Source organism: Bubalus bubalis, chromosome 10, assembly GCF_019923935.1.
Source record: "Bubalus bubalis isolate 160015118507 breed Murrah chromosome 10, NDDB_SH_1, whole genome shotgun sequence".
Lineage (NCBI taxonomy): Eukaryota > Metazoa > Chordata > Mammalia > Artiodactyla > Bovidae > Bubalus > Bubalus bubalis.
Genome location: NC_059166.1, coordinates 93658381 through 93730469, shown reverse-complemented (window position 1 = coordinate 93730469; position 72089 = coordinate 93658381). Strand labels below are relative to the sequence as shown.

Here is a 72089-nt window from a genome sequence, read left to right as displayed (position 1 = left end):
TAACGTATATGCAGAGTACATCATGTGAAATGCTGGGCTGGATGAAGCACAAACTGGAATCAAGATTGCCAGGAGAAATATCAACCACGTCAAACATGCGGATAATACCACTCTAATGGCAGAAAGTGAAAAGGAACTAAAAAACCTCTTGATGAAGGTGAAATAGCTGGCTTAAAACTCAACATTCAACAACTAAGGTCATGGCATCTGGTCCCATTACTTCACGGCAAATAGATGGGGAAAGAGTCACAACAGTGACAGATATTATTTTCTTGGTCTCCAAAATCACTTCAGATGGTGACTGTAGCCACGAAATTAAAAGACACTTGCTCCTTGGAAATAAAGCTATGAAAAACCTAAACAGTGTATTAAAAAGCAGAGACATCACTTTGCAGACAAAGCTCCATATAGTCAAAGCTATGGTTCTTCCAGTAGTCATGTATGGATGTGAGAGTTGGCCCATGAAGAAAACTGAGCACCAAAGAACTGATGCTTTCGAACTATGGTGCTGAAGAAGACTCTTGAGAGTCCCTTGGATAGCAAGGAGATCAAAACAGTCAATCAGAAAGGAAATCAACCCTGAATATTCATTGGAAGCACTGATGCTGAAGCTCCAAAACTTTGGCCACCTGATGTGAAGAGCCAATTCATTAGAAAAGACCCTGACACTGGGAAAGATTGAGGGCAAGAAGAGAAGAGGGCGACAGAGGATGAGATGGTTGGATGGCATCCCTGACTCAGTGAACATGAGGTTAAACAAACTCTGGGATATGGTGAAGGACAAGAAAGCCTGGCATGCTGCAGTTCTGAGATCGCAAAGGGCCGGACGTGACTTAGTGACTGAACAACAACATGCAACCGAGTACATATTTTTTTGTAGAAAATGTCTGCTGGTCTCATGAAGCATCTGCTTGTAGCGAGAAACAATTCTCACCATGAAGGATCTTAGTGCTTTTCAAGATATGAGGAGATACAAGAATTGGGCTTATGGAATCAGCTCCTGAGAATATCTGTCTAACGATCTGTCCTGCCATTTTTCCTGGAGCTCAGAGTGCCTCACATCTGCTCCATCCCGAGCTCCTTCAGGGTGTGTGGAATGTCAGCAGCTGCAGCAGCCCGTGATTTAATCCTTATAGATGTAAATGGGAAGTGCCCATGGCAAGTGCCAATTGTGATTGACAGGCTTAAGTAATATTCTAATGTATCTTAAGAGAAGTATTACAGCCTTAAAACAAGAACAGGAAAGGTATAAATAGAGACTATAAAAAAGTTCTCCGAGGTTAAAAATCTGAATGAGAAAAATAAAACAATAAAAGATGTATGAAACAATATCCTAAAGGTGCTTCCCAGGTGATGCTATTGGTAAAGAACCCACCTGCCAATGTAGGAGACTTAAGAGAGGCAGGTTTGATCCCTGGGTCAGGAAGACCCCTGGAGAAGGGAATGGCAACCCACTCCAGTATTCTTGTCTGGAGAATCCCATGGACAAAGGAGCCTGGCAGGTACAGTCCATCGGGTCAGAAAGAGTTGGACGCAACTGAAGCGACTTAGCATGCACACAACAAAACAGCTATTGCGTGAGCATTCAGTTTAGACACCACCCCCAACCCAATGGGCACTGTTCACACGGTTATGGAGCCAGGTTCATGCTGCTGCTGCTACAAAGAGACTTGCTGTCACCCATATTCCTCAGATCACCCAGGGAACAGCTAAAAGCACCTTGCCTCCCACCCCAGCATTTCTAGTAGCTACGAGGAACTTCTCACCACAAATAAATACATGCCTGCAACAGTGGAGAAGTTACCCCATGGGACAGTCCCTGACAGGAGATAGGACTGGCTGGTACACTTCCCCTCTGGAGGGACCGTGGGGATATCCAAATGGGGCCCAGCGGCCAGCTTGGGGAGCAGCTGCGAACTTCTAAGTCATGCTTCCCTCTTCCTCGCCACATGCTGTCTTCTTTCCCTGTTTCTCTGGCAGGACAAGCTGCATAGTAGCAAGTTTTTACCAAGGTTCTGTGTCCTGGGAAATACAGTGCAGGATGGGAGACTTTGGAGGATGCAAGAGTCAGCCCTGAGGCAGCAGTTAAGAAATACTTGTTGAAGGTTGATGGAAAAAAAAATAGAGATTTATTTCTTATTATTTAAAGTTAAAGGAATCAGAAGAAAAGCTATAACCAACCTAGACAGTATATTAAAAAGCAGAGAGATTACTTTGCTGACAAAGGTCAATATAGTCAAAGCTATAGTTTTTCCAGTAGTCATGTATGGATGTGAGAGTTGGACTATAAAGAAAGCTGAGTGCCGAAGAATTGATGCTTTTAAACTCTGGTGTTGGAGAAGACTCTTGAGAGTCCCTTGGACTGCAAGGAGATCAAACCAGTCCATCCTAAAGGAAATCAGTCCTGAATATTCATTGGAAGGAGTAATGCTGAAGTTCAATACTTTGGCCACATGATGCGAAGAACTGACTGATTGGAAAAGACCCTGATTCTGGGAAAGATTGAAGGCAGGAGGAGAAGGGGATGAAAGAGGATGAGATGGTTGGATGGCATCACCAATTTGATGGACACGAGTTTGAGCAAGCTATGGGAGTTGGTGATGGACAGGGAAGCCTGGCATGCTTCAGTCCGTGGGGTTGCAAAGAGTCGGACATGACTGAATGATTGAACTGAAAATTACAAGGATAAAGGACGAGGGGAAAAATAATGGATATTAAAGTAAAGAGGAGAAGGCAATGTTCAGAATCTTAATTTCACCTTTTACACTGGAAAATTGTCTCAATGTGATAAATCATGAATCAGAAATAAAATAATATTATTGAGTGGTGAAGATAAGCTGCATAGTTAAAAAGGCTGCTACTGATCCATGGGGCCCTAGGTGAAAGTCACAGAAGGGAGCAGAGAGTTTTCTTTGTAAGCTTTCAGAACTGTTTGGTTTCTTGTGCGTATCTCACTTTTAGGAAAAAATAAACACAAAAGTCTTTCAAAAGCTATCAGCATACAGATGACAAATCAAATCATAAGAATTCCTTAAATCACTTTGAGACAGTGAAAAGTGAAGAGAGATACCAGGCTGGGATCCCAGGGCAGATCAAAGGTTAAAAGGAAAGTGCAAAAATGGAGGCAAGAGGGCTAAAGAGGAAGGCATTTGTCACCAGAAAGCCACGGGACCGGCTGGCTTGAGTGTGGCTGAATCAGAGGCTGCTGTGATGAAGCAAGCCCAGTGGGGCTGGGTGCTGGATTTGGTGGCACAGAGGTTGATGGGGGCTGGAGCCAGAGAGCAGGGTGTGGACTCGGAAGGTGAGGCACGGTGGTGGCAGGCTTGGGGGGTGCCAGAGTTTGGGGGTGAAGGAAGGGAAAGTAGGCATGTAGCAGGCGAACAATGACCCTAGATCAAAGGTCTGTTCTGTAGCTTAGATGGAGAAGGACGTGTTCACAGGCTGGTGGGAAGGTGGCCGCAGTGAAGGAGTGGTTGGAGAGGAAGGAGGTGGTAGGCAGACTCCAGGGAGCAAGGAGGAATTCTTCTCTGCGGCAGGATGAAGAAGAGGGCAGGTGATGTCCTTGTGGCTGGTTATATGGGGGCAGGAACTGGAGGAAGTGCCTTGTGACTGCTTCTAATTCCTGTGAAGGAAGGAAGAGGCCTACCCCCATCTGTGGAAAAAGGAGAAGCAAGCGTTCTCGGGTCAGGTTTGCGTCTGCTGTGTGATGTGCTCAGGGCTCAGCCATCCAGCGCAGAGGTCAGCCGGGTGGATGGCTGGCTTCCTTCAAGCTGGGGTTTTGCCAGGCAGTGCAGAAGGTGAAGAGGTATTTTCTGGGAGCACCAGGGGAGGAAGACAGAGGTGGGACAATTAGTAAAAGACTAACTCGTCAAAACCTGCTTCAGCAAATAGTGAAAAGAATTTCAATTATGTAATGAAATAAACCTTTTTTTTTTTTTTAATGCAAAGCAGGAGATAAGAAGGTTGTAATGTGCATTTCAAAGAACCACTCAGGATTTACTAACCTAACTTGGGGCTGCCCCACTTCTAAAGAAAGAAAAGTGAAGTCGCTCAGTCGTGTCCGACTCTGAGATCCCATGGACTGTAGCCTACCAGGCTTCTCTGTCCATGGGATTTTCCAGGCAAGAGCATGGGAGTGGGTTGCCATTTCCTTCTCCAGGGGATTTTCCCGACCCAGGGATCGAACCCCGGTCTCCCACATTGTAAGCAGACGCTTTTACCTTCTGAGCCATCAGGGAAGTTGCCCCCCTCTTCTAAAGCCAGGCCAATTGATGGTCTCAGAATGTAGGAATTCTCTCCGACTTAAACTCAGTCTTAGCAGACAGTACAGAAGCATTCTAGACAAGTAGATGCAGACAACAAAGAGGTGGGCCCACTGGGTGAGGAAACCTCCTGTTTATGTGCCAGTTAGGGCGGGGAAAGATTGCACGCTGCCAAGGAGCTGCTCCGGGCTTCCCAGGAGGCACTAGTGGTGAAGAACCCACCTGCCAAGGCAGGAGACATAAGGGACGTGGGTTCGATCCCTGGGTCGGGAAGATCCTCTGGAGGAGGAAATAGCAACCCACTCCAGTATTCTTGCCTGGAGAATCCCATGGACAGAGGAGCCTGGTGGGCTACAGTCCACGGGGTTGCACGGAGTTGGACACGACTGGGACAACTTAGTATGGACACATGCACGTGGAGCTGCTCCACCCACTATGATGGGAAGAATGCATGAAAATGTGGATTGTTCTGGAAAAGGGTTGAAATTCCTGGAGGGAGACCCCTGGGCATGGTGCTTCCCTGCCCTCAGCTCCCCTCAGTGGAGGATGTGGGCAGCAGCAGCTGTTGGAGCTGTTGCTGTGCACCAGGAGTGGACCTGATCCACGTCTACAGTTAGAGATGAATTCTAGCACTTCTCTGCAGCTACTGCTGGTGGATTTGGGAGTAGCGTTCAGCAATACTAAACTGATGTGTGCTTTCTGTACTAGAGGTGCAGCTGAGAGGACAGGAGAGTGGGGAGGTTCTGAGCGACCGGGCTGACAGAACTCTCAGAGGACAGGGTGTGATGGGGTTAACGTGATGCTTGGTGGGTGCTGGGGTGGTCGCTCGGTCGTGGACTAGATCATGGCCTCTTTCTCTCTTGAAGATATGTAGAGACACACGTTTCTATGTTTGCTTCTTAGTCCATTCATTCACTCCAACATTTGTTAAGGATTTTTATGTGACATTCACTGTGCTGGAAACCAGAGATGGGAACCCTAATGAAGACAAGATCCTTGCTCATGAAGGCTCAGGGTCGGATGCCTTTCTCCCGAACCCCTTCAGCGCTTTACCTGCGCTCCTTTGAAACTTTTACCTCTCCTCACTTTGAAATATAGTCATCAGTTTAAATGTTGTCTCCTTTCATGGGTGCTTGGCCAGAATTTGCAAAATGGCTGTGATGGGACCATTTGACCTGTCGTTCTCTTTTTCCCTTTTACCTCGCATAGAACTTAAAAACAAGTAACTTGGGAAATTACATATCCCATATGAAATTTAGAAGACCTCACAACACATTTTGGATTTCTGACTTGAAATATCAGAAGATCTGCGGCACCTGCGTCTGGAGCTGATGGCTGTACCTTTCATCAGAGCATATGTGTGTGTGGGGTGCTCAGTCATGTCCAACTCTTTGCAGCCCCATGGACTATAGCCCACCAGGCTCCTCTGTCTGCCTGCCAGGCTCCTCTGTCCATGGAATTTTCTAGGCAATAATACTGGAGTGGGTTGCCACAGGGGATCCTCCTGACCCAAGGCTCAAACTTGTGTCTCCTGTGGCTTTCATCACAGCACATCCTTTCCAGAAAACCTCATCCCCACCTAATGGCTCTGCCCAGCAGTCATGCCTTTTTGTCTTTGGAAATCTGGAGTCTCATTAGGAAAATGTGCTTGTAGCTTAAGTGCGAGTCAGTTAAGAACTTGGGCAGTTTCAAATGGTGACTGGGAAAAAATAAGAAGGGAAGAACACAAGAAGTACAGTGTAAAGGGAGAATTTTCAAGATCTAGTGCTGCTCCAGTTTGGCTTGGTAGGAATAGCAGTTGTGTCACTAAGCGGCTGGGCAGAGGTGATGTTTGTAGCAGGCCGGGCTGGGAGCCAGTCAGGTGCCGTGCACCAGAGAGCACGCTGATCCCCAGTTGCTTACAGAGCTGCCTGTAATTACTCAGAGTGGCCTTACTTCCCCATAAAATTGTCATCTGCTCAAAGAATGAGAGCAGAACTGCTGAGAAGGTACTTGCCGCCTGGGGAGACAGCCGCCAACGGTTCATGATTAATTGACGTGAACATACAAAACGCAGTCAGTCTGGTCTCAAGGTGGGATCAACTCATCGGTACAACTTATGCTTCAGAGTTCCCCACAGATCAGGTTGAAGCTGGACTTCCGGCTGGGACCACAGCCTTATCCAGTAGCTGCTTCCTCCACTGTCTCTGTATTCTTTTTCTCCAAAGATACTCTCTCCATAGATTATGACCCATAATCTCAGCAAATTATGCACTTCTTGGGAACCCAGCTTCAGATAGTGTTTAAGACAATATGATGCAGGTTAAAACTGGGAAGTGGCTCGTGGTGGGGGATAAGACCCAGGGCACAGCCCCACGAGTCTTTCGCAGCCATGGTTTTATCTCTGGCTGGACTCCACAGCACCTGACACACACAAAATGAGCAGCACAGTTTATTTTGTTTGTCGAATGAATTTGATCTGAGGTCTAATGAGTCGGAAGAGACAGCAGGATATCCAGGATAAGATATAGAACGAGGTGCCACAAAGTGGTTGTGGTTGCACATTTAGATTTTTCACAGGGAGAGAGAGAATTCAGGAGAGAGGTGGTAATTAGTGTCAAGTGCGAATGAAGTCTTCAGTCTTTTCAGTGTAAAGCAGCCAGCATTTGTCTTTACCTCAGTTAGGTACATAACTCCAATTAGTCTAGATCAATGCTTTTACATTCCTTTAGTAATGTTTAGGCAAAATTCCAGTTAGTGAGTTTTGCTCAATGCTAGCAAGTAGGTCTAGTAGAAAAGAGTAACATTTGATTGGGGAAAAAGTTATGGATTCTGTTTCTGTCTTCTGTTTTTATTGTCAAACAATTGAGTGAGCCACTTGATATTCTTTTAGAACAAGAGTGTGCAAAATTAATAAAATAACAAAATAAAGTAAAATATACTTATGAAGAGATTTATGCCTCTCTTCATTGCATTGATTTTTTTTAAAGCAGACATTTAAACAAACCAGACAAAAGCATTCCACTGTCCCCAAAGAGCATACTATCTTTTCAAATATGGTTCTCCAGTATCTTGAGGTAAGTGGTTTTGAATGCTTTAAATCTTGGTTGTCTAATTTCATTCCATAAACTGTAATTATAGCTCTTTATAACATGCTAAATAATTCCTCCCCTACTGGATGTTTTTACCTTTCAAATATTTATAGAGTGTCATCATTCCTTAGTCATCTCTTTACAAAGTGGTGCCTATTTTTTTCTTATAATATTTTTCATAAATCAATTTCCTCAATACTCAGCTGCTTTTCTTAGTTCTCCATTCAACTCGTCTCCATCTTTTTGATATAGTGGTAATCAAAGGTAAATGAGATATTTTGGGAGCAATTTATCCTAAGATTGTTTGAAAGGGTTTAAAATTTCCTCACCTGGATTAGTGTTCCTCATTTATATATAGCTCTGAATAGTGCTGACTTTATCAGTGTTTCTGCCATTTCGCTTTGAATGCTCATAACTAATTTCCCATGTAATGGCATTCTAAATCTCTGTGGCATTACTATTTCTTAGCTGATCATGGAATATGCAGGAATTAAATCAGTTTGGAATATATTTCTGGACTTTGCTTCTTGTTATGCAATGCTGAATCATATTTCTAAATTCTTTATATCCATAAGCTATTATGTTTCACTGTCCTTCCAAATCAGTAATAAATGGAAACCTAAATGTCATTTTCATTCTAGATTGTTCACAGAGCTATTACATTCTTTCTTGCAACTGCATTTTTAGTCTTTCAACATAATGATTTATTTCCAAAAACATTTCCATTGACCTGGTTGTGTCAATTCTTATGGGGTAGCCCTCCTCTTGCTGATTATGACTTGGTGTCCTGGTATACTGGTGGGATACCATACATGTACTCTAAGGGTAACAGAGACATAAAAATAGTATGAAATGCTCAATATTTTCTTCTTCAAGTAACATTATTACTATATTTATATATTTTATATATTATTTAATTTATATAGTTCACATTCTTTTTTAGTTTATGTAGTCTCATGTAGCTTCCCAGGTGGCTCAGTGGTAAAGAATCTGCCTGCCAATGCAGGAGATGCAAGAGACCTGGGTTTGATCCCTGGGTGGGAAAGATCCCCTGGAGGAGAAAATGGCAACCCAGTCCCATAGCCTTGATGGGATAATCCCATGACAGAAAAGCCAAATGGGCTACAGTCTATGGGGTCGCAAACAGTTGCACTTGACTAAGCACAGCTTCCTGATGCCATAACAGTGATACTCTAATTCTGCCTCTGATGGTCCTACCTGGTCGGACCCCCCTCCATCTTTCTGGGGAGTGAACTGTGTGTTCTAGCACATGCAATGAATTGTCTGTGGAGTCTTTGGAAGAAAGGATCCCCTTAGAATTAATTGCTCCCTCTTGCCACTCCTGTCGCCTTTGTTTGTATCTCTGTGATGGCTCTTACTTCCCTCTAAGCCTTACTGTTGTTTGTATATGTTGTTGTCTCCTGCACACCATGAGGTGAGCTGGTTTTATCGCTGCCCAGTGCCTCAGAAAAGAAGTACCTAATAAATGTTGAAAAGGGGCCACTCCAGCTTGTCTACTCAGGCTTCCGCGTGATGGTGCAGTTGGAGAGAGAGTTGGGAACTGGGGGCCCTGTCCTACGGCTGTGTTGGTGGAGTGAACAGCTGACATAGACTTAGCTCATCCAGCTGGGGTGGCTTTGGGTGGCTTGGTAGAGATGGTGGGGCTATGGGCCTCTGTGCACCCTGGGGTTTTGGAGCAATCGTGAAGGATTGAAGCAAGGACAGTCAGGCTCAGAACGGTGAAGGGACTGCAGAAGTCACTCTATGACTGATAGGGATCAGTGCCGGGGCACCTGTTTTCACTCGTGCTTCTGTTTCCATGATTCATTGTTCTGCTTCGCTCTGGAAGTTTCTCTGAATGCTTGCTTCTTGACTCATACTGACATCAGACAGCAGGTGACGTTTCTCTACCCTCACGCAATCGGTTTGTGTGAGGAACCGCCCTGGCTGTACTTTGTCAGCTCCGTCTTAGGCTCCCAGTCACACCCCCTCGTCTCTGCAGCACTGAGCTAGCTTTAGCCTAACTCACGAGGGATGTGCCCATGACAGGTGGGTCCCCACTAACCTCTACCTTTGCTCTCATGTGACATGAAAACTGGACGGGTGCCTTTTGCTGACGCAGATGGTCAATGATTATGAGACTCCCTCAGGAAGAGGAGCAGCCCCCAGTTCCCTTTGCTGCAGACATGTGTCTCTGTAGTGGATTTGGACTGTAACTTTGGCCCCTTCAAGTCCCCTGTACCCTTTCTGTAGGTGCAGAGTTGCAGCTGCCGATGCATTGTCATCCGCCTGATACTGCCTGTAGGTAAGTTCTCCATGATAACCTTCATGGCTATACTTTATGGAGTTGCCTGCTCCCTTTTCTCAGAGTTCTTTCTCCCAGTTCAGGGGATAGTATTCAACACTGCCCAACAGTTTCCCACCCTGACCCCATATCAGTCAGTGTCAGAACTCATTATACGTATTTCAGCTGGAAGAGATTTCACACGAGGAATTGGTGTCAACAGTGTTGAAAGGCCTGACAGAGTGGAAGATGGACTAATGAAGGGTCAGTGACCACAGCAAGTCACTCCCAGCCCTGGCTGGGGGACCCCAGGGAATAGGCAGGGTTGCCAGACATGGGCGGATGCTCACAGCAGTCACTGCTGAAGGCTGGGACCCACTCCACTGCAAAACCCCTTGTCTGCTGCTGCAGCCACGGAAGGCTATGGAAGGCACAGCTGGCTGGCTGTGGCCGGTTTGTGAGGCTGGACCTACGGACGATGTAAGAACAGCAGCCACCAGCCAGCGTCTGCAAGGCTGGGGAAGCCTAAGGTCAACCACGGCTGTCAGAAGCAGAATTGTAAAAAAAGCTTCCTTTTCCTTCAGCTTTCCAGTCTCCTCTATCACCTCTTTTTGGAAGAACCTGCCCAGAGAAGTCATCTGGCTGAGAAATCTGGGAAATTTAAGTGTTTTAACCCCAGAATATGAAAAGGTAGAAAGGAGTTTGAGAGCAAAATGGGCAAATGAAGATCACGTGCCCCGTCCCCCCACGTCTTTGGTATGATGCCAGTTCTCTGCTTTCTCCACCCATGAAATGATGGTGACAGGTTAAGTTCAAATATCAGTGCAACTTAAATTTTATAACCTAACGAAAGCAGTTTCAGCATAAACAAGATTTCTGGATGTTTCTTTAGTATTTTCTACAATATACTTCACAGAATACATCCTAAGAAAGGGTCTCTTGGGCAAATGAGTTTGGGAAACTCTGCACTTTATAACCTGTTCTTGGAATGTCACACTTCATATTAGCACATGAAAGCTTCTGAGAAATCCATTAGTCTCCAATAGAATTTGACATTTTTGACTTTGCAATTGATATGCATTAGGGAAAGAAAATGGTCACAGTCCCTGCCATCTGGAATTTACAAGGAAGAGGCAGGGAACACAGTCAGCAGAGAAACGTGCATGCGTGTGTGTGTGTGTGCGCGTGTGCGTGCGCATGTAATTTAGGTAAGTGTTATGAATGAAACAAATTGGATGTGGTGATAGAAAACATTATAGAGGGGAATGGGCCCAATTAGACTGTATGGTCAGGGCATACATCAGGGAAATGACATTTAAGCCGTGATCTTAAAGAGCAGATGGAACATACACAGGGTAACTCAGTAGCCCACATCAGCAAGCTGTTCTTGAACCCTAAGGCGATCTGTACGGAAATTGAGACTGCCCATCTGAAAACATTTGTAATGATTTGATAGACTGTCTTGATGTCTGTTCAACCTAAAAACAAAACGTCTTTATAACTTTTCTCTGGTATTCAATTTTTACTGTATTTTATAAAATAGAATTCCACAATAGACTGAGGAGGCGAGATCTGATCCTTGTTGTTCAGTCGCTAATTCACAGTGCGTGATTTAAGATGCTCTGCTTTAGTGGAAGTACCCTGTGATTCCTGATGCCCTGAAGAAGGAAAGAAGCAACTGAGTTTCAGGAACAGAGAGGAGGCTCATGACTGGGTATGTAGTTGTGTGCAGAGCCTTGAGGACGAAAATAAATAAAAAGTGGCTGGGTTTTATTCTAAGTGCAATGGGAAGTTACTGAAGAATTGGCAACAGATGCATGATACGATTTAGATTTTTAAATAATCATTCTAACTGCCATATACAGAGTGATCTGAAGTAAAGAGTACGAAACAGGATGATCAGCTTGCAAGCCTTCAGAAGTTTCCAGGAGAAGCTCTGGCAGCAATGGACAGGAGAGGGTGACTGGGGAGAACGGGACGAGGGGTGGCACAAGCATTCTTGTGGAGCAGAAGCTGGGGGAGAGGGGGATGGGCTGGGCACAGGAGGGCGAGGAGAAGTGAAGGCTGGAGGTGTCCACGGGGGGTCATCACGGCTGCCTTTTCATTCCATGGGTATTGGGACTAGATGACACCACAGAGAATGGGGAGAGTCGAGGCTGCAGGACTGAAGCCTAGAGAGGCTCTTGGGACTTTCTAAGGCCCCTGGCAATCTAGCTTAAGGAGAACTGCTGCCCCAAGGGCACAGTTGATCCCTAGACATTCAGATATATATCTTGGCACCTCTGACATGACTTCTATTCAGTAAATTTTCTGAGGAAATCTACCATTTAAGAGGTCATGGTGGGGGTGGGGAGTGGGGTGGTGGCGCACCATAAAAGAAAAAAGTCAAACAAGACCTTTTGGAATTTGCTTTATGGAAGGATATCCAAGACATGAACAAAAGCACAAGACAGATCTGATCAGTGCTTTGAGAGCTATAAAGCACCGTGGGAATCTGCAGAGCTGTAACTGGGAAGCTTTGTGAAGGAGGTGGCATTGAGGCACATGAATTTGAATCAACAAAGGTAGATAATATGTATATATACACATATCTGTGTGTGTAACATAGCTCAGTTGCTCAGTTGTGTCCAACTCTTTGCAACCCCATGGACTGCAGCACGCCAGGCCTCCCTGTTCATCACCAGCTCCCGGAGTTCACTCAAACTCATGTCCATTGCATCGGTGATGCCATCCAACCGTCTCATCCTCTGTCGTCCCCTTCTCCTCCTGCCTTCAGTCTTTCCCAGCATCAGGGTCTTTTCAAATGAGTCAGTTCTTCACATAAAGTGGCCAAGTATTGGAGTTTCAGCTTCAGCATCAGTTCTTCCAATGAATATTCAGGACCAATTTCCTTTAGGATAGACTGGTTGGATCTCCTTGTTGTCCAAGGGACTCTCAAGAGTCTTTTCCAACATCACAGTTCAAAAGCATCAGCTTTCTTTATAGTCCAACTCTCATATCCATACATGACTACTGGAAAAACCATAGCTTTGACTAGATGGACTTTTGTTGGTAAAGTAATGTCTCTGCTTTTTAATATGCTGTCTAGGTTGGCCATAGCTTTTCTTCTAAGGAGTAGACATCTTTTAATTTCATGGCTGCAGTCACCATCTGCAGTGATTAACCCCATACATGCATACTTATGATGAAGATACACATTTTACATGTATGTGTATATAAGCACATTTATGCTTATTCTATATTTTATTGGTCTGTCTGTAATATTTTGGTCTATCTAGCTATCTTTCAATCCAGTTTCAGCCCTAAACCAATACAACAGAGTTTATTCCTTCTCTGACATTTAGAAACCTGGTGCTCAGGGTTTACAGTACAATTTGTTTTTTTATTCAATCTCCTACTCTAGCTCACACAAAGTAGGTTCAGAAATGCTAACTCATAACTCCGTGAGGAGCACATTTACTAACTAGAATACTTTTTGTTTTTAGCCTTAATAGTATTCAATCAAAATGCTGCTTTCCAAAGCTATTGGGTTGGGTCTTTCCTTCCCCACGTGAATTACGTAGTGATGTTACATATTCATAGGTTAGATAAGTAACATTTGTTAGGGTTTGTATTCCATTTAGAGGTGCCCTGTACACCCTGCTATCTTTTCATTTAGAATAAACTTCACTCGTCATGGTGTCTAATTCTCTGGGTTTGACAGATGCTTCAATCCAGGCATCCACCACCACAAGCATGAGGCAGGGTAATTTATGCTGTCCCCATAAAGTTCCCTTGGCTGCCTCTGTGCAGACAAGCATGGCCCCACCTCCAGTCCAAAGCAGTCACACTTCTATTTTCTGTCTCTGGGCCATTTCCAGAAAGCTACAAAATTAGAGTCATAGACTCTATGACCTTCGGAGTCTGGTTACTTTCACTGGCAAATATATGGGAAAGTAATCAGTGTTATCACCATAGTGAATAGTTCAGTCCCTTCACCTGCTGAACAGGTGACACACCTTGGTCTTCCATTCACAGATGAGAAATCATTTGGGGTGATTCTGAACAGAGGTAGGAGAGGTGTTTGTGTGGACACGAGTTCTCAGCTCTCTCGGGTAAATACCTAGGGGATTTATTTGGGTTGGCCAAAACGTTCATTCTGGTTTTGGAAAAACCCAAATGAACTTTTTGCCCAGCCTAATAATATTTTCTTCCTCTTTGTGTTTCAGTTTATGTAATATCTGCTGATCACTCATCAAGTTCACTGATTTTTTTTGTTAAGTTTACTGACAAGCCCACTGAAGGCATCTACTGTGGCTTCATTTCTGTGGTTTGCGTTTCAGTGGGTTGATTCTTATACTTCTCATCTCTCTGCTGACCTGACCCCTCAGATCTTGCATGCTGTCCTCCTCTCCTCTTAGAGCTTTTTCACATTACTCAGAGTTATTTTAAATCTCCATCAGGTAGTTCTCACATCTCTCCATACCTGAATCTTGTTCTGTTGATTGCTTTAATTTTTGACCGGGTGTTGTCTGTTCTCACCTTTCCGCATGCCTCATAATTTTTGTTGAAAGCCAGACACCTTGTTTAGGACTCTTGAGATGAGAAAAATAGCTTGGAACTCTTGAGAGTCCCTTGGACAGCAAGGAGATCAAACCAGTCGATCCTAAAGGAAAACTACCCTGAATATTCATTGGAAGGACTGATGCTGAAGCAGAGGCTTCAATACTTAGGCCACCTGATGCGAAGAGCTGACTCACTGGAAAAGACCCTGATGCTGGTAAAAATTGAAGGTGGGAGGAGAAGGGGATGACAGAGGAGGAGATGGTTGGATGGCATCACTGACTCAATGGATGTGATTTTGAGCAATCTCCAGGAGATAGTGAAGGACAGGGAAGCCTGGCGTGTTGCAATCCATGGGGTTTCAAAGAGTCGGACATGACTGAGCAACTGAACAAAAACAAAAACGCCTGGGAATGTGTGCACATGTCCTCCTGCTAGAATTTCAGCTGTGTGACTTTGAGTTGGGCTTGGATGAGTCTAAGATTCCCTCCTTGGTGTGCCCACAGGCATCAGACACCTTAGCAACTTCTCACGTTTCCATCGAGGGCAAGTTGCTGATAGATTTTGCTCAATGTTTTTTTGGCTCACCCTCTGCCCTTGGTCCCCCTTTGCATTGCCCCTTATGGAGGATCTGTCTGTAGCCTCAGGCCCTCTTCCAGCAGCAGCTCTTCCCTCAGGTTGTGAGCTTGGTGGTGGGGGAGGAAGTTCTTTGCTGTGACACCTCCGTGTTCGACAGGCACAGTATCTGGGGCTGTGGTGTCCATAGTGCTCAGCCACATGGTGATCCTTCACCCGGAAGGAATTCTCAGGCCTTGCCCAGGCTTAGGGTAACCATCTCCTCCCAGTCTGCAGGGACTTCCCCAGTCTTAGTGCTGAAGACCCCGTGTCTGTCCAAGGTGAACTGAAACTAGGGGTGGAAGGATTATTTTCTGTTCCTTTTCTCCACTGCAACAGTTTTTCACCCACAACCAATGGGTGACAACATTTGTTATCTGACTCTCTTGGGGGTTTCCTGGTGGCTCAGAGGGTAAAGAATCTTCCTGCCAATGCAGGAGACTGGGGTTTGATCCCTAGATCAGGAAGATCCGCTGGAGAAGGGAACGGCTACCCACTCCAGTGTTCTTGCCTGGAGAATCCCATGGACAGAGGAGTCTGGAGGGCTACAGTCCATGGGGTCTCAAAGAGTTGGACACAACTGAGCAAGTAACACTTCACACTTAGACCTTAAGGCTTTTGTTGCCCAGGCGAGATGAGGGAGAAAGGTCCTGGTAGGGTGGTTTTACTCCTCCAGCAGAGACTGCTGTTCTGGTTGTCAGACCTCCACGGCCAGGGTGCTTTCTCAGTCCCCTCTGAGGTCCATGGAGAAGAGCCTGCAAAGGTGCACGCTCTCCTCCACTCGCAGTTTTCAGAGGCTCCACATCTCTCACCAGCTCACACTCAGCCTGTACCAGTTTGCTGGCTGGTCTGGCTGAGGGTCTGGTTGTGTCTGCTCTGGGGAAGCAGTGGCCGTGGCTCACCCCTCCAGGAGAAGCCTTTTAATCCCTGGGTTTGGGCCTCATTGGTGGCCTGCAACCTCAGCTCTCAGATGGGTTCTAGAAAAGTGATGGACTTACAATCGTTTTAACAGTTTTATTTTTTTGTCATGAGTGCCGAAGAAGTGACATTCTTTTAAGCGCTCTACATCCCTGAGCCAAATCTTCGGTTTGTAACAGTTGTACTAATACAAAAATTTCAGTTGTACACACACTGCACGCACAGACTCCACTCACTCAGTTCATCACGGCCGTGGGTTGGCACGTGGACCTGTAATTGGCCTCCATCGGGCATGTCCATCTCAAAGCAGGCAGGTTTGGCTGTAGTTTCACTGGACCATCCTGAAGAAGAGTCCTATCCGTGTCTCTTTTACATGCTGACCAGGAAGACTGTGGAAGGTTCTTTGGCATCTAGAAAACAGTCACCATGGTGATGGACTCTCCCTCAGTATATTAGGGCCTGTTTTTTTCCCCACAAATTCGATTTACATTGTTTATTTAGCTTTTTAGTGGCTGCAGTAGATTAATTCAAATGTATTCAATAAATACATACTGAATTCTTACAAAGAGTAAGGTGTATTAGAGATATGAAGTATATATTGAGTTTTTATGGAAAATCTTGATATCTTCATTTTGGGGATCAAGGGTGGTATTTTGTGATTTTCAACTCTGTGCAAGTCTCTGTATTAGGAAGACTTGTAGAAGAAAATTCATAGAGATTTTTCTGCTATCTGTATCACCTGGTACTAAACACGTTTATTTTTTAAATAGAAAAACATTCTAAATAACCTAAATAACAATTGAGATGGCACTAGAATTATATGTAGGCACAAAATTTAAGTTTTTATTATTTTTATCGCTATTAAAATTCTGTTAAGCTGTAAAAATAACCATAAAAATAAAAACCATAAAATAACTCTTTTGCTATCCACCTCTATGTATTTTAATTCGTGTTTGTGTGTGCGTGCATAGTCATATCTGACTCTTTGTGACCTCATGGACTGTAGCCGGCCAGGTTTCTCTGTCCAAGGGGTTTTCCCAGAAAGAATACTGGAGAGGGTATTCTTGATCAAATTGGTGTCTCCAATGATCAAATTGGTGTCTCCTGTGTCTTCTGCATTACAGGCAGATTCTTTACCACTGAGCTACCAGGGAAGCCCTAATACATGTATAGATTCAAATAATCACTAACCCAATCAAGACAGAGAACAGTTCTATAACCGCCAAAGTTTCTCTAATATTAATACAATCTCTACTCACCACTTCCCTCACCCCTAGCTCCTGCAGCTCCTCATCTGTTCTTCCTTCCTGTGAAAACAGGGAAAAAGTTATTGATCGCTCAGTTGTGTCTGACTCCTTATAACCCCATGGACTGTAGCCCGCCAGACTCCTCTATCCACAAAATTATCCAGGCAAGAATCCTGGAGTGGGTTGCCATTCCCTTCTCCAGGGGATCTGTCCAACCCAGGGATCGAACCTGCATCATTATGTCTCTTGCTATGGCATGTGGGTTCTTTCCACCCACAATGGAATATTACTCATTGTGGAGTAATTCACAATGGAATATTCACAACAGAATATTCATAAAAATGAATGAAATAGGCTCATTTGAAGAGACGTGTATGGACCTAGAGACTACCATACAGAGTGAAGTAAGTCAGAAAAAGAAAAACAAATATTGTATATTTTCACATGAAAGTGGACTCTGAAAAAATTGGTATAGACAATCTTATTTACAAATAAATAGACACAGATGTAAAGAACAAAGGTATGGGTACCAAAGGGGAATGTGTGGGTTGGGATGAATTGAGAGATTGAGATAGTCATATTTATACCACTGATACCGTGTATAAAATAGGTAACTAATGAGAAACTACTGGATAGCACGAGAAATTGTCTACTCAGTGGGAAGGAAATCCAGAAAAGAGGGGATAAATATGTACATATAGCTGATTCACTTTGCTATACAGTAGAAACTAATGCAATGTTATAAAGCAACTATACTCCAATAACATTTTTAAAAGATTGGTGAGTATGAATAAAGTTGCTAGCTTTTTTTTTTTTCCTGTGAATATGTGTTTATTTCTCTAGGTTAAATGGGATTGCTGGATCATATGGTAAGTGTGTTTTTAACTTTATAAAAAACTACCAGCTTGTTTCACAGTGCTTGTTTCATTTTGGATCTCCATCAGCAATATGTGAGAGCTCCAGCTGCTCTGTATCCTCAATACTTGGTATTGTCAGTGTTTTGTTTTTTGTTTTTTTGCTACTTTCGCAAGTAGGTAGGTGGCTTCCCAGGTGATGCCAGTGGTAAAGAACCCACCTGCCAGTGCAGGAGACATAAGAGACGGGGGTTCAATCCCTGGGTCAGGAAGATCCCCTGGAGGAGAGCATGGAAACCCACTCCAGTTTTCTTGCCTGGAGAGTCTCATGGACAGAGGAGCCTGGCGGGCTTTGGTCAACAGGGTCATAAAGAGTCAGACCCGACTGAAGCGACTTAGTACATACGCATGCATGTAATGGTATCATATTGTAATTTTAATTTGCATTTTCATAAATGGCTAATGTTATGGAACATTTTTTTTTTCATGTGCTCATGTGTCTTTTGGCCATCTGTATATTTTCTCTGGTGAAGTGCCTATTCAAGTATTTTGCCCATTTAAAAAATTGTGGTTCTTTTCTTATTGTTTAATTTTGAAGGTTCTTTATATATCCCATAGACAAGTAATTTTTTGATATATGATTTACTAACAATTTCCCCCAATCTATAGCTTGTCTCTTAATTCTCCTAACAGAATCATTTTCAGAGTAAAGTTTTAAATTTTGACCAAAAATAATTTATGGCTTTTAAAAAGTTTTATGAATTGTGTTTTTGGTTTCACACCTAAAAATTCATTGACTAACCCAAGGTGTCCATGAGAAGACAAATGGACCAAATCTCTCAGCTTGAATGAGAGATAAACAGGTAAACAAAGTCAAGAGCCCATCTTAGCCAGATGAGCAGGGAATAAGGATCTTTAAATGGACTCTCAGGGATGATTATTCTGGCAATGATATACTCCATGGGTTAGAAGAAGGGGCGTGTGTAGAATGGTAAAGAGCAACTGAGAGGCTATTAAATCCAGGCTTGCAGGGTCTGGAGCTTAAACTAGCATTGTGACAATAGGTTATGGAAACATAAAGGAATAGATGGAGAGGGCAAGCATTTTAAAGTGAAAAATGAACCCAATATGAAGATTTATCAGTATGAGAAATAAGCATGAACTAATCAAGTATGAGGCCAAGATTTTTAACTTGGGTGAGAAGTTAAGACAGTCTATGGTTTCAGAAAACAAAGGTCATGAGTTTAAATTAGGATGTCTTGAGCAGGGCTTGTGGGTCATTCATCTTTGTGTTCCAGCCCCTAGTACAGCACCTGATACTCAACACTTGTTCTTCAGATAAATGTTGCTGAGAATTTGAGATGGTGGAAAGTATCCCATAGGATTATGTTCTCATCATTCAAAGGTACAGAAGTATAGGATGGTCTTGGGGTCTAGAGACATAGCAATCATGCATAATATGTCAGTTAGGGTATTGTGATATACACAGAGACATGAATTACATGTTCATTACATTGCTCCTCTTGAGAAGTACACGTTCAGTGCAAATGGCAGTGAATGGGGCACAAAATGTAGCCTTTTCATCAACGCATGTGTTCCTGTCATACCTTTCCCTAGATTTGTGTCTCTGGTTTTCATAAACAAACCTGTAACTTACTCAGGAAGAAGTGATCAGTAGAGTTCAACTTGTGAAAAATTAAAAAAAAATTAAATACCAGTTTTCTTTCTCTACTTTTGAAACAACAATAGAACCCTCATGAGAAGACAAAGGTGAAGGTATAGAATGGTGGCCCTCAGCAGAGAGGTCAGATTTTTTTGAGCTGATGTTGTGACAGCTGATGACTTTCTTAAGGGAGTGGGTATAAGGAGAAAAGAGTCAGCAGCCAAGGAAAGGTTGGGAGATTGAGGAGAGCCTGGACAGGGGGGATCCTGAACACGGGTAAAGATGGAGCAGGTCATACCAGTGGTCACTGCAGTGAGCAGAATGACTTGTCACAGAGATTTCAAAACTTATTGCAGTGACTTCTTCCAATTTTGGTGGAGTGGTGGGGAATGGAATACCACCTTGGAGGGAATGAATCATGAGAATGTGGAAACATGTGCATTTGTGGAGGGGTTTGGTAGTGAATGGAAGGTGAAGACCGGGATGGTATCCACAGCAGCATCTGCTTAAGTTTATGACTTTTTTTGAAGCTGAGGAAGACCTGTGAGTGTGTGTGTGTGTGTGTGTGTGTGTGTGAGAGAGAGAGAGTGCCAGTAAAGTGGGAGAGACAGACAACCTTGGAAGAAGAGTGGGAGGAATTAAATCAAGGTCCCCTAGGACTTGGCAGGAAGGAGATTGCAACATTTTATTTTCTACCTCAATCTTCACCTCTGTCTTTGTAACCAAACTGTAAAACTGTTAGAGCATTTACATTCTTCTGAAGGACTACTGAAATACTGTAGGATATAACTGACTTAATAAGTGGAATTAACTCTTCAAGATCGATTTCCTCTATTGAGTTTACCCAGGTTTGCTTCTTCTCACCTTTTTTATTTTTAAACTTTACAATATTGTATTGGTTTTGCCATATATCAACATGAATCCGCCACAGGTATACACGTGTTCCCCATCCTGAACCCTCCTCCCTCCTCCCTCCTCCCTCCCCGTACCATCCCTCTGTGTCGTCCCAGTGCACGAGCTTCCAGTATCGTGCATCGAACCTGGACTGGCGACTTCTTCTCACCTTAAAACAGTTCATGTAGTATTCTGCCACCATCAATTAATATTCTTTGAGAAACTCCTGTATCAGGGGTTAAAGACAGTGGAGGCTGACTGGTGTCTACTATAAATTCCTAGGAATGACATTTTACTTATTATGGTAGAACTTTGAAAATGCTGTCTTGGGAATTATTCCATATAGATTTCCATGACTCCAAAGTGCAAGCCCAGAAATCTATTACACTCTGAGATTTTTTTGTTGTTGTTCCTTCTATCTTACAAAACATAAAAGAAGAAATTAGAGAAGAAAGTTTCCACTTAAATGGATTGCTAGATGAAGTGCTACATGAATAGGAGGTTAGTCACAACCGATGATTTGTGCCATTACTTTGGGAGGAAAAGTGACAAGATGGTGTAATAATTATTTCAAAATTTAAAAATACATTTAAAAATATTAAGCAGTTGTGGTTCATTGGTCCTTGGGGTCAGACTGGGCTCTGTGATCCCTCCAAGGATTTCTGAATGATCAACTTATAGCAAGACACATTAAATGTTTATGCTTCGTTTAATTTTTGTTGTACTTTTGAAAATCAAAACAAAAATCACTCCTTTGTGTGTTTTGTAATGGCAAAGATATCATGTCATTACAATCGCGGTGTGTGAATGTATTGTAGTTGAAGGTATTGAATGACTGTTGAAATCCATGAACCGCTAAGGGTTCCCAATGAGAAGGAGACCAGTGAGCTATCTTGGTATTAATACTCTATTTGTTAACAAGTTTTGACGAAAGTCATAGATATCAGTTTGAAGGAACATGCTGTTACTGGGTTAGTCTTGTTTGTTCATTAACCTGATAACTCATCAGAGAACATTTAAAAGTGCCTGTAATATGTCACCTACTGTGAAGGCCTCTGAGGAACAAAAATATCAACCCATTGCAATTTGCTGCCTTTTATTAGAAATAATACCTGGGGCAACAATGGTGTATCTGCAAGAACTTAGAAACTGAGCTTTCCTCTGAGAACCACATTTTGATTCAGCATTGAATAGTTTTGGGTTGAAATGAGCAATTACCACAAAGATGAAGACTTCTTAGGGAGTCTGTCCCAATCAAAGTGTTCACATACACAAGAGAGGCTGACAGTCAGCCTGTAAGGAGCTGAAAACTGAGACAGTCATGACTGCCACCCCCAGGAGTCCTGCCCTTTCCCAGCCACCCTGGAGCTCCCCAAACCCAGCAGCTGGCAGGGCAGGGGGCCTCCAGCCCTCCTGCAGGCATTCAGCTTGGCTAGAGCCTGTTTGAATGGGTCCTGAGAGACTTCCCTGGTGGTGCTAGTGGTAAAGAACCCACCTGCCAAGGCAGGAGACACAAGAGATGTGGGTTGGATCCCTGGCTTGGGAAGATCCCCTGGAGGAGGAAATGGCAATGCATTCCAGTATTCTTGCCTGGAAAAACCCATGGACAGAGGAGCCTGGTGGGCTACAGTCCATAGGGTCGCAAAGAGTCAGACACAACTGAAGCCACTTAGCACATGCACACATTAGAGACTTGGAATAGCCTCCCTGAATAATCTAACCTATGAACAGTGGATCATTCTATCACTGATGGATCTTCAGATAGAACCAGAGTCCCAGAAGCACAGAGGCCTAACGGAACAGTGCCTGGACTAGAAGGTGTCCCGCTGTGCCCCCATCACACACAAGAAGAGGCTTCAGACTTTGAATCCAATACGCAGTGTCCCTGTCCTGATTCATGCTTACTCTCTCTGTAAGTGCTGGCTCCTATGACAAAACAAGCCTCAACACGACTCTTGTTTCTCACAGTTCTAGAGGCTAATAAGTCTGAGATCAAGGTGTGACTTGAAACCTGGTGGGGGTCTACTTCCTGATTTATAAGCTTCCATCTTTTACTGTATCCTCATATGACAGAAGGTGCCAGAGAGCCCTCTGGGGTCTCCTTTAGAAGAGCACTAATCTCTTTCCTTACGGCTCCACCCTCATCCCCTAATCAACCCCCAGTACCCACCCCCCGCCAGTATCCTCACATTAGGGGATGGATGTCAACCTATGAATTCTGAGAAGCACTCACCAGGCCTGGTGGGCAGACACCGGTATATGCTAGAACTGTCAGTTACAGTTGTGAGAACGAAGAACAGGCCTCCTGGGTTTATGGAATAATCTTTTGAGAGTCCTGGTAATGAGCAAATGCCCTCAAGCTAGGTCAACTGGGTGATGCTGACAAGTTAAGAGATTCTGGGCCTGGGCTGAGGGTGGCATCTCAGACTTGCAGACGCTGCCTGTTTCCCCTCCCCCATTCCCGGGAAGTTCTCACAGTAAGAGCCAATCAACCTTTCTGATCATCTCAGCCTGCTGACTGTGAACAGGAGACAGAGACCAGCATGGGGATGAAACCCGCAGAGCAGCTGGAACCAGGGTACAGGCAGGAAGGAGAACCAAGCTGTTGACCTCATTCTGTTCCTCTGCCACTAAAAGTTTTGGGGAAAAAAAAAATTCTACACCAGCAGTCTCAACTTCCTTTTTTTATTCTATTGTCTGTTTTCACCATTCTGCAGAAACTGCTTTCACTGAAGTCACAACCTGCCAAACTCAACTACCCCATTTCCACTTTCTTGTGATGTTCCTCTGCCTGTGATGTTGGCCTTGAGAGCAGGAATGGATGTTTCCACCAGTGTCTATCACGGAGCACAGTGACTGATTCCCAGAAAGCATGCAATACATTATTTTTTGAAAGAATGAATAATTGTTATTGATGAAGGAAAGACAAGCGTCACCTCTTCTCTGGACTCCCATAGCATTTTGCTTAAGATCTTCTGTGGTCACTTATTACTCCTCATTTGTGTTCCCAAGGGGTGTACAGCATCCACTGGCTCCCGGCCTAGCACAGGGCTTGGCATATAATAGACTCTCAGGAAAAGTCTGCAGCATAAATGAAGCTGGGGACTGGTGTGACTCAGCAACGGTGCTCCAGTTACTCCAATGATTTGTAATAAATCACCCCAGGATTTAGTGACTTAAAACAATAATCACTTGTTATTTTTCTTCATGGTTTCTGCTTTGCCAAGAATCCAGGAAGGCTCGCTCACATGGCTGACAAGTCTGTGCTGCCTCTTGGCTGGGGTCCCTTGTTCCCCTCCTTGTAGGCCTCTCCACAGAGCTGCTTAAGCATCATTAGGATGTGACAGGTGGCCTCCCCCCAGGCAAGTGCTACAGGTCAGGGTGCAAGCCCTAGCGCCTCTTGTGACCTAGCCTCAGGAGTCCCATGCTATCCTGTCCCCGTATTTTACTGACCGCACATGGCCAGTCCGCGTCTGGCATGGGAGGAGACTTTGCAAGGGCCTGAATATCAAGAAGTGAGGATCATCAGAACCATCTTGGAAACTGGGCAGAGTACACGATTAGCCATTGGAAAACAATGAGACAAAGCTACTCCCTAGGCATTCATCTAAAGGCGGTTGTGAGCTCTGAAGCCTGGAAGAAACTGTTGTGGCTCTCTGAAGAGACGGCCATCTGGATGGAGGGTACCTTGCCACCAACACCCAGGCCCAAGTTCTCTTCCAATGGAGTTGCGGACTTCCAATGGAGTCTAGAAGTGACTCTTTAACCTCGCAAACAGCACAGCCATCTCCTGGGAGGCCAGTCTGCAGTCTGCGGTTGGTGAAGACTTGAAGACACTCGTCTTTGGGCAGAAGCCAGACTTGGTTCCTCTGCTGTACTGAGGCTGCCTTCAAGGCCTGGCCTAGACTGGATGCCTGCCTTTGGGTCTCCCTGCAGCCTCTCTGCGTGTCCCTGGTCTCAGTGACAGCACCTCTGCTGTTCTGCTGTGTCCTCCAGGGGCATCTGGGCTTTGAGAAGCCTGGAGGAGACCCACCCCTACAGCATGCCTCGGGGAGTCTTTTCATAAGGCGAACAGTCACTGTAAAAGAGAAGGGCAGAAACTCTGAGGAACCCACAAGAATCACACATTCCCCAGCTGTGCATTTAATAACAAGCGTCCTTTTGATCTGGTAGACAGTCCAGAATGTGTTTACATACCCATTTCTTACTGTCGCTGTAGTGTTTTTAGGTGATCAGATAAATTTAAAGGGCTACAAACAAGAATTATATAAAATAATAACAAATACTTACTGGTAATAATTGAAAAAAGGAAATATGGGGGCTACATATCTATTTTTATTCACGGAAAATAAAAAATAACTTTGGAGGTGATAGGCAAAATTTCTTTTCCTTTTTTGATTGAGGTAAAAAAATTCCAATATTTAATAGCTTCTATGCCAATTTTCTTTAAACATTTTTGAATGTTTTGTTTTCTTAAAGTGTAGCTAGAAAAGATCTTTTCATTTCTATTTTCAGTACAGTGTCTGAAATGAAAACCCAAAGTATAGGTTTAAAAGCTGCTGACTTGTTCAACTAAAGACTCCAATCACTGTTATTGAACAAATGTTATTACTTTTTAAATTTAAACATGACTCTATTTTTAGTCTACAGGCTGAATTTATTTGCATATTCATGGAAATGATGATTTACTACCAAATTCTTATCAGGTTAATTTCAACCTGCCTTCACTGATATCTTATTATACACTAATTAAACACTCATAAATTCTATGAACATTTACTTTTGCTTTATTAATAATTTTCCTGTGATTGAACAGAAGGCTTTAAGCTATGAAAATACTCAGTACAGGATATGGATCTACAGTCAGCCTTTGAATTGCAAACTGTTTCTTAGAAATAAATGAGTCCTTTAAAAATGTTAAACTTCTCTTTTAGCAAACCATCATAATGCATGAATTGTAGAATGTACAGCTCTTCACATCTAAATATCTCTAGAATAAGATGCATCATAGAATCCGTTGCTTCTTAGATTCCTTGAATATGCTGTGTTCATACTTTGGGACTTTAGCTAAACACTCCAGCGGCCTGAAAATGGCTGCAGAGGACACATGATGGACACAGCCAGGGCAGCTAACTTCCCAGGTCTGCCAAGGATGTCAGTTACTTCTCCCTGCACTGTTCCCCACCCAGGGATTGAACCCGGGTCTCCTGGATTGCAGGCAGATCCTTTACCGTCTGAGCCACCAGGGAAGATCTTTCCTCTTAAAACAACAAAACAAAAAGCGTCCCCTTGGAAATAATGGCAATGGAGTTGCTTTTGTTAAAAGAGAGTGATTTTTTTTTTTATAACATATATATTTTTTTTCCTCCATGGGTCTTCAGTTCCCAAGAGCTACTGAGACATTAACTCCTGAGGTTAGATAAAATGGCCTTTGGTCTGCCTTTTCCTTATTTGAAAAGCTCTTAAAGGAAATGTATAACAATAAACCTTCTCTATTAAAGTCCCTAAGACACAACTCACTATTAAAAAAAAAAAATTATGGCACATATGTCTTGGATTCTAGTCAAAAAAGTTTAGATCCTGAAGTAGTGGGTCCCCCTGATCGTCGCCTCACCCTTCAAGGACATGGCTGAAACCGTGACAAGGTGGGAAACAGCTGCACTGAAACGCGGCTGTAGTATCTGGAGAGCTTAGGACAGCTTCTGGGTGCAGGGAGTCAGCCGTTACAGGCCATTATGACAGTTTCTCCTCATTGCATGTATATTTATTTAATTACTGAACTCAATATTCTTTGGAGATTCACTGGGTGAATACTGATTAGAGTTAATATATGTCAATTAAAAATTAATATGTGCATGGCAACGAGTGTTGAATTTTTTTCCTATGAAACAAAGACATGCTTCTTTGGTGTCAATGAAGGAATGTTAAATACTGTCAAAGTTAGGAATAATGAAAAAATTTAGATTTTCAGGTAGGGTAATTCTTGTGTACAGAACCTAAAAGATGAGAGACCTCCAGAATTAACTTTCTTAAACACATATATTGGACACAATGTGATCAAGCATTGCTTCCAAACTTAAAAATCGCTACTTAAGGTTTTTGGCAATAGTTCATGTAAATTACATCCTTTAGAAAACACATTGCACAATGGCACAAAATCTATAGCCCCATAAAAACTGATACATTTGCCAAAAGGTGGTGGAAAAGGTAAAGACATAATTGCAGCAGTTATATATACAAATATATACAGGCTTTTACAGGTGTTTTCATTGTGCCTTCATTTGTGTAACAGGCTACTGCAAAATTCAGTGACTTTAAATAGTTTTCCCTTTACTGTTTTTCCTATTTTGAGGGTCAGGAATTTGAGCAAGACTCTGCTGGGTGGTTCCTTTGTTGCACATGGCATCAGTGGAGGTCACTAAGAGGTCAGCGGGCAGATGGGCAAGTCTGGAGGAGCTAATAAAACCCAGAAGGATGCAGCAGGGGACCCTGGAAGGTAGGACCTCCAGCTGGCAATGGTGACCAGAAGACAGATAGGGTAGCCTTTCCGGTAGTGGTCTCAAGGGAGGAGAACTTCTTAAATGTCAGTTCAGGGCTACACAAGAGTAGGTTCCCAAGGCCTCAGGGGAAGACGCGAGTTTCCTTATACCTTAATCTTGTAAATTCCAGATTTTCTGGAAAATCCTCCATATTCTGTTTTTCAAAGCAAGCCACTGGGGTCAGCCTTAATTCAAAAGGTGGAGAGTTAGACTGTACCTCTCAATGGGAGGAGCGCAACGAACACGAGGCCAATTCTAACTTACACACCTCTAGACCATTTGCCGGAGCACCCGGGCGCAGCAACTGGCACTACACTTTCTTTTCTAGGATGCCCATGGCTAGACGGACACCACTTACTTCTGCGCCACGTTCTGGCCCTCTGCCAGTGGAAGACGACGCCAAACTCCCAGATCCTAGAGCTGCCCATTTTTCCTTCACTAAGCCCTACGACCAACAAGTCTTTTTATGTCTCTGGTCTGTTTGTGTGTCTATTACTTTCAGGTCACTCATGGATCATAGTAAGTCAGGGCTACAAGGGACGCGGGAGAGAGACTCAGGTCCTATTTTATAGACGAGGAAATTTAGCTTTAAAGTAACTGTGTGACCTGGCCAAGGTCAGAAACTGATTATGGGCGGAGCCGCAGTTGCAATGCTTGAAGAGAAGCCATTCTGACTTGCCCGTGGAATGGACATCCTGTCACCTCTTCTCGCCCTAGGAGCGGCCCATCATTCTTGATGCAGTCTCCTATTACATCACGAAACATTTAGAAAGAAGCTGTTTATTTCAAGCACAGCAATTTAGTCTTATACATTGGACTTTTTTTTTTTTCAGTCCACGGTCAGCAGACAGGGTGTGCAGGTGGTCGCCTCTAGTTGGAAGGTCATGATACAAAGTTAACAGGAGCCACTCGTTCTATCAGATTGTGCTGTTTTACCTTTGAAAGTGAAAGTGAAAGCGGCTCAGTTGTGTCCGACTCTTTGCGACCCCATGGACTATTCATGGGATTCTCCAGGCCAGAATATTTCTGGCCTTTCCCTTCTCTCAACCGAGGGATCGAACCAAGGGGATCTTCCCAAGCCAGGGATCGAACCCAGGTCTCCCGCATTGCGGGCGGATTCTCTACCAGCTGAGCCACCAGGGAAGACCGCTTTAATTACTTCTATGACACCCTTTCCCTGGCTGTCCCTCCCATTTCAAACAGACAAGGGGTCAAGGTTCCTGAGTTTTTATTCTATTCCGAGCACCGATGCAGAGTGGGTATTAGCGAAACCATGCACGGATGCGTGTGAGCGTCTGGTGGTTCTCGCTGCTTTTGCTGCCTGGATGAGGTGGCTACAGCTTTGACTTTCCGTGTCCGCGGCGCTGCGAGTGTCAGCCCAGACGCAGTCCCCGTAGCTCGGGTTTGCTGCCCGGTTCCCAGCAGCTGCGAATTCTTGCCGCGGCCAATCCATCTTTCCCTCCAGGACCGGCCGGGAGAGGAGGCGGGGTGCGGACGGGAATCGCCCGCAGACGGCGACACCTCCTCTGACCCCGGTCCAAGCCCGGGGAGGGTCGGAAGCCGAGGGCAGAGGGCTTTCCGAGGGGCAGGGCGGCGGGAGCGGCGCGCGCCGGGCCGGGAGGCGGGAGCGATGGGCGGGCTCGGGCGCGGGCGGCGGCCCCGGGGCCGCGGGCTCCTCCCCGCCCTGCGCCCGCCGCTCGCCGCGCGCAGGCAGAGCGGGCCGGGCGCCGAGGTGCCGCCCAGCGCCCCGGCCGCGGCCCTGCCCGGGCCCTAGCGCCGCCGCCAGCCGGAGCCCGGAGCCGGCGCCCCGCAGCCCCGCCGCGCCCCGCGCCCGCCTCTCCGATGGGCAACCTGCTCGGCGGGGTCAGCGTGCGCGAGCCCACCACCGTGGAGGACTGCGACTCCACCTGGCAGACGGACTCGGAGCCCGACCTCGAGGAACCGGGGCCGGGCGGCGGCAGCGAGGGCCCGGGGCGGGAGCCCGCGCAGCCCCCAGAGCCCGCGGAGCCCGAGGAGCCCCCGGAGCGAGCCGGCGGCCCGCCCCGCGCCGGCCCCGCGCCGGAGCCGGACCCCGAGGCGGCAGGCGCAGAGCAGGTAGGCGGCCGCCAGGGCTTCGGGCCGGGGTGGGGCGGGGGGCGGCCGCGGGCGACCCCAGCGCGCAGGGCCCGGGCGCGCGCGGGCGCGGCGGCTCGTCCTCCTGCGGCCGCCCCGGGACCCAGGCCCTGCGCGCTGGGGTCGCCCCGGGCCGCCCGCGGACGGCCTGGGGCCTGAGCGCGGCACCGGCCGGAGGGTCCCCCCGCCACCCCGAGCAGAACCTAACTTGGCGGAGCGTCTTCTCAGCCTCCGCAGCGCAGCCGGGTGATGGAAGGCGGGGTGGGGGTAACCTGCCTGAGAATAGAGGATGGTGAAAACCTGTCTAGTGCGTGTTATTGGTTAACAAAAAAAAAAAAAAAAAAAAAAATCACCTAGAATGAGGTGGGGGCAGCGAGCCCTCTCCCTGAAGCGGGGTCTCCAGCCTTTAGGAATCTCTGGAAGGTGCCCATCCGACGTGAAAATGCCAGAGTTCCAAGTCAGGCCTCCTAACCCAGGAGTTCAGGGCATGCTCCAAACATCTTTTTTTTTTTCATCCAGAAGACTTGTTGATCCAGATATGCTGAAGTCATCTGCCTCCTTCAGTTCGGAGGAGAGGTTAGTAACCCTTCTAACCTCTAATGGACTGAAAAATCAGGAAACTTTAGAAGGGAGGACTTGCATGGCCAAGCCTCTGAAGGGCGCCTGGCTCAGCTCTAACAGGCCGGGGTATTGGGTCAGGCCCTCCTCCTCGGCCTTGAGGGGAAGAGGGTGGGAAGTGGAGACCAAGGTCTCTCGGCTCTAGCAGAGGAATCAGAGGGTATATTTTACAGGAAGGCTGCCTCATCCATCTTGACAATCATCTGTTTGGGTCAGCAGCAAACTGTGCAGGCTCTGTGCTATACACATGTTCTTTCCAACTGCAATTTTTGGAGTGGAGTGTGGTGGCAGTAGCTCTTTTGAACTCCCGTTTTGGAGAAAACTGAGGCCTAGAAAGAGAAGTTTGCCCAGGATCATCCAGGGAAAGAGACGTGCAGACCCAAGTCTGCCTGTCACCTGCTGCAGAACCCGAGACCTGATTGTCAGTTTGGCCCTGCTGCTGGTTGTCTGGAGAAGGCAATGGCAACCCACTCCAATACTCTTGCCTGGAAAATCCCATGGGCGGAGGAGCCTGGTAGGCTGCAGTCCGTGGGGTTGCGAAGAGTTGGACACGACTGAGTGACTTCACTTTCACTTTTCACTTCCATGCACTGGAGAAGGAAATGGCAACCCACTCCAGTGTTCTTGCCTGGAGAATCCCAGGGATGGGGAAGCCTGGTGGGCTGCCATCTATGGGGTCGCACAGAGTCGGACACGACTGAAGCGACTTAGCAGCAGCAGCAGCAGCTGGTTGTCTTGCCTTGCGAATTCATTGTTTTTCCCTTCCACTTGAAAAGCCTCTTGATGAAAATGGAGAGTGAAAAGGTTGGCTTAAAGCTCAACATTCAGAAAACTAAGATCATGGCATCCGGTCCCATCACTTCATGGGAAATAGATGGGTAAACAGTGGAAACAGTGTCAGACTTTCTTTTTCTGGGCTCCAAAATCACTGCAGATGGTGACTGCAGTCATGAAATTAAAAGACGCTTACTCCTTGGAAGGAAAGTTATGACCAACCTAAATAGCATATTCAAAAGCAGAGACATTACTTTGCCAACAAAGGTCCGTCTAGTCAAGGCTATGGTTTTTCCTGTGGTCATGTATGGATGTGAGAGTTGGACTGTGAAGAAGGCTGAGCACCGAAGAATTGATGCTTTTGAAGTGTGGTGTTGGAGAAGACTCTTGAGAGTCCCTTGGACTGCAAGGAGATCCAACCAGTCCATTCTGAAGGAGATCAGCCCTGGGATTTCTTTGGAAGGAATGATGCTAAAGCTGAAACTCCAGTACTTTGGCCACCTCATGCGAAGAGTTGACTCATTGGAAAAGACTCTGATGCTGGGAGGGATTGGGGGCAGGAGGAGAAGGGGACGCCAGAGGATGAGATGGCTGGATGGCATCACTGACTTGATGGACGTGAGTCTCAGTGAACTCCAGGAGTTGGTGATGGACAGGGAGGCCTGGCGGTCATGGGGTCGCAAAGAGTCGAACACGACTGAGCGACTGATCTCATCTGATCTGATCTGTATCTCAATGAAGAAGTTTGGGATGTCAAAAAAACAAAACAAAAAAAACACCTGCTCAGATTCTGTCCAGCTAACCTGGTCCATCTATATGAGACAGTTTTATAATTCATGTTTCAATCAGTTAATCACAACCCCAGTAAATGGTAGATGGCTTCAAAGTTTTCTTTTCCCCTTTAATGATTGATTTTTCTTGTCAGGATCACCATGTAATGTCTACTCTTTAATGCTGCTTTTGAATGTCCACCTTACCTGCTCCCTACTCCCCATGGTCATTTGCAAGAACTAATGGAGCTACCTTTAAACTCTAACCCAGTCTACTTTTTAGACTGCTAAAAAGTAGAAAAACTACTTTTCACCAGCTCTGTTGCTATATTCCTAGTGCAAGTGAATATTTGACAAATGATGGTGCCATTAACCAAGATGGGGAAGTCTAAGGTAGCAAGCAGCATCAGAGGTTAAATCAAGAATCCCCCTGAGTTTAATATCCTATAAAATATCCAAGGGGAGTTGATGAGTAGTTCATTATGAGTGAAGCCTCAGTCCAGGACTGGAATCGTCAGCATGTAAGAATGGAAGTATTTAAATTCATGGGAAGATCTGGGGTCATCAAGGAGCATGAGAAATGTGGACGGGCCCTGGGCACTGCTCCATGGAGACCATGTGAGGGAGAGAAGTCAAAGATGAGGCTGCCCAGGGGCGACCAGTGAGATGGAGCAGAAGCAAACCGGGGCAGGTGTGGCGTGTGACAGTGTTTCAGAAGGAGACATGTCAGTTGGCCCAGTGCTGCTGGGAAGTCACCTGGGTGGAGCACTGGGAAAGCTGCTCAGTGAGATGGGAATGTGTTAGGTGATGTTCATAAAAGCCATTTTGATGGCGTGCAGAGGATGATAGCCTGATTGGGGTGGGTTGTGAGAGAAGGGGAGACAGGCAGGGACTATGGGCAACTCTCTGGGGATGTTTTGCTATAAACCAGAGCAAAGCTATGGATCTGTCTTGAGGGGAGTTTGGGTCAGTCCTAGTTGATACATGTTTAAGATTAGAGATACTACAGCATGTTTGCTGAAGGCAATGACCCAGAAAACAGGGAAATTTTGGGGACACGGGAATTAGTGATAAAATATTAAGGAACAAAATCTGTGGCTGAGCAGGTGAAAGGGAGTGGGGAGGAGAGCCTGGAGGAGCAGGAAGGGGAGGGAGCACGGATGATGCTGGCAGGCTGGCGCATTTAGAGCCTGGAGGAGGCAGGCATTCTCAGCATAACCCTGGGAAATATAGGTAGGGCGTGAGTCATTCTCTTCATTTCGCAGATGATCAAATGAAGAGGCAGTTAAAAGCCTCACACGTCAGCAGCTGAGTTAAAGACTCAGCTGGAGTGTCCTGACTCCTAGTTTTGAACTGTTGATATTCCACCATGGTTTCTATGACAGTCCTTCGCATTGGGTGGAGCTGAAATTGATTCAGACCCAATTAGTCAGACTTGGAGCCTTCAGCCTGGGGTTCTCTGTCTGGCCCTGTTGCTGGGCTCTGGGTGATAGTTATTGAACTTTATTCCAAGCCTGGGTTCCCTTGTTTCTAAGATGGAAGCACTCCTGATGGCCTTCCAGGTGCATTATAAGAATCAAATGAAATAATATATGTGCCTGGTAAGTAGAAAAATGCTTACTTTATGCTTCTGGGATGATGAGTCATGGGGTTGTAGCATAGGCTAAAGAGATCCAGAAACCTGCTAGGCAGAGCTATTTTGAAACGTGTGGTGAAGACCAGAATATAAACTTTTCCTTGCTTATGTAAGGAGCAGCTATTGTTAAACATCAGCTAGTTTGGAGTTAAAGTAAGTCGCTCTGTACTTGTAGTAATAGTGAGAATCATGCCGCTTCAGAAACTGCTTGGCGGATGCCGGTCTGTCAGCACCGACAGGGGCGGGGGCCAATGAGGAAAGGTGGGTGAACCTCTTAATGAATATTCAGACTTCAGCTTTGTCATCTGTTTCATCTTCCTCAGCAGTCTCTTTGCCCTTCTGCGTGACTCTGGACCCAAAGCATGTTCTTGTACACTATGATAGCACGTGGAGTTAAGAGCATGAGAACTGATTATACTGACTTCTATCTTATCCTTTAAAAATTGCCGTGGGGCTGGGAATTTTGTTTAGAATTTTAAAAGTGTAAGTAAACTACCACGTACAGGTTACTACAATGTGAAGTTCAGTCCAACTGAGAATTACACTACTTTGTGTGTATATGTTTGAAATCTGCTACCTTCAAAAAGAGAATGGCTACCCAGCCCAGTATTCTTGCCTGGAAAATTCCATGGACAGAGGAGTCGAACAGGCTACAGTCTGAGGGATAGCAAAGAGTCGGACATGACTGAGTGACGAACACACACACACACACACACACACCTTATATCACATTGTATTATCACTGAATTAACACAAAGGTTATTCATGCCTTTGTGTGCCTGTTGTATACGGTAAAGGATGGAGTTTAGAAAGCTATTTAGTTTGTTTTAAAAGTCCCCTTTCCCTTCACAAATATTACTTGACTTCCAAGTACAGCTAAACATTGCAAGATTGATGACAGTCTTCTTTGTAGGATTGACTTATTATCTTAACACTTTTCATGTTATGTAAAATATTTAAAAATAAGTTTTGTCGTAAAATCACTTGTCTAACCTCTGGTCTTTAATTCATTGTAAGTTCTGTTTCTAATAGATACTGATCCATAATATTTGGCCTCTATAGGCTTTTGGTAAATAATAAAGTTTTTTATTTAGTAAAACACCTCAGAACAAATGTTACTGGCTTCAAGTCAGGAAACGAGAGAGCCAACAAATGTTGCTAGTAAGCATTATTAAAAGGACATTTAAAATATCTTCACTCAATGGATAGCTGGACACTGTTCAGCCTTTCTTTATGTGTGCTTGTTATTTCAAGTTTGTTCTGAAAATTCCTCAGCGAAAATGTCTTGCTTCAAAATGTAAATGGAATTTCCCCATTTATTTTAGGGGACTGATTCTACTGAAGCACCTGCCAAGCCAAAGAGAAGTTTTTATGCTGCGAGGGATTTGTACAAATACCGACACCAGTACCCAGTAAGACTATAGAATGATTTTTTTCCAAACTGTAAAATATTTCCCTTCTGTTTCTGTTATTTTATGGTGCCAATGAGCAAATGTACAAGGAAGGTCCTTGTGCCTTCTTTATATGTCCATATGCTGGAGATTGATTTATTTTTTCCTTTAGCAGAACTTCAAAGATATCCGATATCAAAATGACTTGAGCAATCTTCGTTTTTATAAGAATAAAATTCCATTTAAGCCCGATGGTGAGTAATCCGCTACTTTGGGAAAAAGCAAACTTTAAATAGTAGTAGTAGCACTAGCTGTTCTTTGTTTATTCCCGGCTCGGTCCATTCTCAGCGTGCTGTTTCGTTGTCTGGCTTGGCTCTGCCCTGCAGTCCGTTGTGTCCCCAGAGTCTAGACCCTTGAGCTGTGAGCATCCACTTGGCAGATTCTGGAGGAGTAACCTGAGGATTATCAATTCCTTCCCACCACCTCTTTACAGTGAGGACTCCTATCTGGAAGGGAGTGGGGGCCATTTTTGTGAGAGGAAAAAAGGAGATTTCTAGAACCCTAGGGTATCAGATTATTAAGGAACATTAGCGGAGGACAAATTCAGTTTCCTCAATTTAAAGATGAAGTCACTGGATCTTGAGGCTGGAATGACTGGTTGGTTGGTTCACTCCATCATAGACTTGGGTCTCGGTTCCAGAATTTAGCGTTCCTTTCACTGTGCCATAAGCCAAAAGTCTGTAGAGCATGATTGAACATGATGTTTCTGTTGGGATCATCTTTCCTGTTGGTTTTCAGATTCAAGGTCAGGAAGCTAGAGGAGCCTCACTTCAGCGTCTCAGTATCCTAGGGAGGGAGCTACGCACACTGCAGGTCTCCACACAACTCTGTCAGATAAGCCTGCCCTCCACAGCTCTGCAGGTGCCTTCCTAGGGTGTTTTCTAAACCTACAGTGAGAGGGTGCAGTCCCCACGGTACCTATGCCTGACTCCCCCCGGCACCAGACTGTGCTTCGTGGTGGGCAATCTCACTTTATCCAGGTCAAGCCGGAAAGACGGCTGCTCTCCATAGAGCCCTTGTCTCTGTGAGGTGACCAGATGGCCCTGGCTGCGGCTCTTTGCTCTCAGTGAAAACTGAGCCAAATTCACAGCAGGGTGAATCAGGGAATGAGGGTCATGGGTTGCAAAGCAGAACCAAGTTAGTTCTTGATGAACTAACTGCCTGAAGAAATGCCTAAGGAGTTCCCTACAGTGTACACTGGCAGACAAACCAGTTGGGAAGGAGGGTGGATTGCTGACATGGCCCGATCCACTTGACTTTAGTGATTTTCTGGTGTCCCAGAAGTCTGCTCTGATTTGGAAGGAACCCTCTAAGTGAAAATGCTCTGTTGTATTTACTAATGGTGGAAACTGCTTTATATACTAATTGAAATAAGATTAATTAATTGGTTTTTTAGGACCTGGGGTAAGAAAAACTTTTGAAGAAATGCAGTGGTAGATTGTTAATTTGACTCTGATGTGACTTTGATAAAATTTACCCAAAGAAATGTCTTCAAATACTGAACACATTGAGGATAGAGACAATGACAATGTTTAACTTAATTTTTTTTTTTTTTTTTTGTATTTCTAACTGAATTTATTTTTGAGGTAGTAATTTAGAGAAATAACTTAATTAATTTTTTGGGGGTAATCTTTATCACAAATATTTATTTGGAAATCTTATAAGACTAGTGGGGGTCAGAAGTTTTAGGTATGGTCACATAAAATGTTATTCTAGTTTATTATATAAATTACATCAGTTCACACTTTCCTCCCCAGTATGTGTGAACACACACACACACCACACTTGTTAGTAAGCATAAGCCTTCAATGACGTGTATTGGGTTGACTAAAAGTTTGTTAGGTTTTAAGTACAAATAAAAGGACTATTTTTAATTTTCATAAAGAACTTTATTGAAAAACATATTCCCTAACTGAACAAACTTTTTGGCCAGCCCAATATTTTACTTATTAAGTAGGAGGAAGGGTAGATGGAAGGGGAAACAAATGGGAAATTATAGGGGTAAATGTTTTCAATAGGCTGAGGATTAAATAGCAATGTTTTACTGAAAACCTTGAGCGTGAGATTCTGATCCAAACCGGTGACCTCTGGAGGATACGGTAGTGAGATGAGCTATGTTTAGAATGGTATTATGTAGTTGTGTCTTGGTCTGTAAAATTGACTAAGTGGCTACAGTTAATTGTGAGGACCTAGACAGATTTGGGAAGCAGAATTTTGCCCGAATAAGTTCTTCTAGGAGAAGGACAGGACATGGTGAAGAAGAGGGTTTACGTTTCAGGACCATAAAGATCTGTGTTCCGCTCCTGGTTTTGCTGGTGTGTGACTGAGCAGATCTCACTGTTTTCTCAGTAGTCTAGCAGGAGGAGCAACGCTCCAGAAATGCTGGGTTGAGATGGTGCTGGGCAGATTCAGCGGGCTGGCTGCACTGCGGGACTGGTCCTGCCACTAGGAAGCACTCAACATCTTTGCCTTTGCTTTTCCTTTCCTCCCTTTCCTTCCCCTTTTCCGACTTCTCTCTGCATTCTCTCCCTCCCACCTTTGTCCCCTTCCTTCCTTTTTGCCTGGGATACATTTCATTTTTATTTGCTCTAGTATTTAAAGAACTCAGTGGCTTTCAAGAGCAGGGGCTGGCCAACTTTATTGGTACAGGGCCATTGAATAAATATCCTCAGCCCTGTGGGCCATACCGTATCTGTTGCAACTACTCAGCTCCACGGTTTAAACACATAATACATGAATGGATATGCATGGCTGTGTTCCAAAAAAGCTTTATTTATAAAACGGATGGCAGGCCACAGTTTGCCAGCTTCTACTTTGGAGTAACTGTCCAATACAGTTTTCTGCGATTTGAGGTGCCATGATTTTTCTTTTCAATTAGGCTTATTTCACCACTGAGTCTGTGGCATAGGGTTTTCATCTTATAAAGGCATTGCTCTTGTGTGCTGTTATTACGTTTTAAAAAGTTTTTAACACAAAGCTGAAGTGATTCAGTCTCAAAATGCCTTCAACAGTGTTCTAACACCTGGTTCATGTTCTGAATTTTTCCTCTTCAGGTGTTTACATTGAAGAAGTTCTCAATAAGTGGAAAGGGGACTACGAGAAGCTGGAACACAATCACACCTATATCCAATGGTCAGTCGCCTGCTCTCTCTCCAACCATGACCTGTTTAATCACATGTGCTTCCCAGAGATCACTAATATACAAATATTATTTCTCTAAAACATAGGCTTTTCCCTCTGAGAGAACAAGGCTTGAATTTCTATGCTAAAGAACTAACTACCTATGAAATTGAGGTGAGGCAAGCTGATTTCATTTCATGCGAGTTAGCCAAATTAATGTTGCCGTTTGATGGCCCTGGTAACTGAGTCACTCCGCCGAATTTTTCTTTCTTTCATTAGGAATTCAAGAAAACAAAGGAAGCAATAAGAAGATTCCTCCTGGCTTATAAAATGATGTTAGAGTTTTTTGGAATAAAGCTGATAGATAAAACTGGAAACGTTGCCCGGGCTGTTAACTGGCAGGAAAGGTTTCAGCATCTGAATGAGTAAGTAGAGCTCCTGCAGTGAGTCCCCAAGGCACGGGGTTTTCTCTGGGTTGGAATTCTCTATGGCACATAGAGCCACAAGCAGATGGACCCATGGATTTGAATTCAAAAGCTCATCTGAAATGCACTTTATTCCCCATTCTATATTCTAAAGCAAAACTAAATAACAATAACAACAGCAAAAAAAAAAAAAAAAAAAAGGAATGATATTCCAGGTAGAAATATGGCTGCTTGACATCCCTGGTGGCTCAGACGGTAAAGCGTCTGTCTATGATGCGGGAGACTCGGGTTCGATCCCTGGGTTGGGAAGATCCCTTGGAGAAGGAAATGGCAATCCACTCCAGTACTATTGCCTGGAAAATCCCATGGACAGAGCAGCCTGGTAGGCTACAGTCCATGGGGTCGCAAAGAGTTGGACACGACTGAGCGACTTCACGTTCACGTTGGTTTCGGAACTGTTTATTTCTGCAGCCACTCTACTGCCCGCAGTCAAGTGTAGCCTCACTCCCTGTTTATACCGTGTTTCTCAGCATTTGTGGTTGTTGTTTGTATAGGCTTTTCTAGACCCCTGTCCTGGGTTGTATGCTTCTGGTAGCTCGGGCTGCTTCTCAGGCACTGTGCCTTCTTAGATCAAATCCATAATTAAGCCCATGACATATACTGTAAGTCCTCTACATGTGAACTTTCAAAGGTGCAAACATGTGTTCACATGTCCCGTGTTGTAAGTTAGCTCATGGGTCTGGTGTACGTGGTCACCTGCGTGCATTCTCTACAATTGGCGGTGCTCTTGTGTATTTTACTGAACAATACTGAATAGAGTACAACAGCGCAGGATCTTTATTTCAAGCCCAGGATATCTGGAAGCAAGCATAAAAGCGGCAGTGGTGTAGGTGGCATTTTTCAAGGTACTGTACTGTAATTAAAAATGTTTTCTTTATTTTTTTGTGTATTTTTATGTATTACTTGTGTGAAAAGTATTATAAACCTATTACAGTTCAGTACTAAATTTCCAATTAAGTTAGTTGGATATCTAGGCTAATTTTGTTGGACTTCCGAACAAAATGGACCTAGAACATGCTCTTGGAGCGAACTCATTTGTATGTAGGGGACTTACTGTAAAAACCACTTTATAAGACTGAGAGGTACTCATACATTTTAGAAAGAGAGAAAATTAGAATCATCGCCTTATAGGTCAAAATCAGAAGCCCAGCTTTTGTTAATAAATCTAAACACCTGTGAAGAAAATTTTAGCAGTTTATCTGGAACTGATTTTCTGTGTTCTTTTGCTTAGATATTTATAACTTTCATTAATACTTATATCCCAATTTAAAAAAATATTTTCTTTGCATGCAAACTGGCCTTTTCTTTTTTCTTCTTAATTATAGGGTGACTTATGAGCACTGGACTATAAAACCAACAACTTTAAAACATTTTTAGCACATTATAATTAGCTGAATGGGGCACATACCAAGAGAAAAAAAATTAAAACTAACCTAAGAAATATGTCTTTGCACCAAACAGCATTTTTGTACATTGATAAACTAATTTTTTGTGTGTATTTTTCTATAACTTTGATCTTGCTTTGGTAAAATGAGTAGAAGCATTACTGTTTGAGCCTTCTATTTATTATTTATAATCAACACTATTAAAATGGTGACTTGTAGTAAAACACTCAAGATGGGGGCATAAAACTTTATGATCTTGACTAGAAGACCTGTTAACTCATAACTGAAGTTAAATTTGATTCATAGAGAGCACTTTAGAGAAGGACATGGCAACCCACTCCAGTATTCTTGCCTGGAGAATTCCATGGATGCAGGAGCCTGGTGGGCTACAGTCCATGGAGTCGCAAAGAGTCTGGCACGATTTAGCGACTAAGTGACGACAGAGCACTTATACTGAAGCGATGCAGAGAGCTCTCCCCAAGCTCTCCCTGCACAGTTTCTAAGCACTGTGGATTACCCTCAAAGACAGCTGTGTGCAGGTAGTCTGTTGACATGAAGGATGCCAAGAGTCAACCTCAGAAGAGGATCTGATGATGTCTCATCTTCTGTGTGCTCACGAATGTCATTTGAGAGAACCTCCATTTCCAACTTGTTTTTTTTTTTTTTTCTTGGTTGGAATAGCACTCTTGTTTAGTAAATATTTGTTGAATGAATAAGTGGTGGACAAACCAGGTTTGTCTGCCTAAATCCTCCTTGGGGTTTAATCGTCTCCACTACTCTTAATTGGTGGTTGGAAGCAGAAGGCTTTCGTTAAATGACTTTCTGGCTTGGGACTCTGAGGGGAGCCTGATTGTTACCTGACCCTTCCCGCCCTGTCCTCTTTCCTTCCTTCCACCACCAGTTTTCCTTTCCATGGGTACAGCTTTTTTGTGTGTTTTAATCTGCATAGTATCTTGAGTCTTTTAGAGTAAGCAGGGAATTCAGTGTGTTTATAGTAGTCCAGTACTCTTGCCTGGAAAATCCCATGGACAGAGGAGCCTGGTAGGCTGCAGTCCATGGGGTCACTGAGGGTCGGACACGACTGAGCGACTTCACTTTCACTTTTCACTTTCATGCATTGGAGAAGGAAATGGCAACCCACTCCAGTGTTCTTGCCTGGAGAATCCCAGGGACGGGGGAGCCTGGTGGGCTGCCGTCTACGGGGTCGCACAGAGTCGGACACGACTGAAGCGACTTAGCAGCAGCAGCAGCACAGTAGTCCAGCAGAGAAAAATATTAAAAAAAAGTGAAGTGAAATGAAGTATATTGAACAAGGACCATGACTCAAAGAGGGAACATATCTCAGCCTTTCCCATTGCCCTCACCTCTGTCTGCAAGCCCAGCTTCTGTCTTTGAACTGCTAAGCCACCCAAGTCTACTCACAACATTAGGAGAGTGGGGGCGTTTTGTATTTCTTAGTGACATTTGTTTCAAATCATACTGAAACACCCTGTTTCTTTCTTGTATAATTCTGTTCCATAGTCCTGATCTTTATTCACTTTAACCTAAGTGTTCTTTTCCACTCTTACGTAAACTTTTAAATTGGAGAATGTGTTGATAGAGAAAATTTTATCTTGGTCATTCATCTTGGATTGGGTATGTGAAATTGAGCTACTTGCAAATTTTTTGTTGTGTCATATAACTCCTCTTTGATTTTTTAAAGGAAAATATTATTCCATTTTACCATGCCTCTCTTTCTCATAGACTTAGGAAGCAGACGTTGGGATTTCACTACCAAGTTATTAGACTGTGTAGCGAAAGTGAAACAGTTAGTCGCTTAGTTGGGTCTGACTCTTTGCAACCCCCTTGGACTGTAGCCTGCCAGGCTCTTCTGTCCATGGAATTCTCCAGGCAAGAATACTGGAATGTGCAGTCATGCCCTTCTACAGGGGATCTTCCAGACCCAGGGATCGAACCTGGATCTCCCTCATTGTAGGCAGATTCTTTACCGTCTGAGCCACCAGGGATGCCAGACCATGTAGATGCTACCCTAACCTAACTACTAGGTTGGTCCTGCTGATAATGGCACCTTGTCTTAACTTCACTCAAATTGGTATTGTCTCAAAAGACTGGTACTTGATTCATAAAACTGAAGCATTATCTGTGCTATGTTTTATCCTTTGGCCTTCAAAGACTATTAAGAGAACACTATTGACTATTAAGAGAATACTACTTTGGTAAACATCCAGAAAGATGGAAACATTGAAAACTGTTGTACTTGTCTTTTCCAATGTTTGGTGAGCCTGAACTGTTCAGGGTTTGTTTAGTTTGGTCCAAACTAAGTCTCAAACTATAAGGTCCTGGAACCAGGTCCTTCCACTCCTCAAATATTCAGCATCCTCCACTTTTTCCAAATAAGTTGCTAGTTATTCCTAAGTGAATACCAAGCATTTGTGGATGCCAAGGCAAGTATATGTGACGGTTGTAGAAAGTTCAATGCCTGAAGTGTAAAGAGGTTTAGGGAGGTTAGGAATAAGTAGTGGTTGTGGGGCAGTATTGGGTGAATCGGAGAAGGCAATGGCACCCCACTCCAGTACTTTTGCCTAGAAAATCCCATGGACGGAGGAGCCTGGTAGGCTGCAGTCCGTGGGGTCGCGAAGAGTCGGACACGACTGAGCGACTTCACTTTCACTTTTCACTTTCCTGCATTGGAGAAGGAAATGTCCACCCACTCCAGTGTTCTTGCCTTGAGAATCCCAGGGACGGGGGAGCCTGGTGGGCTGCCATCTATGGGGTCGCACAGAGTCGGACACAACTGAAGCGACTTAGCAGCAGCAGCAGCATTGGGTGAATAACTCACCTGGGCTATTGATGACACGTGATTAATACATGAAAATTAATCATGTATTAATGATTCCTTTTGGACACAGCCGGGTATTTGTAATAAAGCAACTCTTGGGCTGAGTGAGGTTAGGGAGGTGAGATTATGAATTGTGACAGAACAGGCTTGGAAGGCTTTCATCTGATAGTGGCCTTAGTTTTCAGACAAAGATGATACTAGTGCAATCTGGGGAAAGAAGCATCTTTGGAATCAATGGCATTAAAGGCAAAATTGTCAATTCTGTGATAGGGAAAGATGAGGCAAGAGAGGTCACAGATGGAAAAGAGTTGGGGTGATTATGTTATGATCGGTACAAGCGTGGTGGTCCTTAGTGTACCAGTACCAACACTTATATGGTTAAATAGTGTCTAATATTTAAGTTTCACATTCTCAGCGTATGGGTCAGCTTGTTTGATTCTTACAAACTCAGGGAGGTGTGGGCCCTTTTCCCCATCTACAGACTGGGATGCTGAGCCTTCGAGGTGCCATCATTTCACGCAGCTGCAGGCACGGAGTCAGGATGTGAGTTCAGTTCTGACTCCAAAGCCCACGCTCCCTTCTGTGCTAAATAAGTCAGTTTTGCAGCCTTTGTCAGAATTGTTCTAGCCAGGTAGAATGGCTTTTTCTGCTTCCCTTCCGAGTTGGTTCTTATGGTGGATTCTGCTGACCAGCTGACCCTGGAAATTGTACATTCGGCTGGTAGCTAATGCCCAGCACTGGTTACCTGTTACAGGAATGATACCTTTGTGTAGTCGATATTCATCCTCACTATATTTTATAAATAATAATTCAACATCCGTGGGGATACATATTGAATCTAAATGTTTTTCAAATGTGAAGAACTAACAAACCAGGGAGAATTTATTTTATATACTTGAGTTTTATATAGATTGGCATTACACTGAGGCACAGAGGTTTAATACCTTCTGTTTTACACTTCTTCATGGAGTCTAATGCTCCTTTTAGCAAAGTCATTACAAGGCATGTTTTCATGGTTTACACTTCCATCAAAAATACTTTCCTAGTGGTTTTCATTCCCAGGCTTCTTACCCCACCTAATTTTCTTCCTTCATTTTATTCAACCTGCTTCCAGGTCTCAGCACAACTATTTGAGGATCACTCGTATTCTGAAAAGCCTTGGCGAGCTTGGATATGAAAGTTTTAAATCTCCTCTTGTAAAATTTATCCTTCATGAGGCTCTGGTGGAAAATACTATTCCCAATATTAAACAGAGCGCGCTGGAGTATTTCGTGTACACAATCAGAGACAGAAGGGAGAGGAGAAAGCTCCTACGGTTTGCCCAGAAACATTACACGCCCTCAGAGAATTTTATCTGGGGACCCCCGAGGAAGGCACAGCCGGAGGGCAGCAAAGCCCAGAAGCCCCCCGGGCCGCCCACCGCAGCGCAGCACGGCCAGACGTCTATGCACAAAAAACCCAAAGACTCCAAAAACGCCTCCTCAGCCGCGCATGGGATCAGTAAAGCAGCTGAAGACAAAAAAGTGGCCTCTAAGGAGTCAGAAGAAGAGACGGACAAGCCCAGTGAGGAGCCAGGCAGCGAGGCCACCCAGCCCGGAGACCCAGGGCAGGACGAGGTTGCTAACAATTCCAGTCCTCGGGCAGAAAAGACAGTTACTCATCCCGAGGAGCAAAAGGAGAGTGCATCTCCCTCGAAGAAGGATGAGGCGGGTGACAACCAGAACCAAGACGGTGGAAGTCCAGGCGATGCGGGTTCCCATGATGACGCCGCGTTGCCATGAATTATCAGAAGGCCCCACGCCTGTGCACCCCCGGGAGGGGAGGCTGTGACGTGTCCTGAGGAGCAGAGGCCGCGTTTCCCAGCGGAGCTGGCGGTTGGTGATTTTTCTGTGGTCAGCATTTAGTTGTCACCTGGTTTTTAGTCTGGGTGGCTGTGAATTTAATATTTAAAAAGAAGTCTGAAGACGAGACCCAGTGAGTGAGTGTATCCTGTAACACTCTGGGGATGTGAGTTTTTGCATCCTGTACACAATTCCTTTTAAATTATTTTCAGTGTATCTGGAAGTAATCATGGAGTGTTTGATATAGCTGAGATAGGAATCAGTTCTTGGAGTGGACTGTACTATACCTGGAGGAAATTGAGAGGATAATTTGATTATGTGGCCACACCTTTGCCAGATTTAAAGGTTCCTATGTTTAAGCTGCAAGAAAAAATGTGGTCTTCTTTGAGGTATTCAGAAAGGAATTTGGATTTTTTTTTTTTTTTAACAGCACCTCAGTGTGTTTACTTGCAGGTTCTGGTAAGGAGGATGGATGTTCTTGGGGACTTGGAATCACCCTCCCCTGCTTGTCAGTCTCTTTCTCGGTCCTCTCTCTCCACCCTTAGCCTCATCCTCATCAGCCACCTGTGTCGGTGGGCCCCTGTGTTTCTAGTGTTGCCATCTAGACATTCAGATGGTCTCCTACAGTGACATTTGCACGGGACGGAAGAGAATGTCAACTGTACGATTTCAAGAATTTGCTTTGTTTAAAATAATAAACATGTTTTTCTGTATTAACGTGCTTAAAAACAAATTTTGATGCAAAAGTACAAGAAGAAAATCTTGCCTTTTATGGCTGTTCCGTATAAATTCGGTGCTTGTGTCTGAATGCAAATGACTAAAGAATTAAAAAATAAGAGGAGAAATTATTCATTTTTAAAATGCATGCATTTTGTACTGGCAACAAGGCAGTAGTCGCTGAAACCATGAATATCTCAGTGTTACGTGGACTATGAAGTTCATGTTGCTTAGCCCACAGGGTATCTTTAAAAAAAATACATTTTGCTGCATCTCAGTTGTCAGACCTTGAAATTGAGAGTAGATTTGATATCCCATGTATTCAGTTTTAGTAAGCACAGAATGTGTCAAAATTGGGTAAGAGCAAATAGCTTTATTTCCTATAATATTGTTACTAATTATTATTACACATTAGAAAACAATTAAACACTGTGGTGAAAACTTCAGCATACCTACAAATATAGTGAAAGTAATTAATAGACCTTTTTTAAAAACTTAATTTCATTTAGAAAGAAATTGCCTTGTGTGTTTCTTAGGCTTTTAAGGGAAGATCTACTCACTTTAACCCCCAAAGAATTTTTACTATTTTTACTATGTCCTGTTTTTTAATCACATCATATCATCTTCTGTTACTTTTATTGATCTGAGGATTTTTAGCAAAGGATTTCTAGAAAATAAACACACCAACAGTATGCTTTTAGAAGGATTTTATTGCCTTGAAATTTACATAAAACATCACTGTTTCTCAAATCTGACTTATTTAGTCAGAATGTTAATAACGTGTGTTATATATGTATTCCAATAAATATAGAATATTTTCTCATTATAATTTCTCATAATACACCAGTTTTATGTTTCTTCTGTTTTTTTGAAGTGAGCATTAGGATTTGGGAAACAATTCTGCTTTTGGATTTCAGTTTCTTTTTTTACTTTAATGTAAAAAATGATTTCTTTCATGGCCCCATTCTTTCTTTAATGGCCTCATCGAGCTCAATAAGCAATGTTGCAGGGTTAGGGCATGAGAGTAGGTTGTCACATTGGGCTGAATTGTAGAAATATAATACATTGGAAATATCTTACCAATTTTGCATACATGATAAAGTGTTCACACCACTTTCTAAGTACATAATGTTAAAATTTTGTGACCAGATATTAAAATATTAATAAGCAGCAGACTGATACTAAAATGGGTATAATCTGAATTACTTAGAAGCTAATAGTATATCAGAGCCCTTAGAAGTAAAAATGTTTCATTCAATAATTTAACTTTTAGAATATTCCTAATTAGGGATTTGATTAGATTGTACCATTTAATTTGAGAATATTTAGTCTCAAGGGGAAAACTGCCTGGCTTTCATTTAAAATAGGGGCCTTTTTCTACCATGCTGGTTTTGAAAGGTATATTCACATGTAACAATATCAGTTCTACATTTAATCTGTAAATAACTTATGAGAGAATTGTTCAGTGGAAAGAATTGAGAGAGTGCCATTCCTTTTGCAGATAAAAATTACAAACACCTAAATTTTTTTTCTATTAAGAATATTTTGTACATTCAGTAGTTTTAAAATAAGATCTATAGGTGTGTCTTTATGTGTGTGCTAGACATGAAACAGCCCTCTGGGTTTGACTCTGATGTGTTGTATTTTAAAAAACTACTATGTGCTTGCAGAAACTTACTGAGAAGCTATTATAAAAATGCGGTGGAGCATGGCCAAATAGCTAGAAACTATCGAATTTTTGCAATTCTATAGACTTTATCATTGTACCATGGACTGTGAGGATACTCAGTATTGGCTATTGATAAAAAACTAATTTGCGTTTCATGACAAACAGATGTTATACTGCTTGGTTAGTCTAGTATATTTCTAATATTTTGTGCATTCATATCCCAAAGGAGATAATATATGTGAAAATATTTTGAAATACTATAAAGTGATATATAATGATAAGATATATTTCTGTACAGTAGAGAAAAAGTTTATAACATTAAGAATATTATACCATTATACATTCTCATGCTCAATCTTACAAGAAATGGAAAAGAATAATGATAACTGAAAATATGTCTGCTTTCTCTGAGTCAGGTCCAGTTCTCAGTTCAAAATTATATGATATAGCTTTATTTTGAATTTTAATTGTGATAAAAAGCTTTTTTCAGCTTCAAGGAGAAAACAGAACTTATAACTCAGGAGTTAGCAGAAAAGGTCCAAGATTTTTTTTTTCTTTGCCAAGTCTTAAAAATATAAATGTTATGTTTATATGATTATCTACTTTGTTTCTCGTTTTTATACTTTAATCTGACAGAAGGAATGATCTGGTGAAAAAGGAAAACAATACAGTGTTACATCTGAGTCACTCTTTAAAAAATCATTTTAGTAAGTAAACATCCATATCAAAGTGGTCAAAAATTGATTGACCCGATGGAGAGAGACTATTTGGTTAATTGTTTAAAGTTAAATTTTCCTAGTTTATAGTATAGTTATGGTTGATTTTTAATCTACTGAGCAACTAAATCAACCCTTTTATTTTGTCTTTCTATAATTGAGACACTTATAAAAGCTTTATTTTCTAACCTGAGGAAAGGACAGACAGTCTTGATCTTGTTTGGTTGTAATTGCATCTGTGGACTCGCAAGTTTATTTGGGGTGAGTGGGGATTCTTTGTTATAGGAATAATTTTGAAGATTTCTATTTTGTTTCCCACTTTAAAAATATCCATTTTGTTTTCTCCTGGGGTATTTCTGTTTAAGGTAAGCTGGAGTTAGACACACTGGAAATCATTTCAAATGTAGGTGTAGTTGTAGAGAAAGATGGCACAGGTTAGTAGAATATGGGAAGTTAGGGGTACACATGTGTTGATGTCTTTTACTTCTGAATTCTGTTTGTTCCATGAGCAGATCTGTGTGGGTATCTCTAGGGTAACAGTGAGTACACCCTGCCTCCTTCCATGTTCCAGCCCACCCAGCAGACTGTGCTGGGGGACAGACTGTATTTTAGAAATTCCTAATTACTGAAGTTGATAATAATATAGTTATAAATAAATGAATGCCTGAGGGTGTCCAGATGTGCCTTAACTAATGTGATCAGGCTTTCATTCAGAAGTTTAAATTTTTACTCCATTATAAAATCTTAAGGAACATTCCAAACCACGAAGATCAGTTATTTTAGTGAAATTTACTTTGGTTGGTGCTTTTTCATTTTGGAGACATTTCCATTTGTATCAGTAACATCAGTTCAAAAGTGAGTATACTTAGCCACAGTGTTCAAACATGTGTTATATTTGACAAAAGGCCTTTACAGTAAGAAAGATTAGCTACATGGTTACATTATTTATGCTTCTCCTTAATTTTGCTACATGCTATAATTTTCACTATAAACATCTCTCAGTTTCTACAAGTAATATTTATCTATCTGTTGTTTTTAGATGCAGATGGGTGTAGAAAATGGAATTAGAGAAATGATTTAGAAGTTTAATTCCAATAGATGTTTGGAGGAATCTGAAATTAATTTGGACTTTTATGCTGTAGGTTTATTAGAAACATTTAAACAGTACTGTTCTTGCTTTTTACCTTAGGTTGGAGAAAATATTTTTTTGTCATCTGCTTTTTTTCTTCTTTTGTTGAGAAGTTTACTGTTTTAGTTATTTGTGGGAAATGGCTTCTTAATATGTTTGTTTCCTTGAATTAACATGTTTGTGTGGAGGATACAGTTAACTGCTTTGTTTTATGGTCCAAACTCTGCCTGGAGGTTGAGTTCAGAGAAGGGGAGTTGGCTGAGAACCATCTGGGTGAAGGGGAGCCGACCCTGGGTGCAGGCCCTCCAGTGGAGGAAGGGTCCCCGGAACCTCCTCTGAGTGGCCAGGGTCTCGCTCTGCAATTACTGACTTCTGAGGCGTGGGGGCCACCTGGGACTCCATAACTCCATACACTGTTTCAGTGGGTGTCAGTTTTCATAAAAATACCTGGTGTAGTTCATTTGCCACCATTTTGTAGTTGCTTAGAAAATTGTGAGCAATTCGACACCTGCTGTGTAGATTACAGCTAAATGTATCTCAGGAAACATTGAAATACCAGTTCTGCCTGCTCCTCCCCCCCAGTTCAAAACTTCTGATCTCCAATCAAATATTGCTTGGGTTGTTCTTTCAGAGGCCTCTGTATAAAAGTCTTCATAAAATGGTTCAATGTAAAGATGAAATGAAAGGGAAAAGGCACCAGTGCTGTCTTGTTATGCTGAAAGACCTTGATGTATATATAAAAAAATCAGAAACCTTATATATTTTAATATGTAAAATATATGGAAGTTATAAAGTTTATCCTATTTTCATTTTTAAATTATAATGGAGTTTGTGGAACAGTTAACATTAACTAGAGAGATTAGTTGTGTAATAAGCTCTGGTCCTAAGAAACATCCAAGTTCTGCACTCAGTGCTCAGATGAACACTTTTGTCAGTTCTGCTGGGTTCAGTGCCATGTGGAGGACAGGAAAACACGATTGAAACACAAAGTTAGAAGACAGAGACTCCCTGCTGAAACGAAGATGTAACCGATTGTAGGTCTGTGCAGTGCCAGAGTGGCTGCAGTGAGGACGAGATGAGGCAGGGTCTGCAGAGCTTTCCAGCGGGGACGTGCCCTGAGTTACACGTGCCGAGGGGATCAGTACCTATCTGGAAACAGTCCCATTCCTGCTCTCCTTTTAAGCCTGAATTCCGCTTACTCCACGGTAGACTGAGACCTTGCACCGACGGAGAGAAATAATCACGTGATCCGGAACCAGGTTTAATTCCTCTGCCGGTGCTTATAACTGGGTTAAGTGGAGGGGCTGGCTGTAGGCCCAAGCAGGAGAGGCAGTGATAGGTTGCATATGGCAAAGTAACCGTGTCTCCCGAACCATCACAACGAAGAGCAACAAACTGGACAAAGCGTTAGGTCCTTTTACAAGCCTTTTGTTTTCCTCTTTGTACGAAGTTGGTTTGCTTGTCTCCTCAGTGAGCTGGCCACTCTTCCTTTGTGCAAACTGATAAGACAGATGGCCAACGGGGTCCAGTCACCATTTCAATTGGGAAACTTTAGTGCCCTTTGTATTTTGAGTATTCAGGAGGATGGGTATGATTCTCAGAAAGATGGGTGCTTTCCTTCCAGTGTGAGCGCTGTCTCTTCCGCAGCGGCGGGCCTTCCGCCAGGCGCCGTCGTCTGCAGGATGAATTACAGAATGCTGCGCGTGTCTGTGCGCACCAATACCATGTGTATGTGGTAGGAGCTGTAACCAGTTTCTGGATATGTCTGGTACTACGAAACACTTATTTTATAATCCTGTAACTGTATGGCAGTGTTATGCCAAAAATGTATAAAGAGCAATAGTTTCTCTTGTTTACTGCTGTGTTTAAAAAGATCGTTTCTGAAACTATATGTTTAGAGTCCCTTCAATTATTTTTAATAACTAGTGCCAAATATACGTCCTGTAAAATGACTAAAAGCCACTTCATCTTGGTTAACATTCTGGCCTTATGTTAGAGTACATTATGTTGATTTTGCATGATTAAACTATTTTTAAAGAGCTGGAACAAATGACTTTGCTGTTTTTCTATGATTAGACTTTCATATGGTTATTGTATGAGATCAACATTATTCCCTTTTTATCCTCTAAAATAAATGTTGTGTTTTGCAGGGTGAAATCTTATTTACACAGGCAGTTATTTTCGTCAGGGATGATTGGAGGGCAGCTCACATGTGTTATATGTGACTTGGCTGTTTATGGCTCTCTTTCACTTTTCTCTAATGCAAAGATTTAAAAGTATTTTTAATATAAATGAGTGCAACATGAATAATGGATGGAACAGATGTTTTTCACTTTAGTAGGGCTACTCTTTTAACATTTTTTTTTTTGATTAAGAAAAATGCAGCTGTGAGGTGCAAGTGAGGAGGCTGCTCAAGATGCCACAGGACAGTGGGGTTGAAGATGAGGAAAAGCATTACGTTGCAGTGTGGCTGTGCAGATCTGCAGAGGCAGGTAAAGAGTGGATGGCAGAACAAAGAATAAACTGTGGTTAAGATTGAAATTAGGGCTTCCGGGGTGGCTCAGACCGTAAAAAATCTGCCTGCAATGCAAGAGACCCAGGTTCAATCCCTGAGTCGGGAAGGTCCCCTGGAGAAGGGAATGGCAACCCACTCCAGTATTCTTGCCTGGAGGACTCCATGGACAGAGGAGACTGCTTAGGTACAGTCTACGGGGTCTCAGAGTCAGACACGACTGAGTGACTAACACTTTCAAGAATGAAATTGGAATGAAATCATATTGTGCATAAATGAGAAACGCAGCGAGAGGAAAAGAACAGATCACAGCTGCGATGGTGAATGAGCAGGATTGTAACTGCCTGACCTTGGGATGAATTGTTTAGGGAGAGAGCAAGGCGCGCAAGCAATTACCATCCTAAGGGAGGAAGGGACATGTTCTGGTGACAGAAAATAGAGAGGTTTGCTTTTCCCCAAAGGTCAAAGTCAGAGGGCAGGCAGTCTTAGGAGGATAGAGAGTCTCAGTAGAGTGAAAGCGTCATGATGGAGTCTTCATTTCCTCAAGATGCAAAATCTAGTCTGGGAGAGAGTTCACAGAAGAGATTTACAATAAAACACATTCCTTATTTTAAGCCTCACATGCTCACAGAGCAGGCGAACTTGGTGTCCGGGGACAGAAGGAAACCTCAGCCAGGGGAAAAGTGATGACAGGCAGTTTGGCCTCTCTTGGTTGAGTTTCAGTTCAGTTCATTTCAGTCACTCAGTCGTGTTCGACTCTTTGCGACCCCATGAATTGCAGCACGCCAGGCCTCCCTGTCCATCACCAACTCCCGGAGTTCACCTAATTTCATGTCCATCGAGTCGGTGATGCCATCCAGCCATCTCATCCTCTGTCGTCCCCTTCTCCTCCTGCCCCCAATCCCTCCCAGCATCACAGTCTTTTCCAATGACTCAAACTTCACATGAGGTGGCCAAAGTATTGGAGTTTCAGCTTTAGCATCAGTCCTTCCAAAGAACACCCAGGGCTGATTTCCTTTAGAATGGACTAGTTGGATCTCCTTGCAGTCCAAGGGACTCTCAAGAGTCTTCTCCACCACCACAGTTCAAAAGCATCAATTCTTCGGCACTCAGCTTTCTTCACAGTCCAACTCTCACATCCATACATGACCACTGGAAAAACCATAGCCTTGACTAGACGGACCTTTGTTGGCAAAGTAATGTCTCTGCTTTTGAATATGCTATCTAGGTTGGTCATAACTTTCCTTCCAAGGAGTAAGCGCCTTTTAATTTCATGGCTGCAGTCACCATCTGCAGTGATTTGGGAGCCCGAAAAAATAAAGTCTGACACTGTTTTCACTGTTTCCCCATCTATTTCCCATGAAGTGATGGGACCGGATGCCATGATCTTAGTTTTCTGAATGTTGAGCTTTAAGCCAACTTTTTCACTCTCCTCTTTCACTTTCATCAAGAGGCTTTTGAGTTCCTCTTCACTTTCTGCCATAAGGGTGAGTTTAGGCCCCTGGATTGTGACTCACTGAAGAGTCAGGCTGATTACACTGAGCAAAGAAGGATGATCCTCTCCTTGGGATTATCCCCATGAATATTTGGGATTAATCGGAAGAGCATTTTTAAAATAGGTTACCCATGGGAGAGATTAGAGAGCCAGTGTGGACCTGACTTCACACAGGAAGACTTCGTTTATTAATTCTGCTCTAATAGTTCAGTTCAGTTCAGTTCAGTCACTCAGTCGTGTCCGACTCTTTGCGACCCCATGAATCGCAGCACGCCAGGCCTCCCTGTCCATCACCATCTTCCAGAGTTCACTCAAACTCACGTCCATCGAGTCAGTGATGCCATCCAGCCATCTCATCCTCTGTCATCCCCTTCTCCTCCTGCCCCCAATCCCTCCCAGCATCACAGTCTTTTCCAATGAGTCAATTCTTCACATGAGGTGGCCAAAGTACTGGAGTTTCAACTTCAGCACCATTCCCTCCAAAGAAATCCCAGGGCTGATCTTCCTCAGAATGGACTGGTTGGATCTCCTTGCAGTCCAAGGGACTCTCAAGAGTCTTCTCCAACACCACAGTTCAAAAGCATCAATTCTTCAGTTCTCAGCTTTCTTGATAGTCCAACTCTCACATCCATACATGACCACTGGAAAGACCATAGCCTTGACTAGATGGACCTTTGTTGGCAAAGTAATATCTCTGCTTTTGAATGTGCTATCTAGGTTGGTCATAACTTTCCTTCCAAGGAGTAAGCGTCTTTTAATTTCATGGCTGCAGTCACCATCTGCAGTGATGTTGGAGCTCTAATAGTTAGCATACCACTATTTTTATAACCTTAGTGTATATTCAGCACTACCAAAGAATATACAAATATGTTCTCAAATGGTGTAAAACCAATTTTATTGGGATTCAAATAGCTTGCTTGTTCTACTCTCAGCTTGAGAGAAGGAAGAGGTTAGAGGGAGAAGCAATAAACAGCGAAGGGGTGGATGATGTGAACCAAATAAGGCCTGACAGCTCACCTTAGGACCCTGAAGGTGTCTGAAATCCCTGAGTGGATGATTTCACTATTGTTGGGAAGGGAAATTCAAGGAAAAGCCCCAAAGGAGGAAAATGTAAAGGCGAGGAGGTATTTTGCTTACTTGGGAGAGCTGGCCTGGAGGCCAGATGGACTTGGGTCCCTATGGCAACATTGTCCAATTTGGCTGTGTGGCTTTGCATGGGTCATGTGAATCCTCGGAGTCTCTGGTATCTCTGTTGGTAACAATGTCTACTTTGTGAGTTTCTTGGGAGGATTAGAGTGTAGCTGAAATGCCAGGGACATATTCAAGACACCTCTGTATAGTAACTGCTAGCATTCTAGAAAAAATCTAAATGCGTGGTCACTGCAGACATTGTACAGCTTTTCTCTCAATGGAGGTCATCTGACCTTATCTACATTTCCCAAGCTCATAGATCAAAATAAACATGGTAAGCTTTGCTTATTATTTTATTGTAAATCTTACTATAAAAGCTACCAAGTATGGAATGGATGATTTTATATTAGACATACTGATATTGATAGGATAGAAAAATTCCCTTATTGTGAATATAATAAATGTACAAATTAGCCCTTTATTACTTACTGAATAACTTTCAACTGTTTTCCCTTCTCTGCCAAGAAAGAGCTGGCATTTGGGGCAGAGCTGAAGCCTTTTGGTCAGGATTAGGAGATGATCTGAATTTATTTTAGGACACTATCAGCACTGATTGTTGCTGAAGGCAGGAAATTTTAATTTAAAATCCTTCAAATAGACATTTGCTTCATATCTCAATAGAAGGCCGTTTAACAGTTAACACTGTTTAAAAATGTGTATATAATCAATTCTATGAACTTGGAGGCCTTCTTGCCATTGTTTTCTGACAACCAGAATTAGGAGGATGAATCTTCTGCTAAATAAACACTCTTTCAAAATTCTAACCTGTAGGTACCTTTACACTGTGAAGTTAAAACGGGGTCACCGGAGTTACAGGGCTGCCATCTTGTTCAACCATTAATCCTTTCAGAATGCACCCCACAGACACACACTATAAATAAGATAGGAAATGAGTTCTCATTGACATCATAGAAGTTGGACATTTCCTTTTATCCTTTAGCTTTCACTTCAAGCGATTACCCCTCATGTTATCTGTTTGCACGTCCAGAAATGAGAAGGGGTATTTCAGACTCTTGTAATCGACAGTGAGTGTGGCTGCTAACGTCATAGGCAGTGTAAAAGGGACAAGACTGCCTTCCTTCAGATGCTGCAGGTGCAAGCCCCAGGCTCTCAGTTCCATGTGTTTGCCCTTGAACCCGTGAGTGCCCTTTGGGAGTCAGAGGGACGCAAAAGCGTCAGCCTGGACAGCGGGGCCAGTGTGTGCAGCGCTGTCAGCCAAGGCTAGGGTCCTGTCTGAGGAGGAGGCTTTCTCACCCCCCCGGGCACTTGCTCTGAAGCTGGGTCAAAGGTTTCCCTTTGGGAAGAACCCACGGTGCAGTCTGACTGTGGTTGCCTCCCACATGTGCCTCTCTGCACAAGCTGCTCCTCGGAACTCATGCTGGAGTAACTCAGACCTGGGTAGCTTTTATGCTCCCTGATATTCCTAATCTCATTGAATGGCATCAGCTGATCCCCTCAACAAACTGGAAACCAGGAGCTGTGTCAGAATATTCATTCCTCCCATTATCTGGTTTGACAGTGGGCTTCCCTGGTAGCTCAGTGGTAAAGAATCTGTCTGCAATACAGGAGACATAGGAGATGTGGGTTCGATCCTTGGGTCGGAAAGATCCCCTGGAGGAGGAAATGGCAGCTCACTCCAGCATTCCTGCTGGCAAATCCCATGGACAGAGGACCTTGGTCGGCTACAGTCTCTAGGGGCTGCAAATAGTCGGACACAACTGAGTCACAGCACACACACACCGGTTTGACAAAAAATTCTGTTGATTCTCCTTCTGGAACTTGTCTCCCACCCACCCCTTTGTCTGCACCCTTGTTTCCTCTATAGGCTTTATCCTGAGATAATGCAGGCTTCCCAAGATGCCACAGTGTATAAACACTCAATGAATGGCCACTGAATAAAAAGACATTTAGCAGTGACACCTTGGAACAAGATGCATAAACTAAGGTATAGCTATTACTGGATCCATTTCTGAAATAAGATGTCTTCCACAAGACAAACAGCTTTCAAAATAAATCACTTGTATGACAGTACAAAGATAATATTGAAACGTTTCCTAAGTATTTAATGCTTTGTTTGACAAGCCTAGCTCATAATTTTTTTCTTCCTGGTTTCTTGGGTCACTTAGTAACAAATGTCATTAACTGGTTTTAAACTGATTTAATAGAAGTTCCAAATAGGAGGTTTAAAAAAAGAAAGGGAAGTACGTGGCCCTACTTGTCCTGCTTGGTTTGAACTTTGAGATAAGATGGAGTCATTTAAAAATCACATTTGGTGGATTAGCAGACTACCTGTTTCCGTGCCTGGCTGAGTTGAATGTGTGGAAATAAGTGCAAGTGAGACATGGAAGTATTCCTGTAAGGAAAGCATCTGGAGCATTTGGCAGAATAAAGGCAATTCCTTGGCAGTTCACAGCAGAGCTCACTTTTTCTCTCTATTTTACATTTCAGACCAAAATTCTAATTGACATAAAAGGCTACACTTTAAGAAATGGCTTTTCCCCTTAATGTTTAATTTTATGATTGTATTGCTTCTGTGATGTGAGTTTTTCTTTTTCCTCCATGTTAACAACCAAATTGAAACTTCGACTCACTTATCTAAAGATTTCATTAGATGGAAATGTTATGGAACTCCTCAGGGGTGGAGTAAGTTGTCACCCAAATTCCTTTAACCTTCAGAACATGTGTTTACAAGCCTAAGAAAGGCTTGAGTATGTTATATACTCAGAAAAGCATCTGAGCTGAACTTGACTTTGCGAAGAGGGTGGTTCCTTGTTTTGTTTGTCCTTTTTTAGCTTATTATGGAGAAGACAATGGCACCCCACTCCAGTACTCTTGCCTTGAAAATCCCATGGATGGAGGAGCATGGTAGGCTGCAGTCCATGGGGTCGCTAGGAGTCGGACACGACTGAGCGACTTCACTTTCACTTTTCACTTTCCTGCATTGGAGAAGGCAATGGCAACCCACTCCAGTGTTCTTGCCTGGAGAATCCCAGGGATGGGGGAGCCTGGTGGGCTGCCGTCTATGGGGTCGCACAGAGTCGGACACGACTGAAGTGACTTAGCAGCAGCAGCTTATTATAATGAAACTCAAATTCTGAAATTGTTATGAAGTCACAGAATCATTCGCAGTACAATCAGATGTGTAGAGAAGATGGAGCATCGATTTCTTTCTAGCTTATCTGAACTTCTTCATGAGCCCCACCTCACTGATTGATGGGGATGTCGTAGGCTTGCCAAATGGAACTATCTTTGTCACTCTTGTTCACATTTCTGTGTGTTCTGCCAAGTCACTTCAGTTGTGTCCGACTCTTTGCAACCCTATGGATTGTACTTTTGGTTTAAACATTCCAACTCTTCAAAATCTGGATCGTAGACGGAGTGACAGCCTCTTTGGAATGACCCTATTTGTTTTGGTTAAGCACGAGTCATTCGTTTTTTATACCCCTCTCTCTTTTCTTGCTTAAGAAGGCTATGGGGGATGTTGAGGTGGTCTCAGTGGAAATTTTTGACAGCAGAGAACAGGTGAGAAGATGCCTGGGGTATCCTCTGGGTGCCGCTGTGGAGTGGCGGGCTAGGCTGTTACTGAGTTGGTAACTGCTGACGTTCATGGTCTCAGCTGGGGATTTGAACTTGGGCCAGGGGTGCTGGTGATGGAGGTGATAGGCTTCGGTGTGGAGCAGCAGCCACACCATTTAGGTTCCAGACCTCCTCGGGCTGTGGACATGTCCTCTCCCCTGGGCTCTCCTGGTCAACAGGAAACCAGAAGTACTGATGGGGGCTGCTTTCCTGCCCACCTTCTGTGGTCATCTCAGCCTCGGTGGAAGCAGCCGCTGGGAGCGTCTCCTGGAGGCTCAGCCCACAGAGGTCACCCAGGAAAGAGGGGAACCTGCCTGGACTCCATCTTCTTTATACGTCTCTGATGTTTCCAAAGACTCTGATATGAGTTGAAAATATTTCTCATGTAAGACTCAAAAGTGGAAAGAATATTACCCCTGTAATAATAGGCACATTTTTGGGGGGTAAAATCTAGAGTTGGAATAGACTTTATAAGCATGAAGTCCAGTATCTGCATTTACTTATAAAAAACAGGTTTTTTTAAAAAAAAAAAAAAAGAAAAGAAAGAAAGAAAGGAACAGGTTTAAAGATTTTCCTTTGATTTTGTGACAATCCGATTTGGTAACTCCCAGCCCCAGCTCTGTGCACTTCCGTGATGCATGGCTGCCTTTTCTGTATGTGTGGGTTCCTAAATAGATGCAGGTTGGAAGACTTGTGAAACTACATGCTGCTGTTGCTAAGTCACTTCAGTCATGTCCAACTCTGTGCGACCCCATAAATGGCAGCCCACCAGGCTCCCCCGTCCCTGGGATTCTCCAGGCTAGAGTCTCCCTTTTTATTCACCCTATGGTTGAATTCAGTTCAGTCACTTAGTCATGTCCGACTCTTTGCTACCCCATGAACTGCAGAGCACCAGGCTTCCCTGTCCATCACCAACTCCCGGAGCTTGCTCAAATCCATCAAGTCGGTGATGCCATCCAACCGTCTCATCCTCTGTCGTCCCCTTCTCGTCTTGCCTTCAGTCTTTCCCAGCATCAGGGTCTTTTCAAATGAGTCAGTTGCTCCCATCAGGTGGCCAAAGTATTGGAGTTTCAGCTTCAGCATCAGTCCTTCCAATGAATAGTCAGGACTGATTTCCTTCAGGATGGACTGATTTAAGCCTTTTGCAGCCCAAGGGACTCTCACGAGGATTCTCCAACACCACAGTTCAAAAGCATCAGTTCTTCAGTGCTCAGCTTTCTTTATAGTCTAACTCTCACATCCCATGACTACTGGAAAAGCCATAGCTTTGACTGGATGGACTTTGTCAGCAAAGTAATGTCTCTGCTTTTTAATGTGCTGTCTAGGTTGGTCATAACTTTGCTTCCAAGGAGCAAGCGTCTTTTAATTTCATGGCTGCACTCACCATCTGCAGTGATTTTGGAGCCCCCCAAAATAAAGTCTCTCACTGTTTCCATTGTTTCCCCATCTATTTGCCATGAAGTGATGGGACTGGATGCCATGATCTTCATTTTTTTTAAAAAATTAATTACTTAATTTTTTTTTTTTACTTTACAATATTGTATTGGTTTTGCCATACATCAACATGCATCCACCATGGGTGTACACATGTTCCCCATCCTGAACCCCCCCTCCCACCTCCCTCCATTTTTTTAATGTTGAGTTTTAAACCAACTTTTTCACTTGGTTGAATTAATTAAATATTTTGCTTTTAGAGGCAGCTATGTGTGAGAGAGCTGGTTCTGTGATTTGAGTCCCGTTTCCACAGTTGGCCATGTGACCTTGGGCATGCCACTAGGCTCCATGAGCTCCAGTTTCTTTGTAAGATGGGGACAGTAATATTGACCTTGGAGAAGTATGAAGTTATAGAATTGCAATGTTTATTCCTGAAACAGAGCAGTTAATATAATTGTTGTTGGTATTTCTTAAATATTTGTTGGTTCTGGGTTTTTCTTTGAAAGCCCAAAATTTAAAAGAGAGAAAGAAGGAAGGAAAGAAGAAAGGGAAGGAAAATAAAACACCACATAACCAGGTCTCTGTATAACATTTCAGATTGCTCTCTGCATTGTCTGTAGGGTTGGTTTCATGATTTGATAATAACACCTAATCCTTCTTTATCTAATTTGATAGTTAAGAGGAAATCATTGATATTACAGAAGAAGCACTGTGTAAGTTAATGTGATATTGTTATATTTGTAATATAATTCTTTGAAGAATCTTGAATAATCTACTTTTTAAATGAAGGAAAATCTATAAATTGCCCATCAGGGAATTTGGTGAGAGGAATAATACAATATCTGATGGTTCCTCTTTATCATAGTTTCCTCTTTATCATCAATATTTTTCTGTGGAAAGCAAAAAGATGAGTGAGGTGGTTACATTTCCTGAAAGTGTTTTCAAGAGAATTTTGTGCATTTAGGTAAAGTTCTGCTGATAAACATTTCTCTTCATCTTTAGTCTTCTACAAGTGTTCTTTAATTGCACAAATGCTATCACCAATTCAAACTGAAATATGGAAATTTTGCAAAAAGAAATATCTAGCCCTAGGGAAAAAAAGTTCCAAGTGTCCAAATCAGATAATTTTTTTCGTGGTAACTCCCATTAGATCTGTAGACTGGGTAATCCATAAAAGAGCTGCTTTCAGCTTTAAAGACCTAATTACTTTAGCAAGTAGCTTCAATATTGACATCTACACTTGCTCACATCTGCAGTCTCCCTTGAAGTGTGTGTATTGACCTTCTGATAAGTGGGGTGGAATGAGCTTTCATCCAGAGATCTCTTTTTCTCATACAGACAGGGAATTATCTTGTAACGGAAAAATGCTTCCCATGGGAATGACCTTTCCCCAAGTACCACCCCTCCTCCACTACCATCAATTTGAAGAAATTGTTATTCTGGGAATTAAGCTAATAAAATTAATAAGTAATGGAAGATTGCCTTCTCCAGTAGACAACTGCTAAGGCAGGCTGTTTGAAATACTGGGGGATAAATTTAACAAAACATGTGTAAAATACATACATTGAAAACTGTAAAAGATTTAGAGAATAAAAACAAAAAAAAAGGGATATTCTGGAACTAGAAAACTCATATTGTTAAGATGTCATTTCTCCCCAAACTGATCTCTAGATACAATGGAAGCCCCAGGACTTCTTTGTAGAACCTGAAAGTGATTCTAATGGATATATGGAAATACATTTGTCCTAGAATTGACAAAATAATGCTTAAAAAGAAAAATAAATTTGGAGGGCTTCCATTTCCTGATTTTAAAGCATTACATCAGAGCTAAATAATCAAGATTGTGACCTTGGTATAAGGATAAACAAATAGGTTGGTGGAATGAAAAGGGGAGTTAGGACAGGAAATAGGCCAACATTTACAGAATCCATTGATCTTTGACAAAAGTGTCAAGGTAATTTGATGAGGAAAGAACAGAACTGTCATTAGATAGTGCTGGGACACCTGGATATTGAAATAGAGGGAAAAAAAGAATCTTGGACACTACTCAGACTGTACACAAAAATAAACTCAAAGTGGGTCAGTTGCCTAGAGTAAAATCTAAACTTGTAAAACTTCTAGAAGAAAATGTAGGGATTTTTTGAGATTTGAGGGCAGGCCAAAATTTTGTAGCGAGACCATAACCCCATCCATAAAAACTTATAAATTGGAATTTGTTAAAATCAAAACTTTCTGAACTTACAAAGGAACCACTAAGAAAATGAAAATACAAGACACATATCAGGAGAAAATATCTCCAACACATACACCCAAAAAAGGACATATCCAGAATTTGCAGAGAGCTGAAGAACTCTTGCAACTTAAAAATAAGACAAATGGCAATAAAAAGTGGGCAAGATTTGAATATACACTTCACACACACACACACACACACTATGTTGTTGTTCAGTCACTCAGTTGTGTCCAAATCTTTGCGAGCCCATGGACTGCAGCACACCAGGCTTCCCTGTCCTTCACTATTTTCTGGAGTTTGTTCAAACTCATGTCCATTGAGTCAATGATGCCATCCAAGCATCTCATCCTCTGTCGTCCCCTTCTCCTCCTACCGTCAATCTTTCCCAGCATCAGGGCCTTTTCCAAAGAGTTGACTCTTCAGATCAGGTGGCCAAAGTATTGGAGCTTCAGCTTCAGCATCAGTCCTTCCAATGAATATTCAGGATTTCCTTTAGGATTGACTGGTTTCATCTTCTTGCAGTCCAAGGGACTCTCAAGAGTCTTCAACATCATAGTTTGAAAGCATCAGTTCTTCGGTACTCAGCCTTCTTTATGGTCCAACTCTCAGATCCATACATGACTACTGGAAAAACCATAGTCTTTTGGTTTTTGACTTTGACTATATGGACCTTTGATGGCAAAATAATGTCTTTGCTTTTTAATATGCTATCTACGTTTGTCATAATTTTTCTTCCGATGAGCAAGTGTCTTTTAATTTCGTGGTTGCAGTCACTGTCCACAGTGATTCTGGAGCCCAAGAAAATAAAGTCTATGACCGTGTCCATTTTTTCCCCATCTATTTGCCATGAAGTGATGGGACCAGATGCCATGATCTTAGTTTTTTGAATGTACACTATATATAGTTTTTTGAATATATACTATATATGTATATGTATGTGTGTATATATATATATATATATATGTATATAACACACGTATATATAGTGAGGACAGGAAGATAAAGACATGAACATATCATTAATTATTAGTAAAATGCAAATTAAAGCTGCAGTGAAACACTACTACAAACCTGTGTGTGTGTTAGTCACTCAGTCATGTCCGACTCTTTACAACCCCATGGATTGGAGGCTGCTAGGCTTCTTTGTCCATGGAATTCTCCAGGCAAGAATACTGGAGTGGGTTGCCATTCCTTTCTACAGGGGATCTTCCTGACACAGGAAGTGAACCCAGGTCTACCAGAATGTTAAGATTGGAAAAGATTGACAATATCAAGTGTTGGAAAGGGTGCGGAGCAACTGGAACTCTCCCACACTGCTGTTGGAATGTTAAACACTATAACAACTTTGGAAAACAGTTTTTCAGTTTCCTGTAAATGTAAACATAAATTTCCATATAAGTCAGGCTTAGGTGTTTACTCAAAAGAAGTGAAAATCTATGCCCACAAAGAGTCTGTAAACTATGTTCAAACAGCTTTATTTGTAATAGCACCAAGATGGAAAAAACCAAGCATCCACTTATGTACAGATGAATGGACAAACAATATGTGGAATATTCAGAGATCATATTCAGTAATTTAAAAAGAAAAATACTATATATGCAACAACAATGATGAATCTCAAAAACATTCTTAGCAAAAGAAACCAGGCAGAAAAGGATATATGAGTATGATTGCATTTCCATAAAGTTTTACAACAGGTGAAACTAAATCCATAATGTCAGGGGTCCAGTCAGCAGCCGCTTGAGTAAAGATTGGAGTTGACTGCAGAGTTAGGAGGGACTTTGGGGCAAAATGATGACAGGAATAGTCTGTATCTTAATTTTGGTGATGACTGTACAGATGTATAATTTGTATTTATTAAATTTACCAAATTTACTAAATTTGTATGTATTAAATTTACCAAACTTAAAATTGGTGCATCTTATTATATGCAAAACATAGTCTGATAGGGTAAAATAAATTAAATAGACTACCTTCCAAGCCTAGAAGCCCCTCTAACCTATTTCAAGTTTGAAGGACTGAAAAAAAAGTCAGAAACGGAAGTGTTAGTCACTCAGTCATGTCCAATTCTTTGTGACCCCATGGACTGTAGCCTGTCAGGCTCCTTTGGAATTCTCCAGGAAAGAATCCTAGGGTTAGTCTCCAAAATATACAAGCAGCTCATGTACTCAATACCAGAAAAACAAACAACCCAATCAAAAAGTTGGCTGAAGACCTAAATAGAAATTTTCCCAAAGAAGACACACAGATGGCTAACACATGAAAAGATGATCAACATCACTCATTATTAGAGAAATGCAAATCAAAACTACAAGGAGGTGTCACCTCACACTGTTCAGAAGGGCCGTCATCAACATATCTACAAATAATAAATGATGGAGAGGGTGTGGAGAAAAGGGAACTCTTTGCACTGTTGGTTGGAATGTAAATTGATACAGCCACTATGGAAGACAGTATGGAGATTCCTTAAAAAACTAGAAATAAGACCACCATATGACCCAACAATCACATACTGTGCCTGAGAAAACCATAATTGAAAGAGGCATACGTACCCCAATGTTCATTGCAACACTGTTTATAATAACTAGGACATGGAAGGTGCTCCTCTGGTGTTTCAGTGTTTAAGAATCTGCTTGCAATGCAAGAGCCACAGGAGACACAGGTTTGATCCTTGGGTCAGGAGGATCCCCTGGAGGAGGACATGGCAACTCACTCCAGTATTCTTTCCTTGAGGATTTCATGGACAGAAAATCATGGGGTGCCATAGTTCATAGGGCTGCAGAGAGTCAGACATGACTGGAACCATTTAGCATGCACACACGCAAGACATGGACGCAACCTAGATGCCCACTGACAGATGAATCGATAAAGAAGCTGTGGTACATAGATACAATGGAATATTACTCAGCCATAAGAAGGAATTCATTTGAGTCAGTTCTAGTGGGGTGGATGAACCTGGAGCCTATTATAGAGAATGAAGTAAGTCAGAAAGAGAAAAACAAATATCATATATTAATGAGCAAATATGGAATCTAGAAAGATGGTACTGATGAACCTATTTGCAGGGCAGCAATGGAGACGTTGACATAGAGAACAGACTTGTGAACACAATGGGGGAAGGGGAGGGTAGGATGAATGAAAAGAGTAGCATGGGAATATATACACTACCATATGTAAAATAGGGAGCCAGTGGAAATTCGCTGTCTGACTCAGGGAGTCAAACCTGGTGCTCTGTGACAACCTAGAGGGGTGGGAAAAGGTGGGAGGTGGGAGGAGTCTTAAGAGGGAGGGATCATATGTATAATCTATGGCTGGTTCTTGCTGATGTATGGCAGAAACCAACACAATATTGTAAATCAATCATCCTTCAATTAAGGAGTGGTGAGTGCATGCTAAGTCACTTCAGTCAAGTCCAACTCTTTGCCGTCCCATGGACAGCAGCCCTCCAGGCTCCTCTTTCCCAGGTATTCTCCAGGCAAGAATATTGAAATGAGTTGCCATACCTTCCTCCAGGGGATCTTCCAACCCAAGGATCAAATCGAGTCTCCTGTGGCTCCTGCATTGCCATAGGACAATTCTTTGCCATCTGATCCATCAGGGAAGTGAGGGGGATAGTAATTTTCTCTCCATCAGTATCCTCTTCATATCCGGGACACTCCTGCACCCTTCCAAGGGTTTCAGATTTACTGCCTGTCATAGTTTACAAAATAGTTAAACATCTTTACAAACATCAAATCAAATGGCTAAAATTCAAATGTATTTCTTGTTATTTTCAATTTCAAATGTGTTTTGTTCTGTCTTCTAAAGTGTTATATTTTTGACTTCATATTTTTTTTTTTTTGCTTTAGTTGATTTTATTTTATTTATTTATTTTTTTTTAAATTTTATTTTTAAACTTTACACAACTGTATTAGTTTTGCCAAATATCAAAATGAATCCGCCACAGGTATACATGTGCTCCCCATCCCGAACCCCCCTCCGTCCTCCCTCCCCATTCCATCCCTCTGGGTCGTCCCAGTGCACCAGCCCCAAGCATCCAGCATCGTGCATCGAACCTGGACTGGCAACTCGCCTCATACATGATATTCTACATGTTTCAATGCCATCCTCCCAAATCTTCCCACCCTCTCCCTCTCTCACAGAGTCCACAAGACTGCTTTATACATCATCATATTTTAACGGCATTTTCAATATAAATGATTGGATCATGTTCAACATAGGCAAAGAATTTCTTGAATTTGCTTTTTGATCATTTCTTTCATGTCTGTCTTGTCCTAGCTTCCTAACTAGTTTCTAACTAGTATTCCTACCCCCACAAACTGGAAAACAATTATACCAAAGAGGTTCTTGCACTTTTTCAAAAGTTCTAGGGCCCATAACAGATTTCCCAACCTGGGAATCAGCAAAGGGACTGAGAGCCATCAGGGAATTTGAAGGCTGCTGCTGCTGCTGCTGCTGCTAAGTTGCTTCAGTCATGTCCGACCCTGTGCGACCCCGTAGACGACAGCGCACCAGGCTCCCCCGTCCCTGGGATTCTCAAGGCAAGAACACTGGAGTGGGTGGACATTTCCTTCTCCAATGCATGAAAGTGAAAAGTGAAAGTGAAGTCGCTCAGTCGTGTCCGACTCTTCGTGACCCCATGGACTGCAGCCTACCAGGCTCCTCCATCCATGGGATTTTCCATGCAAGAGTACTGGAGTGGGGTGCCATTGCCTTCTCCGCTTTGAAGGCTAGTGGGATTTAATCTTCTCCTGCAAGAACTCCAGAATTACAACTTGCTACTGAACAACTATCAACAGGAGAATGTTGGAGCCCACCAAAAAAAGATACCCCACATCCAAGGGCAATGTAGAAGCCCCAGCAAGATGGTAGGAGGGGCAAAATCACATTTAGAATTAAACCCCATACCTGCTAGAGACACTTGGAGGGCTCGAACAAAAACTTGTGCGCACCAGGACCCAGAGACCCCACTACTGAGCCAGACCTATTTGAATCTCCTGTGGAGGTATGGGTCAGCAGTGGCCAGCTATAGGGACAGGGGCTCTGGGTGCAGTTACCTGAGTCATAGAGCCTGTGGCATAAGCCCTCTTGGAGGAGGTTGCCATTAAGCCCTCCATAGAGCCGCCAAGCAGACAGCCCACAAACTGTAGAACAATTATACCAAAGAAATTCTCGCACTGTTAAGAAAGTTCTAGGACCCAAAACAGATTTTCCAACCTGGGGAACTGGCAAAGGGACTGAGAACCCCCAAGGAATTTGACTTTGGAGGCCAGTGGGATTTGATTACAGAACTAACTTACACAGGGAAACAGATTCTTGAGGGACACAAACAAAACCTTGTGCAGGACTCTGGAGAAAGGAGCAGTGACCCCACAAGAGACTGAGCCAGACTTGCCTGTGAGTGTCCAGGAGTCTCTGTGAAGGCGTGGGTCTGCAGTGGCCTGCTGCAGGGTGGGGGGCACTGAGTGCTGCAGTGCCTGCACAGGACCTTTGGAAGGAGGTCCCCATTATCCTCATTACCTCCACCGTAGTTTGGCCTCAGGTCCAACAACATGGAGGGAACACAGCCCCACCCATCAACAGAAAATTGGATTAAAGATTTTCTGAGCACAGCCCATTCTGAAGGAGATTAGCCCTGGGATTTCTTTGGAAGGAATGATGCTAAAGCTGAAACTCCAGTACTTTGGCCACCTCATGCGAAGAGTTGACTCATTGGAAAAGACTCTGATGCTGGGAGGGATTGGGGGCAAGAGGAGAAGGGGACGACAGAGGATGAGATGGCTGGATGGCATCATCGACTCGATGGACGTGAGTCTGAGTGAACTCTGGGAGTTGGTGATGGACAGGGAGGCCTGGCATGCTGCGATTCGTGGGGTCACAAAGAGTCGACACGACTGAGCGACTGATCTGATCTGATCTGATCTGAGCATGGCCCCGCCCATCAGAACAAGACCCAGTTTCCCCTACAGTCAGTCTGTCAAGAAGCTTCCATTTGCCTCTTATCCTTATCTGTCAGAGGGCTGACAGAATGAAAAAATCACAGAAAACTAATCAAACTGATCACATGGACCACAGCCTTGTCTAACTCAATGAAATTATGAGCCATGCTGTGTAGGACCACCCAAGATAGATGGGTCATGGTGGAGAATTCTGACAAAATGTGTTCCATTGGAGAAGGGAATGGCAAACCACTTCACTATTCTTTCCTTGAGAATCCTACAAACAGTATGAAAAGGCAAAAAGATATGACACTGAAAGATGAACTGCCTGTCAGTAGGTGCCCAATATGCTACTGGAGGAGAGTGGAGAAATAACTCCAGAAAGAATGAAGAGACAGAGCCAAAGGTAAAACACCCAGTTGTGGATGTGACTGGTGATGGAAGTAAAGTCTGATGCTATATAGAGAAATACTGCATAAGAACTTGGAATGTTAGGTCCATGAATCAAGATAAGTTAGATGGCAAGAGTGAACATCGACATTATAGGAATCAGTGAACTGAAACGGACTGGAATGGGTGAATTTAATTCAGATGACCATTATATCTACTACTGTGGGCAAGAATCCTTTAAAAGAACTGGAATAACCCATTTGCAGTCAACAAAAGAATCTAAATGCAGTACTTGGATGCAAGCTCAAAAATGACAGAATGATCTCTGTTCATTTCCAAGGCAAACCATTCAATATCACAGTAATCCAAGTCTATGCCCCAACCGGTAATGCTTAAGAAGCTGAAGTTGTATGGTTCTATGAGACCTACAAGACCTTCTAGAACTAGCACCAAAAAAAGATGCCCTTTCCATCATAGGACCTGGAATGCAAAAGTAGGAAGGAAGTCAAGAGATAACTGAAGTAAGAGGCAAATTTGGTCTTGGAGTACAAAATGAAGCAGGGCAAAGGCTAACAGAGTTTTGCCAGGAGACTACACTGGTCACAGAAAACACCCTATTCCAACAAGACAAGAGAAGAACCTACACATGGACATCACCAGGTGGTCAATGCTGAAATCAGATTGATTATGTTCTTTGCAGCCAAAGATGGAGAAGCTCTACACAGTCAGCAAAAACAAGACCCGGAGCTGACTGTGGCTCAGATCATGAACTCCTTATTGCCAAATTCAGACTTAAATTGAAGAAAAATAGGGAAAACCATGAGACCATTCAGGTATAACCTGAATCATATCCCATATGATTGTACAGAGGAAGTGACAAATGGATTCAAGGGATTAGATCTGATAGAGTGCCTGAAGAACTGTGGATGGAGGTTCATAACATTGTATAGTAGGCAGTGATTAAAACCATCCCCAAGAAAAAGGAGATGCAAAAAGGCAAAATGGTTGTCTGAGGAAGCCTTACAAATAGCTGAGAAAAGAAGAGAAGCTAAAGGCAAAGGAGAAAAGGAAAGATATACCCATCTGAATGTAGAGTTCCAAAGAATAGCAAGGAGAGATAAGAAAGCCTTCCTCAGTGATCAATGCAAAGAAATAGAGGAAAAGAATAGAATGGGAAAGACTAGAGATCTCTTCAAGAAAATTCGAGATACCAAGGGAACATTTCATGCAAAGATGAGCTCAATAAAGGACAGAAATGGTATGGACCTAACAGAAGCAGAAGAAAAGGTGGGAAGAATACAGGAGAACTATACAAAAAGATCTTCATAACCCAGATAACCACGATAGTCTGATTGCTCACCTAGAGCCAGACATCTTGGAGTGCAAAGTCAAGCAAGTCTTAGGAAGCATCACTATGAACAAAGTTAGAGGAGGTGATGGAATTCCAGTTGAACTATTTCAAATTCTAGAAGATGATGCTGTTAGAGTGCTGCACTCAATATGCCAGCAAATTTTGAAAACTCAGCAGTGGCCACAGGACTGAAAAAGGTCAGTTTTCATTCCAATCCCAAAGAATGGCAATGCCGAAGAATGCTCAAACTACCACACAATTGCACTCATCTCACACGCTAGCAAAGCAATGCTCAAAATTCTCCAAACCAGGCTTCAACAGTATGTAAGCCAAGAACTTCCAGATGTTCAAGCTGGATTTAGAAAAGGCAGAGGAACTAGGAGAGCAAATTGCCAAAAGCCACTGGATCATAGAAAATGCAAGAGAATTCCAGAAAAACATATTCTTCTACTTCATTAACTATGCTAAAGCCTTTGACTGTGTGTATCTCAACAAACTTTGGAAAATTCTTTAAGTGATGGAAATACCAGACCACCTGACCTGCCTCCTGAGAAATCTGTATGCAGGTCAAGAAGCAACAGTTAGAACCAGACAGGCAACAAGAGACTGGTTCCAAATTTGGAAAGGAGTATGTCAAGGCTGTAAATCGTCACCCTGTTTATTTAACTTATACACAGAGTACATCATGCAAAATCCTGGACTGGATGAAACACAATGTGAAATCAAACACAAGCGGAATCAAGCACAAGCTGGAATGAAGATTGCTCAGATTTGCAGATGACACAATCCTAATGGCAGAAAGTGAAGAGGAACAAAAGAAACTCTTGATGAAAGTGAAACAGGAGAGTGAAAAAACTGGCTTAAAACTCAACATTCAAGAGCTAAAATCATGACATCTTGTCCCATCTCTTCATGGCAAGTAGATGGGGAAACAATGGAAACAGTGATAGACTTTATTTTCTTGGTCTCCAAAATCACTGCAGATGGTGACTGCAGCCATGAAATTAAAAGACACTTGCTCCTTGGAATAAAAGCTATGAGCAACCTAGACAGCTTATTAAAAAGTAGAGACATTACTTTGTTTACAAAGGTCCGTCTAGTCAAAGCTATGTTTTTTCCAGTAGTCATGTATGGATGTGAGAGTTGGTCCATAAAGAAAGATGAGCACTGAAGAATTGATGCTTTTGAGCTGTGGTGTTGAAGAAGACTCTTGAGAGTCCCTTGGACTGCAAGGAAATCTACCCAGTCAATCCTAAAGGAAATCAGTCCTGAATATTTATTGGAAGGATTGATGCGGAAACTGAAGCTTCAGTATTTTGGCCACCTGATGCGGGGAACTGACTCATTGGAAAAGACTCTGATGTTGGGAAAGATTGAAGATGGGAGAAGGAGACAACAGAGGATGAGATGGTTGGATGGCATCATCGACTCAATGGACATGAGTTTGTGGAAGTTCCGAGTGTTGGTGATGGACAGGGAAGCCTGGCGTGCTGTAGTCCAGGGTTTTGCAAAGAGACAGACACAACTGAGGGACTGAACTGAACTGAACTGAAACCTACCCCAACTCCAGTCTACAAACCACCATGTGAATAATCCTTCTGAAGTCTTTCCTTGATCAGATCACCACTGCCTCACTTCTCAGAGGCCTTCACTTTGCTCCCTGGGTAACACCAGAGTCATTTGTTTTCTAGTCTGGGTCCTGGCTATCTTGCCTAACTGGCCATGCACTGCTCCCCTGTGATGGCATATTCTAGCTGAATCCGACCCTGAGTCATTCCTTTTCATCTCCTTCACTGCCTCTGTCCTTTGCACTTGGGACACTTCCCCTCTGACCTGGCCTTCCACACCAGCTTGGAGGTCCCTCCACCACTGCACATGTGGGACGTGGCTCCACCTCCCAGAGCATGTTCCTTCCTCCTGCAGCTGCTCCTCTATTTGCCCATAAACTCCTAGAAGCTCAGGCTCTGTCTCCAGCATCTTTATTTTTCCCAGAGCACTGGCTTTGTGTCTAGTAGGAAGAATACACCAACTGAATGAATCTGTGGAATCATGTGGGTTCTGGTGGTTGAGAAATAGCTGAGTGAGGACCAGTCTTCTCTCCCCCATTCCTTGCTCCATTACCTTTTCCACCAGGGTGCTGGGCAATTCTCCCACAGGACTTTTTACTGCCTCCAAGAGAAGGACAAGGAGAGCACATGGCCCCAGACACTCAGAATTGAGTCCAAGAAGGTAGTGGAACTTGCTAGGAGAGCCATCCTGGCAAAAGATGAGCTTAGATGCATTTTCTACTTCTAATCTCATAAAGTGGTAGAGCAAATGGACCATAAAGTCCCCTATGGGTCCTGTGACTCTTCGCTAGATCTTTTTATATACACTTATTTTTCCTTTCTAAATGGAGCTCCTCTGGAGCCTTACAGAATATTTTGCATATGATCCATATTTTTAAAATTGGTCTCAAACTCTTCTGTGTTTAGGGAATGCTTTTACAAAACAGAATTTTGGATGACACATTTCCCACCTGTGGACTCACTGGCACACTCCTGACGTCACCCTCCAACATCATGATGCTGTTTGGGAAGAAGTGTGCTCATCTTGATCAGCCTGCTCACGCCCTTGCGTGTTCCGGTATGAATTTGGTCTGTCTCAGCTTTGGCACGACTTTCTCTGCAGCTCCTCAACCTCACACCAGATTGCACCTTGTCGACGTTCTTTCTGACAAATTTTACTAGAAAGTTGGCTTGGAAGCAGCAAAAATACATTTCTTGGGTGGATAAAAATGTGATCATTTGCCTATGATGTGACACACATGAGGATAGATGCTACTTTTAAAAGATTAAAGTTAAGACAAGGGGACCAAACAAGCACTGCGGGTGATGAAGGCTGTTGCCTGTCCTCCGGATTGCATTCTCCCTTGTTCCCTGGGAGGAAGCTGTAGCTGAACCCATGGTTCAGTCAGTCTCAAGTCCCAGACGCCTTACCACCCCATGAGTCTAGCAGGGCGAGAGGCGAGGGACGCGGCCTTGTGCACTTGGGTCTGCGCTCTCTGCCTTTCCTGAGCTGGAACTTCCAAAGGCCCACCACCCTGCTTCCAGCACACACTGAGGTCCACGCCTCAGAGCAGAGGTGGCAAGCTTTTCCTAGAAAGGGCCGACTGGTATATATTTCCAGCTTTGCCACCAGACAGTCTTTGGCTCATGTTGTGAAAGCACCCAAAGAAGATACGTAAACAGATAGGCATGACTGGATTCAAATAAAATGTTCTTTACAAAAGCAGGTGGCAAGCCGGATCAAGCTCACAGGCCTGAAGTTTTCCAACTCCTGCCTCACAGTGGAGACTGTGGATAGAAAGAGGTGCCCAGGTGAGGGCCTGGGGCTCCCCACAGACCAGAGCCCTCTCCTCTGGGGCCTGTTTCGCCACCCAGCACATGAGCGGACTTGCTACCTCTTCTCAGGCTCAGTTCACAAGGAGACTTGAGCTGAGCTCTAGCCTCTGGAGATGGACTGACTCATCACCACCTCTTACTTCTCCCAAAGTGAAACTGAAAAGTCACTCAGTCGTGTCTGACTCTGCGACCACATACAGTCCATGGAGTTCTCCAGGCCAGAATACTGGAGTGGGTAGCCTTTCCCTTCTCCTAACCCAGGGATCGAACCCAGGGGATCTTCCCTGCCCAGGGATCAAACCCAAGTCTCCTGCATTGCAGGCAGAACCAGCTGAGCCACCAGAGAAGCCCAAGGAGGTTTGCCCAAGGAGGTTCTCCCTAGGAGATTCTTACTTCTCCCAAGGAGGTTCTAAGTGACTCCTTCCTCTCTATTT

General features: G+C 43.3%; 1 protein-coding gene across 4 annotated transcripts; it reads left to right on the top strand.

The window, feature by feature from the left end:
* The first annotated feature begins 28622 nt into the window (after positions 1-28622).
* On the top strand, positions 28623-50197 carry OGFRL1 (opioid growth factor receptor like 1). Of its 4 annotated transcripts, none has more exons than XM_025294934.3 (7): positions 28623-28983; positions 34125-34211; positions 34363-34444; positions 37304-37382; positions 37478-37544; positions 37650-37795; positions 43194-50197. In XM_025294934.3, the coding sequence occupies exons 1-7, from the start codon at positions 28732-28734 to the stop codon at positions 43858-43860; spliced, it is 1380 nt and encodes a 459-aa protein (XP_025150719.3). In that variant the 5' UTR covers positions 28623-28731; the 3' UTR covers positions 43861-50197. The 4 variants fall into 4 exon arrangements, with proteins under 4 accessions (XP_025150719.3, XP_025150720.3, XP_044780475.2 ...); XM_025294935.3 differs by having other exon boundaries at positions 28624-28983; positions 34366-34444; XM_044924540.2 differs by lacking the exon at positions 28623-28983 and adding an exon at positions 32741-32764 and having other exon boundaries at positions 34366-34444.
* Positions 50198-72089: the final 21892 nt, after the last annotated feature.

Excerpts from the sequence above, each read along its gene's own strand:
- OGFRL1 (XM_025294934.3), top strand. The coding sequence starts at position 28,732 with ATGGGCAACCTGCTCGGCGGGGTCAGCGTGCGCGAGCCCACCACCGTG. Across the intron at positions 34,212-34,362 it reads AATACCGACACCAGTACCCA|CAGAACTTCAAAGATATCCG; the intron begins GTAAGACTATAG and ends TTTTTCCTTTAG. Across the intron at positions 37,796-43,193 it reads AGGTTTCAGCATCTGAATGA|GTCTCAGCACAACTATTTGA; the intron begins GTAAGTAGAGCT and ends ACCTGCTTCCAG.